Source organism: Populus alba, chromosome 6, assembly GCF_005239225.2.
Source record: "Populus alba chromosome 6, ASM523922v2, whole genome shotgun sequence".
NCBI lineage: Eukaryota > Viridiplantae > Streptophyta > Magnoliopsida > Malpighiales > Salicaceae > Populus > Populus alba.
The window spans coordinates 2,300,949-2,370,503 of record NC_133289.1 but is presented as its reverse complement, the minus strand read 5'-3'; the positions used below and the strand labels follow the sequence as shown (position 1 = coordinate 2,370,503).

The window sequence follows — 69,555 nt, the reverse complement described above, 5'->3', positions numbered from 1 at the left end:
CTTTTAAAAAATATTAATTAAAGTAAAAAAATTTAAATTTTTTTTTAAAATTTTTTTGAAACGAAAAAGAAACACAAACAATGACTTAATATAAAAAAAACAAGTTTCCAAGTAATTAGTGTTGATATGAAAACTTTCCACAAATCACTATAATTAGCGTTTGAATGTTGTGGAGATGAAGAATCGAGCGCATGAAATCATCTAACCGTAATGATTTAGTTTTGATATATAGGTCATGCCGTGTTTTTTTCCAAAAAAATATTAAATTAATTTTTTAAAATTATTGTTATTATTATTATTATTTGATTTACATGGGTATTCGGGTCAGCTTGCGGGCATCACCATTAATCTCACGGCTCACTGAACATCCTGTAAACCCAGTGAACATATAAGGCACTGCGGGGGTGACATGCATATACGCTGAGACTTGAACCCAGGATGCAGAGGCAAGGAAGTCCTTGCCACCGCTGGGCTATAAGTCTCGGTGTAATTTTTTTTAAAATTATTTTAATATATTAAAAACAAATATAACTTAATTCCATAACATGCCATACGTAGACAAGAAAAGAATAGTCAAGGGTAGAGACCGTGGAGTCTCAGATGCAATGGTGTTCTTGGACTTAATTCTGCCTGTTTTCTAATACGTGGAATTTCCCCATTAGCTATCACAGTAATAAATTAGGTAGAAGGGAAGAAGTGAGGATCTAGCTAGTGGGGTACTTGGGAACTTGTTTCACTAAATTTAGCTCAAAATAACCTCTTAAAAAGCGGCAAGCAAATGACATTCTGGCTAGGTCCATGCCTTTTGCCTCTCAAATCATGCTGCATATATAATTTACCTTTCATGTCATGCTAGCCTAATTTAGGAAAAATTATTGTTCATGTTTCATGAAAGTATAACATCATTAAATACTTGTTTGGAGTTTATAATTATGTTTGTATCATAGTTATTAAACATGGTTACATTTAGCAAGTTGATTTGAGAAATTTAAAATTAAAATATGATTTAAATCAAGTTTCAAATTAATAAAAAAAAATATCATACTAGTAAAACTTGGTAACATTACAGAGCACAATTCAAATACACTCAAGTTTAACATGAAAAGATAAAGTAACAGTATTTTACTAGAAAATATCGAATAGCTTGGATTGACCTGATTAATCTAATAACCTAATTATCTATATCATTTTCTAAATCAATTCCATATCTTACAGCTACTATTTATATAATCATCAAAAACAATATAATAATTCAAATTCTATTGTTTATTCCAATGGCTTGAAACAATGAAACACGGGATGAAGTTTGAAAAAATCAAGCATCAGTATTAAATCATTCGAGGAGCCAGCAAGCAAGCAAATGGGCGATCGATCAACAAACATGATCCTACTAATTAATGTTCTGCAAGCAAAATCTCTGTGGGTCATGCTTTGACTTCAACAATACAAAAACAACACAAACAATGAAAAAGATGGAGGGTAAACCATGGCCACCATGACATTAACAATGTTTGCATGGAGACTTTTGCGAGGGCAACCTTGCTCGGTGAGGCTTCCCCTAGCGAGACACAACAATCGAGCCACGTATAAAATTGCTGCACTTGTTCTTGTTTTGATCTGCGGTACCATGTCAATCTTGACGTGGATTGCTCTCTCGTCACTTATCAATTGTGGTGGATCGATGTGTTTTAATTTGGGATGGCAAGCTTTCACCAAACTTTTTTTGGCTTGATCTGAAGGCACACATCAATCACTGTAAGATGGTGTTTGGTCGTGAGATAGGTGACGACCAAGGAAGGGTAATCATGTGTTATTAATTGCTAACGTGGCATGGAAGCAAAGGAATTAACTCCCCTTCGTTTGATTAGATTTTACATGAAGAAGTATAAAAAACAGTAGTTTCAAGGTGTCGAGAGGTTATCTGGGACTCACTTAAAAAATAAAAATAAAAAAACACAACGTGGAGATATTTTTATTGATTTTTGTGGATCGTAGATTTTATATTTTTTATCCTCTTTGTATTTATTTTTTATTTAAAATAAACTTTAAAGAATAATTAATTATTTTCGGATTACTATAAAATTTCTCATTTAATCTAACAAGAAAAAGTTTTTTTTTAGTTTTTAATTTTCACTCATCTTCTTTCTCTCAAAACCCAAATCCATATATATATATATATATATGATAATCCCTCGCCTTAATTGATCAATGAATTAATTAACTCATAAAAAGAAAATTTCTCACTATTTAATTAAATACTTAAGAAAAAAGAGTTTCAAAAGTGGGTTAGCTGTAAGATCCCATTAGCCAATCAATTGTTAGGGGCAGCCTTGAAGTATATTGTAACTTCAAGGATAGTATTGGAAAGATCAGAAATGCCAGAGTGAAGATGAAACATTTTGAAATTGCAGGGGCAAGAATGAAGTTTAGCCTTAAGGAAGATCTCAACGAATCGAGACCTTCTCTTATCGATAACCAAGTTGAAACGGTGAAGATTTAGAGTGTGTTTGGTATTACGGTTGCTGTTGTGGTTGTGGTTTGAAAAAAGTTGTTTTATAAAAAGTATTTTTTATTGAGGTTGGTTTGGAAAAATATATGTTTGGTTAAAACTGTGGTTGAAACTGAGGTTGAGTAAAAAGTAGTTTAATGTGTTTGGTTAAAAAAATGCTTTTCAAATTGAGGTTATATATATATATATATATATATATATATATATATATTGTTTTTAATTTAAATATTGTAGATTTAACTATTGTTATTACATCATGAAATAAATAATATTTTTATATAAAATATTTTTTATTGTTTCATTAAACTATTTACAATTCCATCACGTATAAAATACATCCGATAAGGACTATAGTTTTATTGGTTTTGTAAGCGCGCAATAACATCAGGTAAAATATCATCAGAAATAAAATTGGGATTGTGATCAAATTCTACAAATATTATGTCATCAAGCGATCTTCTTCTAATTTATATAGTGTTATTGGATAATGTGAAACACTAATTTTTTAAAATAAAACACAATTAAAAATAAAAAATATATTTTTTTATTGGATACCCGATTCAATACATTTTTATAGTTTTGGATCAGGTCCGGTATCCACTGTTCATGTGAACAGTGGAGGAACTCTCCACTGTCACTTAAGTGAACAGTGGATAGTGAATTAATTTCACTCTCCACTGTTCACTTAAGTGCACAGTGGAGAGTTCATTCTCCGTAGGATCGCAGGAGAAGAACGCAATGCAGGAGAAGCAGATAAAAAAAATCTGCTTCTCATGAGCTGAGGTTCCACCTCAGTTATTAGGTGGACCCATGTAAAAAATGAGAAGTTTGGATTAACCAAACACTTTAATTCAGCTTTTGTTTTTAACCGCTGCCGCGACCGCAGTGCCAAACGACCACGAACTCAGGGCTTGGAGATTAGGAACACCTGCAAAAAATAAAAAAATAAAAAAAAATAAAAAATCGAGTAGAGAGGCAAGGATCCTTCAATGCTTAGACAATGGATAGAGGAGTAAGAGGTTGTTTGGGAGTGTGGTAGCGGTTGCTTTTCAAATAGCTTTTTGTGCCGAAAAGCATGCCAATAATGTTTTTTTATTTTTTAAAAATTATTTTTGATATCAGCATATCAAAACGATCTAAAAAGTACAAACCACACTTAATTTTAGCAAAAAAAAATAAAAATTTTGATTTTTTTCCAAAAACAGATTGCACCTCAATGCCGACAATAAAACGGAGAAAAGGCCGTGTCACGCAAGCAGACAACTATCATATGGGTATACAGTACCGAACTCGAGATCTCATGGGCAAAGAAAAAGACCCTCGGTCTATGCCTTCGAGACTGTCCCGAACCCAGAGATATGCTCCTTTCCGAGTATTAGGATGCGTGACCTACCGAGTCTTAGGCTGAACCTTGCCCCGGGCTTCTCGTCGAGCGCTCGGTTTAGGCCTCACAGTGGAGGGTGTTAAGTCTGGACACCTTTCGGTTTTCTCCTCGAATATTTGGTCCCTTTTTATCTCTGCATTTCTTTCTTTTTTTTAATTTAGAAAAAAAATACAAAGTGAATCCTACATAGTGGTCCCCTGCCTATATCTAGAGCTAGAGTTATTGATGAAATGATGGGTGTCAATCACCGGTGCCATCATCAATCCATTCACCAACCATCAATTCTACAATATCACATCCGAACTTAAAACGGTTCTTTATGATTGTTTTGCGGATTATCTTTCTATTTTTTATTTTTTTTTACATTAATATATTAAAATTATTTAAAAAATATTTTTTAACAACTAGAATTACTTTTAAAAAAACCACCTGACAATACAAACAAAAGCTATGTCAAGGGTATTTAAGACAACGATAAAAGTTGATGTTTTATTTATTTATAAATATATTAAAATATTTTTTTAATATTCATTTTTAATATTAACATTTCAAAGCATTATAAAACCATTATATATATATATATCCCGAACTGCAGATCCGCAAAACCATAGAGGCCGTTTGAGATTGAGATGTAACCTGCTTTTTAAAAAATTTTAATTTTTTTTTTTTGTTAAAATTGAGTGCGATTTGTACTTTTTAGATCGTTTTGATGTACTGATATCAAAAATAATTTTTAAAAAATAAAAAAACATTATTAGCATGTTTTTCAACACGAAAAACTATTTGAAAAGCAACCGCTACCACACTTCCAAGTACCCTTATAACTAAAAGCCTCGTCGTTCCATGAACTTTTTGCAGCCTCTCGTAATGTTGAATATCTTTGTGGAGGCAAGGTAACATTGCATGATGGCTACTCGACAGAAACCTTCTCTTAATACTTAATTTACATAGTCAATAAAAATTAAAAGATGCATTCCTTTGACATTATAAAAATAATTATTATTATCTGCTATTACTTTTATTTTTTAAAATATTTTTAAAATTAAATTTTTACCTGAAAAAACATTAAATTAATATATTTTAAAACATTTTTTATGATTTTGATTTGTTGATATCAAAATTAAAAAAAAATCACATTAAATCAAATATATTATATCACATTTTCAAAACACACTGAATCAAACCACACGGTCAAAACATTTTTTCTAGCAAATTCAAATAAAATTAATTGATTTAGAGCATTAAAAAAGGCTGCAGGCTGGAGAACTGTTCATTAGAATCATATGGTGTTCTTTTTAAAAAAATCTGGCTAGTCCATTTACTCTAACTCGTGCCATTATTGTGAACGCACCATATCAATCTTATAAAAATTGACTCATAGCACTATTGAATCTCACAAATTATATTTTAGTACAAGATATAGCATTATTCTTTTCGTTCTTAATTAATAATGTAATATTTTAGAATCAAAATCCATTACCTATATATTACTTGCCACCTATTTTACGAAATCTTGATATGATCTATTTCCATGCACAATATTTTTCTATAAATCCACACATGACAATTAATAATAATAATAATAATTTGAAGTTTAATGAGATGGTGAGATCGATATCATCGTAGTTAATGCGCTTGGCATGGCTAGAAACGTGCGATGCACCTGGTCAAGGTTGGAACTTGGAACCCAGATGGCTCGCGAACAAAGCCTGTTGAGGCACAGGAAAACGAGAGGGAGACCCACAAACGTCCCTGTACAAGGATGGATGAGGTCTCAGAGCTCCTGCCACGGAGCCATCGAAAGGCCCTCCAGGGACGGTACCTCTTCTGCATGTGACCATCACACTCATAATATTATTGCTTTCATGGAAATTTACATGAATGTTAATTGTTGGTTTCATTTTCTTGTTCATCTATCGCTTTTAATGGCTATTTCACATTTAACTTGAATGGACTGCTGCTGCATGCTGAAATTTCAAGGAAATGATAGGCTCGTACCTTTGTTAGTTGATCCGTGTTTAACTCGATCAAGTTTTTTAATAAAATTCGGTTGATTTGGTCTTTTTTTTTTTTACTTCTTTGCGCGCTTAGACAAATCCAGTCATATCAAAATTAAGGTTTTTTGCACTTGAGGTCTTGGCTCAGCGGTTGAAGGGACTTGTTCCCTTCCTTTGCATCCTTGGTTCAAACCTCACCGTGCACGCCTGTCACCCCCGCGGTGCTTTACATGTTCACTGGGTTTGCAGGATGTTCAGTGAGCCGTGAGATTAGTTATGGTGCGCGCAAGCTAGCCCGAACACCCACGTAAATAAATAAAAAAAAAATTAAGGTTTTTTTCTTAATAAAATTAATGTGGCATCATTTTAATTGAAATAATTAACTTGGCAACTAAACTCTTTTCTAGATGAGATTTTGAATCGCGTTTAATAACTATGAAAATAGTAATGAGAATTTCATGAACTTTGAGGACTGGATTTTTCTCCTAGATCAGTGAATTTTTTGGATCGAGCAAAGCATTTGCTCGTTCTATTCAAGTAAGCTATCAACCTCATGAGCATCATATAAAATGTTGCCGATGATTCTAAAACCAGGCACGACCATATTGCTTTCCTTTGATAAAATTATATATATATATATATAAAAAAAAAAAAGGAAAGGAAAAGGAAAAGGAAAACCATATTGCTTTGACTAAAAAATGATCCATCTCAGACTAATTAACTAATAAACATATCTTTTAACTTTAACAAATCCCAAAAAAAATCTATATTTTTTGGGATAAAAAGGCAGCAAGTAAGGGCAAAGGGGATGATGAAAATGATGGCAAACTTTGTTTTTTTGCCTGGAGGACATGGTGAACCAATGGATACCTTAAGCGTTTAGCTCAAGAAAAGGATAAAGGCAGAGAGAAGCACAAGTCTCTTTGAATGGCTCTCGTTCTTTCCTTTTTAATTTCTTGTAAATATTAAATGGAATCTTCTTGTCTTCTCTTTAGGGCACAGAAGCTCAAGATTTATTATGAACTCGCACCTTGAAAGTTATGTGCACAAGTAACTTCCAAGATATTCACAGATAAACATGAATCATATCTTTTAATCTAGAATCAAGAAGGGAAAAATATAATTGCGTGTATGGTATTGAAATGTATAATGTGTTTTTTAAAAGTATTTTTTATTTAAAAATATATTAAAATATATATTTTTTAAAAAAATATTTTTAATATCAACATATTAAAATTATAAAAAAACATTAAAAATATATTAATATAATATTTTATCAAGATAAATATATTTTTAAAATGTATCTAAAATTCAAAGTTATCCATTCCCAACCAAAGGTTTTAAACATACAATATTTACGGGTTATTTTTATGTAGTCTTCTCTTTAATTATTTTAATGATGAGTGGGCAAGAATACACAAGAATTGTAGAATAGTCTCATTTAACATCAAGAATTACATTTGTGGTAAAGTTAGAATCTTTGACGAGATTTACCAGGAAAAAGGAAGAAGAAGAAGACACAAGTGCTCTTGATCTTAAAGTCATTCATTCTCATTTTTAGTTTTGGCGATAATGTTATATGTTTTTAATATTCATGTTTAATCTGTTTTATAGATAAAAATAGATTGAAAAACATGTAGCAGATTGAAAAACAATATTAAACAGTTCTAAAATGATCATTTGAGAATGAATTGTAGTTATTTTTTAAAATAATTTTTATTTGAAAATATATTAAAATAATTTTTTTTATTTTAAAAAAATTAATTTTTGATATCGACACATCAAAACAATCTGAAAATGCTAAAAAAATATTAATTTAAAATAATTTTTAATTTTTTTTTTCAAAGTACTTTTAAAATAAATAAAAAAATAAATATAAATTGAAAGTTAAGCAATGAAAATTATAAAGATTATCGGGACAAAAAAAACAAAAATGTTTTATTCGTTAAGTTTGAAAATATCAATGTAATTTCATCAAAATTAAGTTCTATTCAAATGATTTTAAAAGTACATTTCGTATACTGGCTTGGTATGTTGGCATAAACTCAACAAATTCTTTTTGATAATAAATCTTAGGATTTGAAATTAAAATAAAAAACAACGAAGAAAGTATACTGTGTCCTTCTTAAACATCAAACCAACCAGTATTTAATCCATTCAACTATATATATATATATATATATATATATATTTTTTTTTTTTTAAAAGTAAAAACTCAAACCAAAAAACCCCTCGAAGGTAGAAAAACATAGTTGTCGGTTGAACTACAACTCATTAAATCAAAATATAAATTAAAATAGCGGTGTTCTTGAAGAGGGCCTCCTATGCTCTTAACATACATGGGCTAAATGCTAGTTAGCATCATTTTATCCATCTATTTTTAATGGGTCATGGGTCATCAAGGTTGGTATAGATTTTAAATGGGTTATTAAAGGGTTGACCCAAAACCATCTTAAATTATATGGGTATGGGCTACCCATTTAACCCTTTTAAAACAATTGTTCTATCATTTCTTCTCTTTAAAACACTAATCTATACTTCAAATAGGTAAGCTTTTATTTAAGTTTAGAAATAATTGAATTGTGAGAACACAAATTTGATTTTTAAAAAGTGTATTTATTAAAAATAATTGTCACAAAACTTGAATGAGGCTAGCCTTATTTTTTAAAAAGATGTAAAAATACATGGATAAAAACAATAAATAAATAAATAAACTTTTTGTAAGTTTAAAAATGTGGATGGTTTTTGTTTTTAGATGTGTTTTAAAAGTTTATTTCACTTAAAAAAGATCAAGTTAACCATGCTTGGTCATTATCAAGAGACATAGACAGAAAAAACCTGAACATATCTTGTTAGTGAGATAAATAAATATTACATAAATATGATTTTGTTATAGTTTTAAAATTAATTTTTGCTATTTTAAAACAGAAAGTAAAAAAAAAAAAATTTCAATTGTTTCCGTTTTCTCTGTCTTTACACAACAACCGACATTACTTAATATTCTAAATAGTAACACTAAAGTCGTAATAAATCTTTAAAAGCTTTAGAAAAAATAAATCTCCCAAAACTCTAAAAAAATTCCCTTAAAAGGCTTGAGTTATAAACTACACAAGGAGGAAGTTGCTAGGATAAATGAAACCAACTATCAAGTTTATCCTAAAATTTATTTAGGGATATTTTTCATGAAAAAAAAGTTATAGACGATGCTTCAATCTAAGAAAAGATAAAAATAAATAAATAAATAAATAATTTGGATACTTAATTATAAAATAATAAGACTCTAGGCCCAAACCAGGATTGTGTACGGGCTTTTCTAAATTTTTGGGTTCCTATTTCTAATTCTATCCTCGTGGATTTTGGTTCAGTTTTTTTTTTTTTCTTATTGTATAAATAGCAATCCAATAAAAAAAAACAAAAAATTACTTCAACCAAAAACAATAGATTGGTAAAAGGATTCTCAATTTCATAGGAGGAGGAAAAAGAAGCAAGGATGGGAGAAAATACAGTGCCTCAAGCTTCTTACCATTCAGCATCAAGTCTATATAGCAATTCAACTGACATTGATACTGCAGCTCAAGATGTACTCCTGCGTGAACAAGTAAGGGTTTTTCTGCTTTCTTTCATCCTCTCTTTTGTTTCCCATCTTTTTTGTTTTTGAAAATTTCATCTGGGTTTGCTTTATTTTCTCTGTTTTTGATAGGAAATTGAGACACAAAGAGTCATTCAAGGCCAAAGGTTGGTGCTTTATTGGCTTAGTGGTAGTTTAAAAAGCAAAATAGAATGGCAATGAAGTGTGAATTGTGTGTGTTTTTGTGAGTGTTTTAGAGATGCAGAAAGCGAAGGTGGAGCACCTTCTAAGGATAATACTGATGTTTTCGGTGAAAGGAGAGACCCTAATGCCTTAAAGGTCTGAAGTTTGAATGTTTTGTGATTCAATGATTGTTTGAGGGTTTATTTTGAGGGATTGTTAATGGGCTGTGCATTTTGTTTTACTGTTATGGATGTTATTGTAGGAACATTTACTGAAGATGGCTACTGAACATCGCTCGGAAATGGCTTTGAAGCGTGGGAAGCCTGCTGGTGCTGACGAAGGTTGATAATGTATTACAATCTTTCTTTTTTTATAGTATATGGTTGCATCTTTATTTTGATTTTGTCCGTCCTGTTTCTGAATATAGAGAGCTTGTTAGTGTGTGTAACCGTAGAGGATTTACTCCTGGAATATTGTGAGACTAAATTTTCTTTCTGAAAGGAAGATGAAGACTGTTGATGAAGTGGAAGCTGGTCGTGTCATTAGTGAGAGTGCTGGACGACAATGGAAACTAAAATGATTGCAGACCTATTAAGGAAGGTATCAGATGATGAGGAAAAACTGGGAATACTTGTACAGACAGTGCATGCAAAGACGTTGATAAAAATCTCAAAGTTTTTGATGGTCACTGAATAAGCTCTTGCTGGTTTGAGGAAATATTTTGACTTGAAAATAAACCATTTACCAATGCTCTAACTAATGGAAGTCAACGTGATTTTTGTTTGAGACAACCATTGGGTTGCTTATGCTTCTTTTTATAGCACATCACTGTGACAACAAAGTGAACAACTCTGGATATTTTGTTGGCAGATGGTCTAATCCGTTTATTTTCTGGCAGATCATGTAGAAATTGGGAACGGATACGGTGTACCAGGTGGAGGTGCATATTATGCTTCTTCAAGGCCTGGCCTCGATAGCGAGTCAGAACAGAAGTCGGCTACAAAGGAACTCCCGGAGTTCCTGAGGCAGAAATTAAGAGCAAGGGGTCTCCTGAAGGATGATACAGTAAAAAGCCATCCATTGAGAACTGATAATGCAAGTTTTTCTTGGTCTTTGAGCCTCCTGTTTCTTTCTTTTTTGCTTCTTCCCATGGCTTTTTTCCCCTACTTGTTTTTTTACTTGGCTATTTTTAACATTTTGGAAATTCTGAAATTTCTCTTCATTTAAACCTATCTTGTGCATCCCAACTATGGTTTATTTTTTTCCAGATGTCTTCCTTTCAATCTATTATTTTAGTCCTTTTACACATGGCCTCATAATTTTGTTTTGCAGAAGTCGGGGACTGGTTCAACTCAAGCTGTTGAAATCCGGAAGTTGCCTCCTGGATGGGTGTGTCTTGATTGCTGTATTATGTTTTTGTGCTTTATTTATCTGTCTAAGGATAAACTGCTTTGCCAATCTTTGTGCATGAGAACTGTGGCATTGGAAATTTTTGGAACCTGCCAAATGCCTACCTTTCCATATCTGGTTTGCTTGTATTAGGGGAATTCAGATTTAGTTTTTGTAGTACTTAATGTTCAGAGTAGAATCCTAGAGAGAGAATTTCAATTAATATGCCTCAAGCACTTCTTAATGCATAAGATATAATGGCAGTGTCTTGACCTTGAACTTCATAAAGGGTTAACGAATTTCAACTTTCTATGAGTATCCAAGTTTTGATGCCCTATGCCGCCTTATGCATTCTTTCCAGCACTTCTTTTATGCTGCTGTGGAATTCTATCTATGATTAGGTGGAAGCAAAGGATCCTGCTAGTGGTGCTTCATATTATTACCATGGAAGCACCGGAAAGACCCAGTGGGAAAGGCCTACTGATATGCCTTCAACCACATGGACTCCATCACCTTTACCTCATTTAGAAGATTGGGTGGAGACATTGGACGAAACTACAGGTATGCCATAAGTATCCAGCTGTATATAAATGAAATGTGAGGCAAAAGAGTAAAGCGGGGCTGGGAGAGGGGAAATATATATAGTCACAGTTTGTAGTTTCCTGAATACCATGCACATAACTAGAGTCCTGCAAGTAGCTTTTTTGGGGGCATTAATGGATTAAATCATGTATTTTCTAGTTTTTCTAAGTTCTAATGTTTAAGTTAAGGATGGTGTTAAGAGACTGCTCGGTTACCAAGCAAAATAACATCTCCTTTAGGTTTGCATTGACATCTTGCTCTCACCCCTAGATTGTTCCTTGTTTTAATATTATACAATTTGAGCTATATCACTTTGAGGTAGATTTTTCTGTGCTTTATCATTTGTTTAATATTCTGTGTGTGGTTAACCTTTGTAAAGTCTGGAACTACAATAAATTTCCTATAAACATGTAGGACTTCACTGAAGAGTAATGGAGATCAGGAAAAGAAATGAGCATTGAACTTATTTGCAGATTTTTTTCCCTTTCCCTCTGTGCTTAAAGCCTTTTGTTTTCCATGTGCAGGTCATAAATATTACTACAATACAAAGACCCATGTATCACAATGGCAGCATCCAAAATCATCACAGCTAGCCTCACAACACTCTTACATCTCATATTCTGGAAATGCTTCTAGTGGGAATCAGGACAGTAGATCATCCGAGCCAAAGAAATGCATTGAATGTGGTGGGTGGGGACTCGGCGTTGTGCAGACTTGGGGTTACTGCAATCATTGCACACGGTAAATCAGCAGCAATTTATAAACTGGGTTCTCTTCCTTTTCCCTTCATATTACTAGTATGCCAAAAAAGAACTGCATAAGCATGTGTTGTGGTTGAAACTCAATTTCATTAAGCCACTATTTCTGTGTTTGATTTTCATGTCTTTTTCCCATAAATTCACATTTGAACATTTTATGGTTCAATCTTCTTATGACACACCTGCTGAAGTTGCAGTTGGTATTGGGAGATTTTTTAAAGTGCATTGCTTAAGACCAAAAAAAGAAAATTGTCTTAGGCAAAGCACGTTGAGATGATTCATTATTTATTTACATATTTTTGAAATGCTATTGGATTGCAGAGTTCTGAATCTACCACAATGCCAGTACATGATGTCCAATTTGAATAACCAGCAGCAGAATCTTGCAAATTCAAAGGGTGATCTTGAAAAAAATGCTCCAAAACAGAGGTACTTGATCTTACTTAAAGTACTTGGAGATCACATCTCGCTTCAATGACTTTGGTTTTGTTGTTGAGTTAACTTTTTGAATGACAATGACCCTAAATACAATTTAAATTCAAACTCTCATGCAATCAACCAAGAATTCTCTAAAAAGATTCAGTCATGGTATAGCTATAAAGAAGAGGTCTTTTTGTTTGAGGAATTAGATTGGGGGTATGTGACCTACAAAGGGGACTGTCAAACCAGGGCCTGTAGACTATGGGTCATTGCTTGGTGCTATAGGAAAGTCTTGGACTTGCAATCACAAGAATGCAGTTTCTAGTCTTGAGAACAGGCACTCAATGCAAAACTGTTAATGAGTTGGGCTATCTCCTAATCTGAGCCAATGACACCTGACATGACCATCTGAGCATGACCGAGTAATTTTCTTCAGAGCGAGTGGAAGTCACCTGAGCTGCAGACTCCAAGGCCATCTGAGCACATGGATACTATATTACTAACTGATCTATCCCACTTTTGTTGGTTTTATTAGGATTAACATTCTAAGCCACAACTCATGCAATGGGAGTTCACATGTGGGTGGGGGGAGGATTAATTCATGCTTGACGCGTTAGTGTCTTGGTGTCTAGGTGATGAAGTCCTGCATTCAGGAAAATTAACCACAGGAAACTATTTTATACTTCTTTGTCTCCCAATCCATTAGTTTGACACTTTCAGTTTAACATCTAACCTGTCTGAGGAAATATAAACCTGTTGGAAGAATAGTCATGTCACCTAATTTAATTGAGATCAAGAATAAAATCAGCTCTTCTGCTTGTTGAATTCCTATACTTCAAACACAGCCTCATTGACAACAAAAGAGAGAAGATAAAGAAAGAGAATCAATAAAATTAAATGCACACAAGTTTATTTGCTTGCATGTGTAATTGATTTTGAATTGCCAGACCCAATTGGAAACCTCCTGTGGGAAAAGGAAATAGAAGAGAGAGCAAAAAACGTGCCTACAATGATGATGATGAGTTGGACCCCATGGATCCAAGCGCTTATTCAGATGCTCCCCGTGGCGGCTGGTATGTGATGAATAGTTTATTTTATGCCCATCACTGATCTCCTCTTTGGACATTTTTTTCTCGATATGTAAACAAGGAGAAGTACTAGAATAGTCTATTAATCTCATCTCTCTGTTCAATCTGCAGGGTTGTGGGCCTCAAAGGAGTCCAGCCTCGTGCAGCTGATACTACTGCTACGGTATGCGAACTTTATTTTTCTTGATGAACTTTTATTTTCCTTTTTCTGAGAGAATTATTATGCTGCTACATATAAAGGTGATGGAGGCTATGCTGGTTCTGGTCAATGCATGTCATAATGTGGCAATCGAGTGATTATGCCTTCCCCTTCACCTGACCTCCAACGTCTTTTTCAACATTGAGATTGTATATTGCAAAATTTTTCTGCTAAATATCACATCACTCAGCATTTTGGTCAGCAATTACATGCTGGAAGTTTTTCCAAGAACATTAAAATTGACACTATGCGTGTACTGATATCCCTTTCTCTTCAAATTCGCACATGTTTGTGCACAGAGATGAAAATATTCATGCTGTATCTGCCTTGTAGCATATATGTATTGTACTCACTTTTTGGTGGTTTTATGCCTCTGATTGTCAGGGTCCGCTATTTCAACAGCGACCATACCCATCACCAGGGGCTGTCTTGCGAAAGAATGCCGAGGTCGCTACACAAACGAAGAAATCCAGCTCTCCTTACATGCCTATATCCAAGAGAGGAGATGGTAGCGATGGTCTTGGAGATGCCGACTGAGGCTCCTTTGTAAACGGAGTTGAATTTTTTCCTTCTGGTGCATTCATCCATAATTTTATATGTGGTGCAGCAGCACTGCATGTTCCCTCTGCATGGAAGAGTTCTCTTCTGCAACATTACTGGAACCACAACAAATAGATGATCGTTCTAGTTCTATAAGTAACTGGGACTTTCTGCAAGGCAGCTTGTTGTATTTGTGACCGGCTGATTGATAGTTTGATACCTCCTAGTCATTTGACTTTTCTTCGACAAATATATCATTTGTTATGGTTAATTAAGCTTGTCTCCAACACAAGCATCTCGAACTGGAAGTTTATACGGGGTGCAAAGGACTTCTGCACAGTTGAAACAAAACGTAGAAAAAAGAGAAGGAACGTCTTCAGTTTCACACATGCTTGAATTTTACACAAGATTTGCTGGACTAGAACTAGCTCGAGCATCAATATCACATAGATTTTGCAGCTTAATTGTGGTTTAGAAAACGTTGCTAGTATTCTAGTGCTTGCCTTGTATCTGTCTTATTAAATTCTCACATGTACGAGTTTCTTAGTGGACAAAAACATTGATGTTAATAAGATAATGTTATCTTCGACAGCATCTTTTCCCCTACAATTATTATGGCAAAAGCATAACCAAGACGAGGAGCAAAAAACAATAAGCCCATGTCCCATGCTAGGAAAGTAGAATTACCTTTTCCTTTGTCTCTTACCAAACTTCTGTCCATATTCCAGAAGTTGTTCATCATGGTGGACCCCAAATTACTAGCTTTCCAAGAACCTATGATCATGCGATGCTCTTGACAGTGGGAAGGAAGGTTCAGTGATAATTTCCATTAGCTGGCCACCAAAACGAAGATTAGACGACAAACAAAGGAATTAATGCAATTTACAAATCTCATTTTTGTCCTAGTAATCAACACTCACCAAGATAAAATAGTTGCTCTATGCTTGGTAAAAAAGCAATCAAATAAATAAATAACTCAATTATTAGCTATCCAATTCTCAACTAATATTATGTTAATATCTCGAGACATCAAAAAATTAGAATAAACATAAAAGATAGAGATAATAAAAGCAGAAAAAATATATTCTTTCGTATTTATTTTAAAATGACATAAATTAATTTTAAAATGATTTTGGAGATAAATTTGTTTTGTATTTCTATCTTGGTCCCCAACCAAATATATTTTTACAATCTTTTGTATCTTTTTACAAAACATTAACAAGATACAATTTAATAATAAAATTCTAAACACAAAACATTGATTTAGAAAGAAAAACGGGCCATTTAGTTTTTTACAAGACAATGGTGGATGATGTAGAACTCAAACAACGCAATTAGCTTATACTAATAATAAAATTGAACATCTACAATCATCATTTACTAAAGAAACAAAATCTAACCAATAGATCTTGTAAGAAATTAACTGTGATAGTTATGAAATATAAATCAATTATTTAAAATATTGTTTTAAAACTTTTTTAATAATTTTAAAAAATATATTTAAAAAAGTATTCAAAACCTGTTTCACTTAAATTTTAACATAATCAACAGGTCGCAAATCAATCAACTCTCGATGGACTCAAAATAACATCTAGATTGACTCAAATTCCAAAAATAAATGACTGAATTAACTCACCAAAAACTACTATCAATTAGAAAAACAAATTTGGAAAATGTAGCATTAAATATTCTTATTATATACATAAATCAACAAAAAGAAAGAGAAGAAATGGTGATGTTAAGTTCACTAACAGCAGTAAGCTACAAATTCCAAAGGTGAAAACATCAAGAAAGAGATGATAGAAGTGACACTTTTGAACAACAAAAATAAATACAGATGGTGTATCACGCACCACGTGTATTTTAGGATAAACAACCCCCATTTCCCTACCAATTTTCACCCTTTTGCACACTCCACTCTAGACTCTACCAAGTCTCTTCTCTCCCACTACTGTGTCTGTTAGATCCATAACTCCTGTTCAGGTAACTTAAAGTTTTCATCTTTGACTAATTCCTGCTTTATTTTTATAGAAATCTGTCAGTTCTTGATGTTACTTGATTGTGATCTTGAAATATATGTTTCCTTTTCTGGGTTTGGTCTGTTCTTTATTTTTTTGTAATGTTTTTTTGGGTTTATGGAATTGGTTGTTATTGATGATTGAGTTTAGGAAATGAAGTAAAGATGGAATCTTTTTAATCTCTTGTTTGATTAAGGGATTGAGACTTATTCAAGTGGAAAGAAAAACTTATGTGAGAAAGGGACCCTTTTTTCTGCCAATTCTGCTATGGTGGATAGTTTATTATATATCTGGATCTGGGTTCTTTTTTTTTTTCTTTTCAGGGGATTTTATTGTATTTTTTTTAGATAATGAATTCACTTAATAATTAGCATTCATTTTATTTATTTTGTGTGTGTGTGTGTGTGTGGACAAATATGTAATTCATCGGCTTCTGATAGAGATTGACTTTCTCTGATAGTTGATTTTAGTTTCATAAGTGTATGCTCGGATAGGCTTGAGAAATTGCTTCATTGCTTATTGTTCGATGAGGTGGCTTTCATTTCCCTCGAAGGCATTATTTACTGTGATGTGTTTTTGTTACTAATCATGTGTATCTATTCGTTCAACGTTAAAATCTGAGTGAATTGTAATTAATAAATGCATGCTTCCTAACCTTTTGATTGTGTTGCATGGCATGGTGAGGAGCTATTTAGAAAGTTGGATAGATTTTTTAGTAAACAATCACCATGAGCAAATGATTAAATAGGGGGCTGTGTCCATAGACGTAGGGATTCTTACTGTTTTTTGGGTGAGAGGACTTTCATATAGTGGTTGAATACTTTATCAGATTGCTTAATAGTAAAAGGTTTATTTTTGTTGTGGTGGTTTTGTCATTGTCAGGCAGTATGCTGTAGGGTAATAGTTATAGCTTGAGGCTTGTTGAGGACGAGAGGTGGGTTTTGTGTTGTGAGCCTTTGCAGAGTGAGGAGAGTAGAGAAGTGGAAAGGATGTCAAGCAGCAGAAATACCCACTGGTGTTACAGCTGCAGGCGGCCAGTTCGACTGCGAGGGCGAGATGCAGCTTGCCCCTACTGCAGCGGAGGATTTGTCCAAGAACTTGATGATATGCATCGCATCAACCCGTTGGATTTTTTTGGAATGGATGGTGATGATGATCATGACAATATGTTTGGGCTCATGGAAGCTTTCTCAGCCTTTATGAGGCAACGAATGGCTGATAGAAGTCATAATCATGATGTTAGATCTAGATCAGATTCAATTCCTGAACATAATCCAGGTTTTGGTCCTCTGTTGATCTTTGGTGGCCAAATTCCTTTTAGGTTGTCTGGAAATGGTGGGTTTGAAGCTCTCTTTTCTGGGTCTCCTGGTGTTGCCTTTGCAAGAGGTAATGCCGGTGATTATTTTGTAGGCCCTGGACTTGAAGAATTGTTTGAACAGCTTTCTGCTAATGATCGGCGAGGCCCTGCCCCAGCAACCAGGTCATCAATTGATGCGATGCCCACTGTTAAGATCACACAAAGGCATCTTCGCACTGATTCACACTGTCCAGTTTGCAAAGATAAATTTGAGCTGGGGTCTGAAGCAAGGCAGATGCCATGTAATCATTTATACCACTCAGATTGCATAGTTCCATGGCTAGTCCAGCACAACTCATGCCCTGTTTGTCGGCAGGAGCTACCACCGCAAGGATCGAGCAGTGGACACAGTTATCAAAGCTCAGGCTCTCGAAGCAGAAACAGCAATTATAGTGGAAGGGAGAATAGTAGGGAAGGAAGACGCAATCCATTTTCTTATCTGTGGCCCTTCCGCTCATCCAATTCGAGTTCTAACCATGATGAGACTCCTGGAAGCAGCTCACCAACCATGCATGAAAACAACCACCAGATGGGGTATTCAGGATGGCCTTTTAACTAGGGATGTTAGTATGTTATAAACACGGTATGTTTTCATTTTCTTTATGATCATGGTACCTCCATTTACAGTTGACTTAATATCTTGGAGTGAGTGGTTTGAGACCTTGAAGTTACAAGTGTGGAGTCTGTTTGAAAGGTAAATCAGGACCTTTCCGTGTCTTCGTTGCAACTTTTACTGTAAATGACTTATCTTCGCATAATCACCTGTGCTTATAATACTATCTGCTTATAATTTTGGTTGTGCCTGATGGTGGTATTGAATCTCCTTACGTGTTTGCACAGATGAACTTGTTCATTGTCATTTTTTTGGTTGCCCACCTCCCTTGTTTCATTAAAGTTGGCAATGGGAATGGAAGATTTTTCTTGTTCTTCTAAATCTGGGTGGAATCATCCACCCAAAATAAAAGATGTTATCCATGAAAAATCTGGGTTGTACTGATTCTTGTTCTTTGAAGAAGGGGTAGAGAAAACTTGGAAATTTCAAGGGTTTTATAATGATGGACAAGCGTAAATTTCATCATGGTGGTTTTTCAAGTTTCACACTATTTAAACATCTACAGAGACCCATCAATGGCAGATATTATTGTGGAAATTAATTCGAATCAAAGGGCAATATAAAGATGTAGTCAGGATTTGGTTTATTCACTCATCGTGCTTCCTGTCCGCTGAATCTGCTGCTTGAAAGGCTATATAGCCCTGTGGTTGTCTTCAATCCTCCCCGTTCTACTCTACTTCCTCCGATTCCACCATTCCTTCTGCTGATTATCCCACTCCATTTTTAACAATTTTACACTGACTGGCAATCTATTTCAATTTAACAGCAACATTATATCCCAATAATTACGCTTTATACTCTGTTAAACTTCTGGTTGCTTTCAAGAATTCTGCTTCTTTATGGTAGCCAATTGTAACCGGGTTGTACTTTTTTTCTTCCCAGCAATCAAGTTTCAATTTTAAGGGGCTTGTCATGGGAAAACGAGGTCCTTGGATCCTTTTTTTCTTAAATATTAAATAATAATAAAATCACAAAAAATAGAAAATAATTTGAAATGATCATTAGCATTTATGAAAAATTCAGTTGAGAAATACCAAAATATTAATTATTTTAAAGGGTTTTTGATTAATGATAAAGATACGGGAAGAAAAATTTTGTTAAAAACAAAATAATTTAAGGATAAAATTGACTAAATCAATGGTGCATGTCTCAATGTATCACAACTCCAATAGTTCAAGAAAAAAAAATGCCATTAAACCTGAACCTCTAGGGAGGATGACGGACAGCGGGAGGCCCTTTTCCAGCCCTAAAGGAGAGAAGAGATTTGTTACTGGAAATGACTTTCTGCATTTCCCGTTAATAGATGCCTAGCTGCTGGGAGCGAAAGTAACCGGAGACCATGAAGCCACCTTACGGAGCCTGCTTTCTAAAACTAATCGAGTAATTTTTTTTTTTTTGTTGGTCTATGCCCCAACTTTTACTATTAATGACTATCTTTTTCCATGTGTGTTTGTATTTAAAAATATAATTGAGCTACGCTTCAGAAAAAAATTGGATAGTTTTGATAGGTTAATATCAAAAATAATTTTATATGCATAAAAAAATTAATATAAGTAGAGAAAACACTTCAAAAATAATTCTAACTTCCAAACAGGCCTTTGATTACTTGTGATTAATGAATAGTTCTAGGTTACAAAGTCGCATGATGGTGCATCAGCTTAGGTTACTTTCGCCAAAAGAAAATTTTCCTGGCCTGCAAGACTGTCCAGTGGCATTTGGTTGGCTACACCAGCAGCAATTCTTGCACTTGATGCATCGTTACCAGACTATGGAACGCTTTCACAAGCAAACCACGCACCATAGATACATTAGTCTTTCTCACACAGAATTAAAAATGCAGAGAACATGAGACACATATTCAAATCTATAAGCTCAGTTCACCAAATGTCAAGGGAAGTTTGAGCAGCAGAATTAAACACTGTATGGCCAGAACAACTCAGTTTGTTAATTCCATGATGGCAGTAACGATATCACCATCTGCAGACTTGAGAGCTTTCACAGCCTTTGATCTGGAAACCCCGGCTTGTGTCATCACCAACTCAATATCCTTGGGCTCCACGCCAGTCTCGTCTACATCTTCATCATCTTGAGCCGTGGACGATGGCTCAGGCTGTGATGCGGACGTACTTGGATTAGGTGCCTTGAACTGCTCAGCAGCCTGGGTCTGTAGTTGGGAGCTCAAGTCCTCAATCTTTGCTTCCCCAAAGACAATGTATGTGTCTGAATTGGGGCTCTTGAAAACATCAGGTTTTGAGATAACAAACATGATCTGATAAGCAAAACCATAGCACACAATAATGCATTTCAAAGATTTATCAGAACCTAAGGTAGAAAAGGGGATTAATCAATAATGACAATATGATGAGAAGTTAAACGCTTACATTCTTGCTCTTTTTTACTGTAACTCGGCTGACACCTGGGAGTGGCTTCATTCCAAGTTTCAGCATTGCCTTACGACTCTTCTTTTCACTTCTGCTCTGCTTACCCCGGCCGCCCACATCTCCTTTCCCTGCCAAAATCAATAACCCTGAGTCAGTAAACAAATCATACCCAACATCCAATATTAAAGTGTCATAGAGCATGGATTGCAGATCCTCTGTCATTGTTTTTCTCTGGCCACCATAATATATATCCAGCAACTTCGTATAGTTCAAAATGTTCAAAAACTTTGACAAGTGCAAATTTGCTTATAGTTCCAGAAGATGCATGGTCCACTTTATTAGATGGCTAGTTCAATAACGGTAGGCTCTTTAAAATTTCATAACACACTGCCATTAATACTAAAACTTGTTTCTAAGAATACTCCAATAAATCCAAGATGATGTTGTTCTTTACATATGAGCTAACATATAACCCTCCGATAAAAATCATTAAAATATATGCTGTGTCTGCAATACTTCCCAATAAAATCATGTGATAATGCCTCAACCATGGATGCTTAATGCAATTTATTTCACACCTAAGCCATGAATCTAAAGTTATCACAGAGGAAAAAATGCCAGCCTCTGAATCAGACTAGCTCTAAGCTCTGTATATTGCAGTAACTTTGATTCATTGCACAAGAAGTGAACATCCAGATTCATAATTTAACACTTCTCACCTTCATCATCCTTGTCATCATAATCTTCGTCATCCTCATCAGATTCATCCTCATCGTCTTCGTCCTCAACTGTAGGCTCACCATGCTGCAAAAACACAATTCCTGAAGTTCAAACACAGTGCAAGAAAAAAAGTGCATCTGTATGAATCAGGTTCTTGTAAATTCCAAGTATCATCATCCACTTGAAAATCAAAATGCACTACACTTATTGATGCACGAAACAACCAAAAAGTAAAGGTATGAACAAGAGATACAAAAGAAACTCTTAAACATTAAAAAACCTTTTCATGCATCCACAAAATTCCCATACTTTCAAAGGATTCACTAAATCAAGCTATCTAACGATACTTCGAAAACTCATACTAGGTCATGCATGCTGATTTTAAAAGTTCAAATTCCAATCTTAAACAGCAGCAAACATAACAAAACCTCAGTTTCTCAAATCACATCAAAAAATTTAGCAACTGGGTCATTTCCCTTCCGTTTATTCTCACAAAAATAACTCCCAATCTTTTACTTTCAAAGTAAGAATTAACACAACTCAGTTCATTTCAAGAAACACAAAACACTAAACAGAGCAAAAGAAAATAAAACAGCAGCGAGAGATAGATGGAGAGAAATGGGAAGTGATGGGATTACTTTGAGTTCTTGTTGTTCAAGATGAGCAGCAAGGAGTTCTTCTTGAGACTGAGCAGTCGTCATCTTTTCTTTCTTCCTTTTTTTTCCCCTTTACTGTTGTTCGGACAAGAAATGGTTCTGTTCTTACAAACCCTAAACTAAACTAACCCAAACACCGACAACGACTGTTGAAACTTGAAACCCGTTTATATAATAGTACCAAACTCTTCGGGTCATCGGACTTAGGTTCTGTTTTTTTTAAAAAAATGCTTTTTAGTCTTTCTTGTTTTTAGTGTTTCTTATATTTTTATATTTTTCAGGAGGGAAATTCCAATGGGAAGTTAATGACTTGTTTATTTAGTGTTCTGGTTTTTTTATTAAAAAAAAAATTTGTTTGATATTGTATTATTTTTTATAGTTATGATTTTTTTTAAAAAAAAGGTTAATTTCTTTTTCACAAATCATTGTTTTTTTTAGTAAGATTATTTTTGAAAAAATTCAATAAAACTCATATAAAAGTTAAAATAAAATATAATTTCATCCACCACACTCCAACAAACTCTTACTTACAATTAAAATAAATATTCTTTTTCTCTAAATTACAATTAAAATAAATATTATTTTTTAAGATTAAAATTGAATTTAAATAGTTCAATATGGGCCATTAATATCAAGTTAAAAACATTGATTTCTAACAATCAAGTAGCAGGTTTACTAATGTAAGGGGGTGTTTTTTTTTAATTTAATTTTTTTTTAAATTTTTTTTTTTTTATTTCATGATCCCCAATTATATGTTTAGTATTAAAGTCTAGGGTATTTTTGTTTTAAAAAATATTAAAATATTTTTAAAATTTTTAGCAACAATATATTAAAATCATTAAAAAAAATACACTAAAAAAATACCAAATTAATAAATTTTTTTAAAATAAAACATACTTTAAAAAAACAATCAAAAACAAAAATTACCGCAAATCACTCAAGCACTTGCAAGCACGCATGCTTCCCTTTCATCAAGAATTTAATGCTAGAACATCTAACTAGAACACAAGAAAGTAAATAGGGCATAGATCAGAGGATCACTAGCTGAGGTAATTTTGGCTGCAGGGAGTCATTCCCATAACAAAATAACATAAAAAAACAGTAAATACAGGTTTACAATTCTTAAAATAAATTAAAACTAACATGTATAAATTAGAAAACCTGAAAATAAAAATTAAAAAAAACAATAAAAGTCCCAAACAAAAGAGAGAAGATAAATTTATTAAACATAATATTTAATTTCTTAAATTAAATTGAAAAAACTAAAAAATAACTAAAAAAACAAATAATTTTTTCTACATGATAATAGTTATATGTTGTGCAATATATTCAAGGGTCCTTCCACCTGCCAGAAAATGCTGTTGGAAGAACGTTGCCAGGTTCTACAGCTTTCACCAGATCCCTAGAGCTACGCCGTTACCTCGGAAACTTGGAATGGACTAGTGTTTGACTGCTTCACCAACCACCACCACCTCCTGACCATCCATTGTCGGCTTGTGACTATTAAGAACATCTCTTGGGAGCAGTACCGGGAGTTCAGAACTCCTGTTGTCAGTGGCCCCACTACCATTTTCTTGACCCCAGTCACCACCGCCATTGCCACCAGTACCCCCAGCTACTTTGTGCTGCACCTTTTTAAGAGTTATTGCCCCCACCCAGAATTCTCATCGTTAGTGCTTCCACCACGACTTCCATGACCAGAGTCACTACCATTGCCATTTCCACCTCCAGCAGCACCCCATCCCCTTTGTGCTGAATCTCTCTTCGAGCTAGTAGCACCCCGCCCAGAATTCCCACTATCGGTCCCACCACCAGTTCCATGGCCCCACCCACTATTATCACCACCACTAGCTCCACCACCCCAACCATTTCCACCACTGCTTGCACCAGTTCCCCAGCCACCAGGAAAAGCTTCCCTGCCAGGTGAGTTTTGGACTTTGGCTCCTGGGAAACTGCCCCAGCCTTCATCACCATCCTTGGTTCCTGAATCCCATCTGGGCTTATCATAACCAGAATCCCGCCTTTCATTGCCACTATTACTTCCGCCGCCATTGTTATATGAGCCACGACCACGTCCTCGTCCACTGTATGGTCTTGGTGCCCCACTCTGGTGACCATCTCGACTACCACCACTTCTATAATCATTTCGACCTGTAAAAATGAAACATGGAAGAGCATTTAAGATTTTTACATTAACAGAAAATAGAAAGAAGACCAAAATCTTGTAGTAAGCTTGTCGAGAAGACAAAAGCAAAATATGGATGACAGCCTAAAATGATCATTAGATCTGAAATGGATCGGGCACCTCTAAAATCTGCCAAAACAGCTTGGAGACCTGTTGTACACCCAGAAATCTTTAACCATCAAACAAACAAGTGTGTTTAGCAACATAAATGGTTTAGTCTGCCATATGGACCCCTATTTTCATCAAGATCTGGGTAACTCCACATGAAGGGGTAATCCCGGAGAATTCAAGTTCCACCAGGAGTGAAATTTAATGGACACAGAAATGCAAGGTTGGAAAGTGCACAAAGAATTTCATTAGATTTTCATACTAGAATTTAGTGTATCTAACTCTAAGTCTGGTATGCAGAGGTCATATAAGAATGAAAGAAAAACCCATGCAAGCACTGTTCAACCAAAGCCTTCAGCAAACTGAACATGCTACAAAGTGATATCTTAGATGGTTTGCTTCAACATATCGGACGTCCACCCTGTTTTTAAATGCTTTACCTGTCCTGGAACCTGGACCAGAAGAACGTTCTCTGTCAAAAGACTGCCCTCTCCGACCACCTTCATAGGTTGAACCACCCCAGGAAGAGCCCCCGGTTGCAGGGCTTCGCATTGGGACCATAGCAGCAACTGACCTAATTGATGGTGCTGATTCATGCAAAGAATCATCTATATGCTTTTGAAAATATGCCACCAGCCGATCAATGTCCTCAAACATACGCTTTCGGAACTTGAATCCCTTGGGATATAGACCAACATACTCGTGATGGGGATTTGTACTCCTTATATAAGTGAGAATGAATGTGCCTGGGTGTTCATGACAAATGCCAAATGCATAAACTATCCTAGTAGGCTGTTGTGATTTCTCAATCCTAAGGAGCTCATCAACTTCTGCTTTGGTGCCACTTCTGAACTTGCGATAACTTAGCATTGCCTTTAGGTAGCTCACCAAGGGATCAACATAGCGGTCCATTACCTACATCCAAAAGAAAGTCAACACCTATCTAGATATTTCACTTAGTAAAGAACAAGAGAACACATGCCTATTCCCTCGCCAAAAAATATACAACGAGCAACCACAAAACATCTCGTTCTTTTTTATTTCGATTGAGGCAATAATTACATGAGCAACTACAAGCGAAACCTTTGGTTCAAGAAGCTGAAATAAAAGAACCAACCTCATCCAAATCCTCAAATGTGTCCTCCCCAATTTTCAATGTCTTCCCAATACGAAGTACACTCGTGATATCTTTGTGTTCCTTCCCACCTTCAACTATATCTTTGTGAGCATAAACTCCGTTGTAAACTTTAAGAGTTAGAGTTAAATACGATGGCCCACGAGAACTAGGACGAATAATACTTTCTCCAGGATCCTTGTCAGATAAGAACTGCAAGACAAATTATTTAAAGAAAAAAAAATACTTAGATTGAACACAATTATTTGTAGAAAACAGAAACAACCCAATTTTAACGAAGCAAATAATTATCAAAAAACATGAAATCAAAACCCAAACTGCATTTTCAGAGGACAAAGTAAATCCAAAGTAAAATCCAAGCCGAGGCCCACCAATGAAGAGGATTCACACAACATGGTAGAGAAGAAATATAATGGAAATCGTCTTTTTGGAATTCTAATTAAACCATATGAGAAAAGATGATCTTCACAATCCAATCGATCTACCAAACATTTGACTAACAGTATACAAGTATAAGGCATCAAGAAGATACCTCCATTGCTTCATCAGCCGTTATATTCTGGAAGCGTGGATGAACAATCATCCTAGGCTTAAAATGTTTCTTTGCAAGCTCCCTCTCTTTGCGAACCTTCTCCTGCTCACTCCTCAGACTGCTCTGGTCTTCATGATAATAGTGATCAAGGTTTCGGGCCAGCTGATATCGGTTATTTCTCATCTCACTGTCTTTGCAAACAAGGAACACTTGATATCTATTCTTTTGAATTGATTTTATCTTGCAAGTCAGTATATCATCTTCACGCAGCTTGTCGGACAACTCAGGTATATCCCTCCAATCATCAGTGTAGTCCTCCTTCGTAAGAATCCCAGTCAGACCAGATTCCAATGCACATATTGCCTTTCCACCTTGCACCCTGCGAACTGTGGCTTGTACAATTATCCCTTCAGCAAGGGTATCCTCGGTTTCACCTGAAATCATATAAAATTCCTCATCCTGGGTTGGTTCTTTATACTGTTTACGCCAATCTTGGAAACCTTGTATTAATTCCCTTCTTATATCCATGAAAGTCTCCTTCTTGTTTTCCCGCTTCTTGTCTTCGAGATACTTATCGAAAACAAATGTTTTCAATAAATTAGGCCGCTCTTTAACATACTCTATTGCCATCTCTAGTGCATCATCATCATCATTTACATCACCACTGTCCTTTTCATAAATGACTTTTGCCAACTCCTGTGCGAGACCATAGGACTCTGGATGTATCCTTGTATCATCCAACACGTCAATGAACTGGCTGCTGCTAGCAGCAAGGCCACTTCTCCGGACACGCAAAAATCCAACAGCATTGACAAACACCTTTTTACCAAGACCATGAGCTGTCACAAAATCCTTGCGAGTGAAAATCGCTCCAGTTCTTACCAGAGACCTCTGCAAAGATGCTGCCTTTCTGGGTCCAAGCCCAGAGATGAATTGTAAAGGAGCAAATAACCATTCATGGCTTGTGGCCAAATTAATGTCTAAGCCCACCTGGTTTGTGGCATCTACCATGACTTGTTCAATCACCATGTATTTATCATCAGGAGTGAGAAAGTTCTCCAAAGGATTTAGTTTCCAAGATAGAATCTCCCTAGCTGGTCCACATAGCGTTGCAACCATAGCCAAGGGATTTTGTAGATAACGGCCAAGAGCAACAGCACGTTTAACAATGCCTAACCACAAAAGAGGAGACAGGGTTAACTGCATGCATAATGGACTTGAAAGATCAAAAACAGCAGCAAGACAATATATAATACCTGACTGCCCAGGTAGTTGATCAGAAGAAATCCGAGAATTTTCATAAAGACGAGGGAGAGACTCGTCCCCATAGACAATGCTCAGTTCATCCATCTCATGTCCAACATCTCTAGGATTTTCCTCCACCATTTTAAAAATAATCTGATAGTGGCAGGATGAAATAAAATAAGCACCAGTAGAGCAAACTAATGAGCAACGTGAATTACTATAAATGACAACTGCATATGCTCAAGCACAAAGGAACTCCTCGCAAAATCAAGTAAAGGTTGGAGCATAGCAGAACCAGTGATGAGCTACAATTAAGCTTTGAAAATGTCAACAATGGAAACAGTGATGAGAGAAGGATGGATAACAAACGAAAAGATCCTTCTTCAGGAACAAAAGAAACTAAGCAAAAATGGTACAGCAGTTTTCTAAAGAAACATCTCTAAAGGACTCTGTAGCATGACCCTATAAGGACCTAGAATTCCACTCTCATTAAACTCAAAAAACAGGACAAGTATGGCAAATGGAAAAAAATAGGCCAGCAACAATAGAGCTTCGCCAATAAAACAAGTACAGAAAATACCCACAGCCTTGATAGCAGGAACTTCCTGCTGCCAAAAACATCGCAGGGCCGAATATTAGCACATGCAAGGAGAGCTATTGTTAAGAAAAATAATAGATTAAGCATTTTTCCACCACCTTTAACAATATGTAGTAAGCTTGTTATCTTTTCCACTAAGCTTATTTTCAAACAGGTTGCAGGCACTCCTCAAAAATGAGTTGCACTGTGTTTATTTTTTCAAACAGAATAAGGCCTTGTTAATTGTTATGGTTCAAGACTTCATATCTTTTGCTTTTTACAACATAGTTGTGCAGATCTTAGCTCCAACTCAAAGGCTTAGAAAAGAGAACATCCTTAGTGGTTATCCCATCTCAAGATCTATCAAGAAAACCCATCAATTAAATAGCAAACAGAAATATCCAAAAAGGTCTGTCTCAATCAAGAAGATGTGAACTTGTGATAAAACTTCTGTGTGGTTTTCATAGAAGGCCCAGCTGATCACATGAATGGATATATGCCTCATTCATGGCAGCACACTTTGAAATAGATCACTGTGCTTGAATGAGTAGATACTGTGGAGAGATTTCTCAAGTGTAACAGCCGAATAAAATCTAGCAGTGCCGAATAAAAAACAACTGTGTTTTTTAAGCAATTAATGCTGCCTAACACCTGGTAGCATCTAACTCTGCTATGTTTGAGGCAGCAGAAGCCAGGAATTTTTGTTCATGTGTAAAAGACAGCACCTCAATTACTCTATACAGTAATATAAAAATATAATGAATAAGTTCAGTGCACCCACAAGTCACAGCATCTGACTCCAGATTTATTTGCAAAAAACACCAAGACTCAAGAATAAGTTGGTAATTATTTACCTCGTAAATGTCATCCTTCAGTTTAGTACAAGACAAGTGCACAGCTCCAAGAACAACCACGTGTGGCTGGTGGTCTGTCATAAATTTCAGAACACGTTGCTGATCATTTTTCTTGCGTTGCTGATCATTAGCATGCTGAGATCGTAAGGTAAGGGACCCAGCGTAAAGTACATCTAAAACCTCCCCAGATGAATCTAGCATCACAAAAGTAGTTGCTGGCTTTCCAGGACCCCAACAGCAAGCCATAACCCTAGGTGCAGCTTCATCATCCATGGAAATATCACTTTCTTTCCGTTGATATGGGCCCACAGAGACTTTATTCCAAAAAACCTTCCCATATTCCCAAAGCAACCGGTTTTTAGCTCTACTTGTCAACAATGACCTAGCCTCTTTCTCCATTGAAGGCAACAAAAAAGCAAAGAGTGCATCCTTCAGTATCAAACTCCTTTGCTCATTCCACAGTTGAGCATATTTACTAACACCAATACTCAGGTAGCGACCGTTACAGTCATCAATCAATTGATCCATAACTTTTTGTGGAAGCTTAATAGTGACTTGAAGAAGTTTCTCCTCTTCAGCTTTCTGGATAAGGAGCCACTGTGCATCCTCAAACTTCTTGACTGGCTTTTCACGCAACCACTTGATACCTGCAAACTGATGGAAAGAATCTATAGCAGCTTTCCCATCTGATGTTGGACTTGTAGACACTACAGCCTTGTCCATAAAAATTAAACGGACATATCTCCTGACACAGGGCTCACAACTTATCTCAACTGCAGCCTGAAAGAATCCACACAAAAAAATGGTTTGGAACTTGACCTCATGAACAAGCATATCATCGAGCAGAACTTTTTGTAGTTGCAAGTGTAGAAAATAAGAACATCAATCCATACCATGTGCCTAGCCCCTTTAAGAACTGTTTGGGGACTTTCAAACATTGCACATGTAAAATTTGAAGCCATCTCCTCTGGTGTTTCCTTGGCATCCTGCAACTCGTCCTCCTAGAATCAAATGAAACGATAAAGTTATGCATCCATAAAAAACATCAATGATCACTAGCCTAGGCAAACTCACCATCTTTAATAAAGATAACTGCATTCCCAGTTGCTCGGCACTGTACCCAAATTTGCTTGCAACTTCCCATAGGCCAGCTTTACTACAGACACTGTATTGTGATCTCCGCATGGGCCTTTTGTATTGTCCTTCATCCACGACAACCTCACCAGGAGGAAAATGCAGGTTAAATTTTGCATCAACATCATCAACCTCTCTTTCCGATTCTGCAGTCTTGAGTGATTTAAGAATGGACTCAAACAGCTGCTGGTTTAAATTGAGTCTCGTTTCATCATATATCCGTCGAGATTCTTCTTCAAAGCGCTTATTGTAGTAAGCATTGAGGGCACTCTTTCGTTTCTGAAGAAGTAACCACTTCCTGTCCAAGTCCTGGATGGCCCAAAGCACCTAAAGGAACCATGTGCATGTTTAAAACATATATTTCTACCATAGCTCTTGATGTATGAGCTTCACTCTGCGACAAATAAAGGTGACAATCTCATGATAAATTATTACCTTGTGCCACTTGAATGTGGGAATTCTACCAGTGTCATAAGGATTTTCATCATCTTCATGTTGCTCAGTATCTTTCAACAGGCTTAAACACTCTTCCTTCCGATACATAGCAATGAAGGGAATCTAAAATCCAGAATGGAACACCAATGGAATAAGGTGAAAATTGGAACAGAACATCAAAGTTCACTTACAAAAATAAAATATACTAACATCTAACTTCTGAATGTGATGTAATTCCAATAAACGGGTGACATCATCCTTGTTTATAAGCAGTCCACTCTCCGCAAACAAAGGTAATGTTCCACTTGCAATCTGACTATAAATCCAGTTGCTCTCCTCCATTATGCTGAAATCATCCAATGGAGGAGGACCAGTGCTTCCCTCAGATACCTAAGAAATTAATAGATAAAAAAAGCAAAGAACAGATGCCAACATGAAGACAACTGAGAGGGGGGGGGAAAAAAACAGTAGTATATTCTCAAAAGTAGACAAGTCACAAAACCTGCATTCTTTCTGGAATATCAGTCATCCGGATCTGATCATCCTTCTCAGTCATGTATTTTTCAGAAAGGACAGTTGGCTCAAATTCATCTTCCAGTCTCCTTTCTCTCCACTCACCAGATTCTAACCCTTGCCTGCGTATCTGTATGAGTTCATCAACATCACCAAATATTTCTTGAGCTTCTTGCAAGGCAGAAGATGAAACTCCAGATGCCTGCTGAGATTTCTTTTTCTTTAGTTTCTTGCGTCTACAAAATGAGCAAAATAATTAAGAGACACTTATAAGATAACATAAACCACACACACTGCATGGGTAATGGAAACCATACCTCACTAGAGTTCCATCATCATCATCTTCATCCACAATAAAATCAGCCATCTCATCCTCGTCACCAATGTCCGCATCCTCTTCCACTTCTTCTTGCTCCTCCTCTTCAGGCATATCCTCAAGTGGAACCCCTGTGGTAGAGCATGATTACAATGACAAGCATTCAACATACAAAATACCAATAATTGGAAAAAACAAGTGCAAGATGTGCATGCCTTCATCATCACCAAATAAGCTGCGCTTCAGTTTCTCCTCAGCAGTTCGACCACCTTTACCACTTCCATCAAATTCGTCATCGGAAAGCCCATATCGGTCCTCATCTGAATCCCTCTGAGCTTTCTTCAAACGCTTAAATTTTTTGCTATCCTAACAAAAATTTTAAGCAAAGCCCACATAATTATAAGCCAAACTATTCACCCATACAAGCAGTGCAAGAATTAAGCTGCAGTGTTATTGGTGCCAAACATGACAAAGCTCACAACCTTTGGCCGATGGTGATACACATTGTTGTCTCGCAGGAGCTCGTAGTCATCTTCATCGAGTACATCCTCAGCTTCTCTAAGGACATTGAAACAGCATCATGGACACCAATAACCCCATTTTTTTTAAATCACAATTTACAATAAAACAACCCATGACTCTTTTCTCCATCACTCACAGTCACAAATATTCCTATTCCATATATCAAAAGAAATAAAAGATTATAATACCAAAAAACTAGAAAAACACAACAAAAGTAAAGAAAACCCCACCTTTTCTTCTTTTTCTTCTTCTTCTTGTGCCTCTCTTCGTCGCTATCTGCCCTATCCTCTTCTTCTCCCACCTCTTCTTCCTCCTCGACATCATCCACTATAAAATCATCTTTCTCATATTCATCCTGCCCTTCTTCTGCACAAAAACCACAAAACTAAATCACACACCCTTTACCGCAACTCATCACTTACATTCCAATGAAAACACAAACCCAAACCCACTATTTTTTCCTTTATCCTTGCCACAATTCATCACTTCCATTCCAAAAAAACACAAACCCACTTTTTTTCCGGTAAAAAAAAAGTTAATTCCCCTCAAACTAAACACTTAGAAAAAAATAAAACCAATTACCCCAAAATTTAACTAAAACCAACTCGAAATAAACCCTAAAAACTCTAAAAACAAAAAAAACAAAACTTTAAGCTAATGCAAACCATCCTCGTCGTCGTCGTCGTCTCGTCCAATTCTATCTCCATCAACTGGCTCTCTCTCATCTTCGTCTTCTAACTCCACCTCATCTACAAAAATCACAAACCAAACCACGAGCAGCAAATGCGTTAGTGAGTAACAAAATTGCAGCAGTTTTCAGGGTGAAAATAGCGATTTTCCTCACCTTCTTCGTCAGAAACCACGTTTTTTCCCATGCCGATTGATCTGATTGAAGAAAAATCGAAAATTATGGCAAACAGAGAGCCAAAGGAAGAGAAAATTGAGAGATTTGGCAGTGATAGCGAGGATTGAAGAGTGAAATTAGAAACGAAATAGAAAAAAAAACGCGAAAAAAAAAATTACAGATTTCCGTTGCTTGGGTTTTATGTAATAGTGAACTTGTTGGGCTCTTTGTGGGCTAACCTTTTTTTTCAACTTTTGAGGTCTTTCCATTATTAAACATGATCCGGGGTTGACACAGCATACGGTCCGGGTTAAGGATTAAGCAAATTATTCCAAGTTAAAAAAACAATTAATTGGATTCTGACTGGTCATTGGTTAATTTACTAGATAAATCGGCTAAACTCCATATTGATTTTTTTTTTTTCAGGTCACAGGTTTATTTGGTAGGGCGGGTTTAATAGCAGTGGCTTGGGCTTAGATCTTTCTTTTTAGATAATGGGCTTAGGCTTCGCTATAAGAAACCAGAGAGGCCCACGGACTAGCCCGATACTGATTATGCTTATCATTCGAGGCAAGATAACACGAGATACGAAGATGTCGCAAGACAGGGCACGGCTGTTGCTACGGAGAAGGAGAAGGGAGAATGATTATGTTTTAAAATGTTTTTTATTTAAAAATATATTAAAATAAAATTATTTTATTTTTAAAAAAATTATTTTTAATTTAGCATAAAAAAAAATAAAAAAATCATCACAATTTTAATGTGTGGCGTCAAAAAAATTTTAAAAATATTATTTTAATATATTTATAATTAAAAAAAACCGAACATTAAAATCTAACAGAGATCACGTTGAGAAGTTGATATGAGATGTGTACTTTTATAAATTCATGAATCACAGAGAAAGACAGGAAACTAATAAGACAAATTGAAGAGATAAATGCGAACTAATCCTTTAGATGATTATGATTTTCTATTTGGATATTCTATTGATAAGTTATATCAACTTAAAAAAGCTACTTCGGATACCATTGTAAAATTTTTGTGATTAAAATTCATCTTAAATGCCTTTTTTTTTAGTTATTTTATGGTTTAAAGTATGTTTAAGTAAGATTATAGTTGTTGTTGCTTTTCAAATTATTTTTCATGCTAAAATATATTTTAATTTTTTAAAATTATTTTTAAAAATTAATGCATTAAAACAATTCAAAAAATATATAAAAAAATAATTTTTAATAAAAAATAAAATTTTTTGAGAATACGGCAATTTCTAAATGGTATCTTAAACCTGCAAAATCGACTCGGATTGCTCCAATTCAGGAATTAAGATATTTTTATTTTGTTTCCTTTTTTATTTTAGTTTTTTCTGGATTTCTAGTTTATTTTATTTTATGGTTTATTCCCTGGTCATCTAGGACAACCTAGTTACGTTGCTTGTAAGTATCGTATTATTCATGAATAATTAAATCTAAGAGTTTTTTCAAAGTTTTTTATATCTTCTCTTTGAAGATCTTTGAAAAATAAATAAGTCGTATCAATACACTATACATCATGTGAAAAATCTATCCAGATATCGTGGGTCTTACTGTTATGGTCTGCAGACAATGAGATTTTAATATTTTATGATAAAAATATGTTTGATAAAAAAATATAAAAAATATATTTTTATCATGATTATACATGGATAATTTTTGTTATTTAAAAACAAGAGGTACTTGTGTTTTATTATATATTTTTTATATCTTTAATTAGAAAATTTTCCATTTTTAATTACAAATAAAACATTAAAGGTACTACATGATATTTTCCGCATCGTCCGTGGGATCACAATTAAAAAATATATATAATTTTAAGAGGTATAATTTAACTATTTAAGTTTAAAATTTGTTCTATAAAGATCATCAATTCAATCCTTATAAATCTCAGGGTCACTAAAAACTTATATGATTGTTAATTTTATGGTTCATGGAATTAATTGAAATGCACGTAAGTTACTCCAAACATCTATGTTAATTAAAAAAAAAATTAAAAAAACACGACCTGAAAAATAAAAGTTCCCACTGGCATGCAACAATGGAACCTCATCCTTGTAAAAGTTAAGCCACTCATCATCTCTCGGAATATGTCCTCTGTGTGATGGAATTGTGAAAGCTCTAAAAAACATCAACACCTAAAAGGAGCTAAAGGTCGAATCAAACTTCAATTATTTTAAAACGGAATCACTCAAATCTCAACACTGAAGTTATTGGGTATTAAAAAAAACTTGATGAAATGTAAACTAATCAAACCCCGAAATCTGAGTGGATCAAGATAATATATAACTTTTTTATATTAAAAATTTATATTTTTAAACTAACATAATATTATTTTAATTGAATGGATTTAATTCAATCAGCTCACGGAATTCAGTAGCTAGTGTACTTAGCTTGTGAAGTATAATTGTGTGCGTCTGGAAATTGAAGGACATGATTGCACGATGGAACGAAAATGCTGCTGGGAAATTGGATCTGGCACTTCACTTTATTATTGAAAAATGATATCATAGGATAAGAAAGGAATATGATTAAAGGAAGATTAATAAATCAAAGCATCACTTTATGCTTCTGCTATGAACACTCTCATGAGAAATGACAATCAGGGGGGGGGGTTGGCCCTTCACTTTATTTCCTTCAATGTATATTTTATCAATTTACCTTTCTATTTTTTTAGTTTTTTAAAAAAAGTTATTCACCCCCCCCCGGATTGCTTCATTTTCTTTATTCTATTTAATTAATTTTTACTCTCGAATCTCCATAAACTAAGAATGAATGTAAAACAAAATTTATTTGATTTTTTCTTTGAAAAATCTAAACTACCAGTAGAGAAATATCAATAAATTTATAAGAGCTAGATTAAAGTTCGCCGTGAATTACTTTTTTTCACGGCTGAGATTAGTTCACGTGTCAGATCCAATGGTCAAGACACCGCTGGCTAAAATGAAAGTCAATGTGTTTGCGCTGCATTATCCTCTGGCTAAAAAACTAAAAAGTATAAAACACAAGTGAAGTCAGAGCAAAACGACGATCCACGCAAAATGCACATGCATCACGGGCGTGCGTGTGGGGGCGGTGAGACCCACCTATCTCCCGTGACTGCCGCGTGTGGTTCATTAGTCGTTACAGTATTGGAGGCACTGTACCCAGCCACCAGCCGTAATTTCGCTTTCTAATTAGTTGACGCTTCCCCGTCACGCACGTAAACCAAGCACCGTTTGAAAACCCTCCTTGATCATGGGTTAATTAAATGATTTGTAGGTTAATTCGAGGAAATGATTTTTTTTTTAATTTTTTATTAAAATAGTGTTATTTTTAAAAAAAAACTATTGACCATGTTACTTAGATTATAGGTTTAATCATGAGACTACCCAGGTTTTCTGAGTCAAATACAAGGCTAGTGCAAAAAAAAAAAAAATCAACTTATTACATGGCTACAGTGAACCTATCAGCCGGACTGTTTTAAATTACCATAATTGTTCAAAATATTTTTTTATTTAAAAATATATTAAAATAAAATTTTTTTATTTTTTAAAAATTATTTTTAATATCAAAATAATCTAAAAACATAAAAAAATTATTTTAAACAAAATCAATTAAAATTTTAAAAATATAATTGTATCGCATTTCTAAACATGTTTTAAACCAGGTTTCTTAATTATACTTCTTAGAGAATAATAAGTTTAATTCAAATTACAATTAAAATATTATTTTATTGTTTTTTAATTAAAAAATACACTCGCTACAATAAGAAACACACACTAGGCAATCAGGTTTCTTAAGCTTTTATTTATCGTGAACAAATGTAGCTTGTGTTTTTTAAAGCTTTTATGAAAATTTAATTAATGAATAGCTCCAGGCTATAAATTTAAAAAAATTGAAAAAAAAATCACTACAAATCTAGGCAGTCTGTTGCCTATCGTTGATATTAATACAGCTAGCTGTGTTTGTCTTTACCCTCTTCTTGGTTTGAATTTATGGACATCTTCATTTTGGACACTACTACATTTCCAAAAATTCTTCTTTGAATTTTCCTGTCTATTTACCTTCTTTTTATTTCTTTTTTTTTTTAATCCTTGTTGTCGATCTCATAGAGTTTGAAATTGATTTGATTTGGTTAGTCAAGTTATTTATAATAATTGAGTTTTATCAAGGTGATATATTTTAAAATTTAACTTAAAATCTAACTTAAGTCATATTCAAATTATATATATATATATATATATATATATTATTAATATGATATAGTGAATATTACAGTTATGTTTATTTCAATCTTTTTGGACCATGCTCAAGCGTTTCTTGTGCTATGAAAGGGCTATTTGGAATTGCATTCCAAGTAATTTAAAAAACAATGGTTAAAGAATTATTTTTTTATTTTTTATTGTTGATATAAAAATAATTTTTAAAAAATAAAAACATATTATTTTAATATATTTTTAAATAAATAATTATTTTAAAAAATAACTATTATTGTATCACTAAATATCCCAAAGTTTTTACAAGGACTAAAGCATCTTTAATAATTTTAAAATTCAAATATTTAAAATTGTTCAAAATAAAATGGCACTGATTAGGATATATTGCCGACAATCACTAATCAGTATCATCCATCGTCATTAGTCTTTATCATAGCTGAACATTCAATAGTAAATAATATAATAGAGTAGAACACACCATAAAAAAAAAAAAAAATTCTAATGAAATCTAAAAAGATTTTATATCGCATTGTAAAAAAAAAAAAAAAAAAGGTTTTACATCAAGTCTCTGTTATGTACGGTAGTATAGTGTTTTTTAAAAAATATTTTTCAATTAATTTTTAATATCAACAAAACATAATTATAAAAAAATAATTAATTTGATATTTTTTAGATGAATAATAATTTTAAAAGTATTTGAAAAGAAAATTGTATACAAAAAACTATTAAAAAAATTCATATTTAAATTCAAAATTTTTAAAATGGTTCAAATAGAAGGGCAAGGACTGGGATCCACTGCCGACAACCACTAATCAACATCGTCCATCGTCAGTAGTCCTTTTTCGTAATTAAACATTCAAGAATAAATAATATAACAGAGTTGAACGCAATCTAAATTTATTTTTTTCTAATGGGATCTAAAAAGATTTTATATCACACTCTAAAAAAATAAAAAAAGGTTTTATAATATTAAGTGCACATGAGATTGTGGCGGGATATGTTTTTCAAAAATAATTTCTAATTAAAAATATTTTTTCTTTTATGTTTAAACACTTGCAAAACATTAATTTTATGTTTTTTTTCTTCAGATAAATAATAATTATAAGGTTTATTTGTTTTTGGATTTCAAAAACCGCTTTTAAAAAAATCTGAAATTTTTTTTATTTTAAATTAATATATTTTTAGATTATTTTGATACACTGATATAAAAAAATACTTTTAAAAAATAATAAAAAAATATTATTTTAATATATTTCTAAATAAAAATATTTTTAAAAATCAACCACAATCTTACTACTAATTCAGCATTTAAAAAGTAGGCTGTAACGTAAAAATACGAAATACCAATTAATACTAGATCATTGACTGAAAGCATGTTTTACCCAATCAATAAGAGGATAGAATTCACATGTCCATGGCTTGCGATGGATTCCTCGTCGTATATGGCAAGCATTTAGCAACATGTGACTCTCAACTCTCAAGTGAACACCATACGAGCCAATAAAACTTCATAAAACATTTGCTTATTAATTATTTGTAAAAATAAATCCCATGTGAAAGTGCGTACTTTTTTTTTTAACAGTTAGTGCATTCATAAATTTAATTATTCTGTACAGATAAAATGATTTATTTACATAACTAGCAATGTTAAATTGCGAGGATTTTATTTAATTATGTAGATAAATTAATTGATCACGTAATTGAAGTATTCCAGCAATGTTTTTAAAATACACCAATATTAGAAATATACGTCAAAATATTATTTGAGGTAATTTCTGGTAAAAAAGACGCCAAAATAATACATTTTTATTTTTTTTAAATGTATCTTTTTTCGATTTTCAAACAAAACAATCATATCCTAATTTGTGTGTTAATGATAATCTACTATTTCTCACCGTGTTTTTTTAATATCTAAATCCGTTGGCAAGGGATTCGATGGACGAGGATGATTTTTCTTTCTTTTCATGCTAGGTTAGTGTTTTAAAACACTAAAAATATATAAATATTTATGGTTTAAATAAACAAGGATAAATACATATATGGATTTCTGTTATTTTAAAATACAGTAGAGCTCTATAAATTAGACCCTGAGTTTAAATTTTTTTTTTTTTTTAAATTAATTTTTTTAGTATTTTTTTTATTGTTTTAATATTATGATATAAAAAATAAACTTTAAAAAATAAAAAAATATTATTTTTTGATACATTTTTAAATAAAAAATAATTTTAAAAACAATATCTATTACAGTTTTAAACATCACTTTAAAGCAAAAATATTATTTAATTAGTATTATTAATTTATCAATACTATATTATAAATACAATACAAAGATACATTTTTTTTTATTGCCACCATCTTTATAATTTTATCTCAAGAAAATAAGTAACATTAACTAAAAACTCTAAATATATCGTGAAGACCTTGAACAATATAATATAATAGGACAACACCTTTCTCTTTTAAGTTTATTAAGAAGAGTCAAATTTACCGCACTGAAAAACTGACAAAAACAAGTGTACTCAATAATGGTTTGGAGCAAATGTGAGGGTTTATTTACTTAGATTTTAGATTTTTTTTAATATTATTAAAATTTTATATAATTATTAATTTTAAAATATTAATTAAACGAAGTGAATACAAACCGACTCAACAACTATATCAACAACACAGCAATAATAATAATAATAATAATAATAAAGTATGATTTGGAGCATTAATGCAGGGTCTTTTCTCATAAATCACCACAGCTTCTATGAAGCCACACATCTAGTTCTAGCCCACTGGTTAGTGCGCAGGTGGAGCCCCATTTCCATCAAAACTCACTGGTCACTGCCCAATGGTCCCTACGCATTTTTTTTTTTTAATCCAGTACGATAATGATTATAATTATAATAATTCTTGCTAGCAATTTTGTAATCACAATTAAAAATGCCAGCAATTCTATAGCCTCGTGAACGGAAAACCAAGACTTCATTGTATCACGAAAATATAATATCTCTGCACCGAAAATAAATAGTAAAATAGTAAATTTATTTGGAGATTGACTCGGCGTAACTTTAAGGTTATGCATTCGCTTTTTTTTTTTTTTTAAAAGAAATAAATTAAAATAATATCTGCGATTTTTTTTAAAATCAACTTATTCTAACATAATCAATCCTATATCAATCTCAAGGTCCAAATTAAGAAATATGTCATTTCAATCCATTTAAAATTAGTTATTTTAGATTTATTATATATTTGATAATGCAGTAATGATTGTTTTTAAAATTATTTTTTATTAGAAATGCTTTAAAATATATTTTTTAAATTTTTTTTACAATAGTATATTAAAATAATTTAAAATTATAAAAAAATATTTTTTTTACAAAAATAAATACTTTGTCAACTACAAAAATAAATGAAATTGGGGTTCAAGAAGAAGAAAGGTGACATTCATGCACCTAGACAAAAGCAATTCTCACAATTGGATTGAGATAAACTATTTTTGAAATAAAGGTGGACTATTAATGAAGCTAACTTTTCTAACTGTGATCTTAGAATTGCTATGTACACACACACACACAGTCAATTTAAATCTCAACCATCGAGATCAATCAAATACAAACCTATAGTTCATAATAATTAAAAGATCCCCATCTCCACAATGGCTTGGATTTGAATTATAAATATTAAAAAAAAAAAACTTTCCTAATCTAAAAGATCAACTATATTAAAACCATACTAAAAATCTAGAAATTCATGAAATACATGATGGACATAACACCCAATACAAATTTTTGTAGACTTACATTCACGCAACTTTAACATTGTAATAATTTATAGTTTTAAAATGTTTTTTATTTACAAAAATATTAAATTATTATTTTTTACATGTTTTTTGAAAAAATTAATATACTAATGAAAAAAAAACTATTTTAATGTAATTTTTCCCTTTTAACATTTTGGCAGTTTATATTTTTTAAAATGTTTTTTTCTAACAAATATTAAATTATTATTTTTTAGATTGTTTTTAAAATATTGATATGCTGGTGTAAAAAATAAAAATATTATTTTAATATATTTTTAATTAAAATTACTTATGAAATATACTGTGAAACTTTAAATTTAAAACTGTATTAAAAGTTAAAAATTTAAACTAAGAAGTGAAAATAAATTACCATAAAAAAGGAAAGAAAAGACATCACAAAAAAAAAAAAAAAAAAACAGATAAACCACCACCACCTCTCGTTAATCCAAAAACAGACCATGCTTCCTACAGATAGTTACTCCACTCTGTCCCTCTCTCTCTCCCACTTCAAACCCTAACTATCACTCCATATAAACAAATTCAAACTATAAAATATAATATTAAAGATTTACTAGGACGACAAGCAAAAGGGTCCTTCTCTTTTCTCCCTTCTTCTCTATAATTCCCTTCTTCCAGCACTCTCTATTTCCCTTCTTCTTCTACTTGCTGCTCTTTCACTTTCTTACTCCAAAACAAAAAATGGTCTCAACAAACAAAGACCCAATTCACCACCAAACAACCCAAGTCCATTCTCACCACGAAGAAGAATCAAGAAGGCCATAGTTTAGAGAGGGGGGGTTGTTTTGTGCAGTAATATCGGCTACATTATGGGAAAAGTGGGAAATGGTGTTAATGGTAGTGAAGAGGAGCAAGGAATAGGTACAAGTGATGAGAATGGAGAGCAAAATGTAGAGAGGAGATTTTGTTGTTTTGGATGTAAAGACAATTTTATTGTTACTAGGTTTATTGGATTTAGATGTGTTTTTGTACTTTTATTATCTGTTGCTGTTTTTCTGTCGGCTCTTTTTTGGTTGCCTCCTTTTATAAAATTTGCAGATCAAGGGGGTCTGGATCTGGATTACAGGTTTAAAGGTAGGGATCGATTTTCATTTTTTAAATTTTTTTCTGGGTTTTTGGATCTGTGGGTGTTGGCATTTTGAACCAGGGATGGATCTGGATTATTTATTATTTAATTTGTTAGTGGATATTTTTTTGTTATGTTTAATTCGTGGGTATTTGTTTTTTGTTCGGTGAGGTTGTTAAGAAGTGTTTGGTTGATAGGAAAATGTGAGAACAGAGAGGAATGCGAAATTTATCAATTTGGCTTTTTTGTGTGGTTGCTTGAATTTGGGGTTTTGAAAGTGGTTATGATCAGTTGGTGGGGTATTGGGTTGGTGAGAAAATGTAGGGAAAGTAAATGATTTTTTTCCCCTAAACTGAGGAAACAAGGTAAACTACGCAGCATTTAGTAATTTAAAACTTGAGTCTGAAAATCTATTGTAGTTTGGCAATTTTGGTTTATTTAGATTTGGTCAAGCTAGAAATACAAGTGAAGGAAGAATTTTGGTATCAGAGTTTCTATATCAAGGTGGTGGTCTTTTGCGTTTCTAAATTGGGTAAAGGTCTGGATTTTTGAGATATAGACCTACGTTCTGGGACATGGATTTCTTAATCATGGATTGTTTAAGACTGAAATTTAGATGGATGGGATATGTTGTACGGTTTCATGCTAGTTTTAGTAAATACAATCTATGATGCATGCAAAACAAGAAATTTGAATTGCACAAAATAATTGCTCAATCATGGTATTTCTGGAAGCTAAATAGGTATCTGATTATAGTACTATAACTAGACTTCGTGTACTGTATGCCTTTTCTGTAATGATAGTGGCAATGTTCTTGCTAAAGTTTTTTCTTTGTTTAAAATATTTTGTCATAGCAATATGTTGCTACTGAGTAGTATACTGTGCAGTATGCTGTTCCATATTGATTATGCATTAAGTATGAACTTACACCCTTCAAATTTATTAGCCTATCCACTTAATAGTGCTGATAATTGGATGGAAGCTTGAACAAGGTGTGGGAGTCTGCCGGTGTGTTATGTTCCATAGATGATAGGTCTTCATACCATAGTCATGCATGGCTGGTTTTGTTAGGTGCTGCAAGCGAGGTTTTGCTGAGTTCTGTAATGACCGATGAATTTGGTTTGGCTTGGCTTTCAGTCCCAATGAATTGGTGACAAAGGTCTTATTAAGCTTAGTTCAGCTGCATATCTAGTATCTTGTGGATAATTTGAACTTAATCGGTTCTTTAATTAAGTTATCACTGGTGTTTTTCATGATGCTGATAAAGCATTCATGTAGTGTCCATGCCTTTTGGGTCTCAATCATGTAGCATCTTGTATGGGATTCATCACCTTCAGTCACATTGTGCTGTTGATATGTGCAAAAGTGTAAAATGGTTCAGTGGAGAGTATCATTGGTTGTTACAGGCGTTGAGGTTTGTTTCATTGACGCGACATGTGTTATTGGATGCCTCTGTGTGATAAACATCAATGGATTTGTAGACATCCCTTAATGCTTTTACAATGATGTCAGTGTCTTAACAGTGAGTGAATCGTTTCTGCAAAAGAAAGAAAAGGACATTAAAGAAGAGATAAGAGAAAGGTGTTGGTTTTGAAGCTGTAGAAGAAAAGGGCAAATGAAAATGTGCCTTTCATGATATATGTTATGTGGGTGCATGCAATGATTGATTCTGTTTATTTGATGTGCATTTTATCTTCACAAGTCCTTTTTTCAAATTATTTCATGGGTTCAAACCATGAAATTCACTCTTTCAATTATTGTTATTAACATGTTCAATTTTTATGTATTCAGATCATGATATAGTAGCAAGTTTCCTAGTCAATAAGTCGGCTTCCTTGCTGGAGGACAATATATTGAAGCTTCAAGATGATATTTTTGATGAGATGAATGTTCCTAATACCAAGGTATTCACTGGATTGATCACTCTTATATTATTCAATCCATACTTTCTCAATTTTGATTCAAATTCATCTGTTGAATCAGGTTGTTATCCTGTCTCTAGAGCCTTTCACTGGATCAAACACTACAAAGGTCATGTTTGGGGTTGATCCTCTTGAAAATAATTCAAAAATAACATCAACCGATCAAAGTCTAATCAGGAGCTTGTTTGAATATTTGGTTGTAAACGACTCATCTCTAAGACTGACTGAGTCCTTGTTCGGAGATGCCTTATCTTTTGAAGTGCTAAAATTTCCTGGAGGAATTACCATTATTCCACCACAGAGTGCTTTTCTTTTGCAGAATGTGCGAATACCATTCAACTTCACCTTGAATTTCTCTATTTTTCAAATAAGGGAAAATTTTGCAGATCTGAAAAGTCAACTGATGACAGGACTTCATCTAACAACCCGTGAGGTTTGCTGATAATTTGCCTCCTTTCTTTTAAACTATGACCTATTTTGCACTTTATGTAACAACCATTTGTATACATACATGTGTGTGAAGTATCTCTTCACAGCAGCGTTTCAGTATTCCAACTTTTGAATGTGTATTTGAGAATGTAGCATGGTGTGTTTGTGTATTGGTAGTGAGGGATCATGACTTAGGATTGGGTCCTTCGAAGTTGTGTAAAAAGCGAGTTGGTAGGAATATGTGAAGGAAAGGTTTCTTTTCTGCATTTACAATCCTTTTTTTCTGAATAGAGATATGCCTGTCAGTTTCTCTAGAGAATTAATTCATTGACCACTCTAGCGTTTGCTGTGCAGAATCTGATGGTTTTCTTTTTGAATGCAGAACCTGTATATAAACTTATGGAATTCACAAGGTTCAACAGTGGCTCCCCCTACTACTGTTTTGTCATCAGTTATACTGGTTATTGGGAATACCCCCAGGTTAAAGCAACTGGCTCAAACCATCAGAGGTCATTCCAAGAATCTTGGCCTGAATAACACTGTTTTTGGTAAAGTGAAGCAGGTTCGTCTATCGTCCATCTTGCAACATTCTCTCCATGGTGGTGAAGGCAGTGCCCCTTCACCTTCTCCTACATCTCTTCCTAACCCCCCTCACCACCACCACCACCGCCGCCACCACCACCGCCACCACCACCGCCACCACCACCGCCACCACCACCACCACTCCCACCACTCCCACCATGCCCATGCAATTTCACCTGTACCTCCAACTAAGAGAAGTGCACCTGCACCTGTAGATGGTTCACCTGCCCCATTGAAAAGTTCACCTGCACCTCATAACAGCAATGGAGCAAAGCCTCCTGGTTGTCAATTTGGGTGTAAAAGAAGGTTTACAGGGAATGGCAGAAAGGGGTCTCATTTAGCCCCTTCAAATGCACCTAGTAGTTCTCCTCACTTTTCTGCCACCTCACCTCAACCTGACAATGGTCCACCATCAGTGTCGCCAACGCTTTCACCAATTTCCCAAACAATTCCTGCATCTAGTCCTTTGCCAAATGTAGTCTTTGCCCATGCTCAGCCACCATCAGGGGGTAAACCTGAGGAGCATCATGACACAATGCCGTCAGTTTCACCATTACCGGCACCATCTTCATGTGAGTACATTAAATAAACTAAGTGCTTCTTATCAGAGATAAAAGCATAGATTTAATATTTTCTTTTCTTTGTAAATGGATGAAATTTTTTCTCTGCATGGACATTCGTCCCCTTATTTTTCATTCTGGCTCTCTTACTGCATATTTGTTTATGAAACATCACATGGGTTGATTTGTTTGGTATATGGATTCCTTTAGTCTCTTGTTTTTTCCCCTTGTACACCTTTTTTTTCACAAGCTTGATTTTTCTTTGCATTTATTCTAAAACAATCTCTTTTCTTAGATGGGCAATGAAAATCTTTCACGCATGAACCATGCACCAATGATCTGAAACTGCCGGACCATTATTCAAATGGTTATATTCACATGAATGCCATGTACTAAACATCTACTTATGCAGCTTCTTCAGGTCTTCTCACTGTTCAATGGTCAATTGTGCTATCCCTGGCTGCTCTTGTATTACAATTATAACAAAGCAAAAGAGAAACGGTCTATTTTCTAGTTAAAATCACTTCTCTGGGAGTCGAAGGACTCAACTGCATCTTGCAATTCAGACAGACAGAACAAACTGGAGGAGTTCAAGTGGGAGCAACGCAAAGGGCGTGCCTCACATCCAAGTGGATACATGTTTTTGTGCGTGTAAATATTTGATTAAAAAGTTCAGCATGCCGATGCATTTTCAGGTCAAAGTCACAGAGGTGGCAGGTCTTTGATTGCATTGCTGCTGTTGTGTATTCTCTTCTGCAGAAATGTAAGAAGGAAAAAAAAAGCCAAAAAAAACACGAAAAAAAAACAAAACAAAACAATTGTATCAAATTACCATTTTGTTTCTCATCCCTGCCAAGTCAATCAGGTATGATTTTTTATCCTGAGGCCTTCCTGCTTATTCTCTTTCAGTTTCGCCTTTAAACTTTTAGCCTTCAAAATCACAATGGCTGGATCTTGTGCATGGTGTATTGGTGTTTTGCCTAATCCTGTTCCCCTAATTTCTTTCGAGAGAGAGAGAAGGAAAAAGGAACAGAAGATGCAGCACTTCAATAATTCTTCTGTGTTATCTTTGTCCCATTTGTTGTGTTAGAGCATGGCACGAGGGATATGGTGGTTGAGTGTTGGGTGGATAGGGTTCATCTGGTGTCAATGTCTCTGTTCAGATGCGTTTTATTTTTGATATTAGGATATCAAAAGTATATAAAAATAATAATTTGAAGAAAAAGAATAAAAGATTTTGAATTTTTTTAAAAGTGATTTCGAAACTTCAAAACAAACTGGTTCTTACTTGGTAAAGATGGCATTAATAACATTGTTATTTGGGTTCCATCCTAGGTGTTGGGAGCAGTCACAAATTCAAACCTATAGTGCTTTAAGCCACAAAGCAAATGCTTGTTCATGCTATAGGTTGGCCTGAGAGAGAGCCATCTGGTTCGGCAAAAACCTTTTTACTCGCTTGGTTGTCCTTGCCATTTTATACCCTGTTTCCAAGCCAAAAAAAAAAAAAAAAAAACACTTTCGACAATAATAATTTAAAGCAAAAAAAAATATATTTATTTTTAAAATTATATTTGGATCGGAACGCCAAGCATCTTTTTAGTATACTACATAATTACTTGTTTTTGTTGAACATAAAATAAATGTTCAGCTGTTATTAACATGTTTATTAGCTGAAAAAAATTAAACCATATCATTTTAACTGAATAAATAATTAAATTATGTGGCATGGTTGATAAATAAAAACTGTAGTTTTATTAAAAATAAATTCAAGATTAGATATAGACAATTGGGACACACCTGTGATTCAAGTCATGAGATTGTGATAATATAAAAAAATATATGAAGTGCAATTATTAATTAATTTAATGATGAAGGATTAAAATAAAAAAGAAATCAATTAAAAATATAAAAAAATATATCAAGTCATTTTAGGTTAATTTATCAAATCTAAATAATGAAACCTAAATAATTACATATAAATAAAATAAAATTATAAAGTAAAATTTTTCAATCAATTCAATATTAAATGATGAATTTTAAAAAATAAATATTCAATTAAAAAAAAAAAGAAACTTGAGCTAACCTGGTTAACTTGTAAAATTTATGATCTGAGTTTAACTTGTCAAACTTGTTTTATAAAAAAAAAAAAATTTCAGTAAATCAAAACAAATTATAAACTTAATATTTATTAAAATAAAAATAAAATTAAGGATGAAATTGTAAATGGTAAAATCCAAAACATTATACAGTTCAACGCCACAGTAAAACACAAGGCATTCTAGTACATATCAATAATAATAATTAATAACAGACAAGTGTTGGGTAAGAATCTCTCCAAACAGACCTTAATAGCTGCCACCCACAATCATCAATCAATAGGTTTATCTGCAGCAGTATAATATCAATGCGAATGCGAGTTTCTTGGAATTATAATTATAATTGTTTTTTAAATAATTTTTAATATTAAAATATGTATTAATAATGTTTTTTTATTTTTTAAAAATTATTTTTAATATAGTATATCAAAATAATTTGAAAATGCTAAAAATATATTTAATTTAAAATTAATAAAAAAAATTTAAAATTTTTAAAAACATTTTAAAAACAGAAAAAATAAACAGATCGGATCTTGATTCAAGCTACATGTCTCATAATGTGCTCAAAGAACTTTAATATCTTTTTTTATTCTTGTTGCTGGGCCTTCTGATTTGAAAAAAAAAAAAAAAGCTTGGATTATTGAGCGGAAGTTCATCAAGACAATCTAGATTAATTATTAAAAAGAACTTATTGGTGTTAAAAGGGCATCATTAACCTATCAAGTCAGTGAAATTTCACTAAATTAAAATCCAAACTGAATTAATTTTTAAATTATAATTCTTTCAAGTTTTACTTATAAATTCATATCGAGTTCAATAACTATATTTATAACTATTTATTTAGTTTATCCAAGCTTGTTATTTACCTGAACAAGGTTTATGGCGTAAAATGTAAGCTTGAATTCTTCATCATAAAAACAAACAAGTAAAAATAGTTGCTCTCGCTGCCTGAACAAGGTCCGTCCCCTCCTCCACCGCCTCCGAGCCTGTTTGGTATTGCTGTCAAACCGGCGTTCTGATAAAATTCAATTTTTTTTTTTTGTTAAAATTGAATTACGGTTGTACTTTTTAGATCGTTTTGATATGTTGGTATCAAAAATGATTTTTAAAAAAATGAAAAAACATCATTTACATGTATTTTGACACGAAAAGCTATTTGAAAAGCAACCGCTACCACACTGTCAAATACGCTATCCATAGTCTACACAGCAAACCTGATATGGGTGCCGAGTTCCCATGGAAGTCTGTAGGAAATCAAGAAGGGGCTTCAACACTTTGCCCTCCTCTGCTGTGGTTTTTTCATATTCCCCCTTACTACTGCTATAATATACATATTTAAATTAATTTTTTATAGATCTTAAAATTAATGTCCGTATAAACTTTCAGTGATTATTAATACAGTAACATCAAAACTAGAATATAAAATAAAAAAAATTACACCCCTTGGTCTTGGTCGTTAATAATATTTTTACACCTTTGAGAATCGACTATCTCATAAAATTCCTGTGAATTGCACGGATTCCTTGCTAATTTCTTTATGTGGAGGCAAATTTTCTATCCACTTCCCTTATCATCATGAGCGATTGAGCTTTGTCTAAGTGAATAAAATATATACTTTATGCCTTGAAATAATATTAAAACATGGACTAAAAAATGGAACTGTGAAAATGAAAGGTTTTGTTTTCTTTCTTCTAAAGAAAAATCTTGGAGATTGAGACAAGAAAAACACCTTGTATTTGTATTTTTTTTATTTAAAAATATTTTAAAATAATTTTTTTTAATATCAATACATCAAAATCATATGAAATCACTAAAAAAAACATAAATTTAATATTTTTTAAAACACACCTACACACAAATTCAAACATTAAAAAAAAAATGCTAATGGAACTTAAATTTTCTTGGCGTTAGGGTGTAAGAAGTTGAAAGTCAGTGGGATTTTTTTTGTTTTTTTTAAAAATTAAGATCAACCTAAAAAGAAAGATTGGATCATTGAATTAATTGTTTTTATTAAAATGTTATTGTTTTATTCATTATTTTTTTTTTAAGATTTTCTCTTGATATTGACACTTCCCATTTAGATTGGTTTTTTCTAAATTATTTAACTAAAAATCTAATTAGCTGAATTAAATTTTATATGGTCAATATCCTTTTCTATTCAACTAGAATCATCATGAATTAGGTCGTCAGTTCTCGGATTTAATATTAGCGTCAACATTTATAATTGTTTTTTGAAAATCTAATAAAAAGTGCTTAACACACTCCACTTGGCAGAGAAATATGATTATTCAAATAATTCTCTTATAATCATTGGACATATGAAGACAATTGACCAAACAAAATCATCAAAATCTTTTGAATGAAATATATAAAAATATGAAGGGGCCAATTTTTTAATTGTCATCAAAGAGGAATTTATAATTTTTGTTGGAACCATATAGCTCATGATTCATGCATCTATTCACAAATTGTTTTTCTTAAAAAAACTGTGTAATTAATAATATATATTAGGACTGAATTTTGGATTTATTTATAAATGCAGACAGTTTGTTAGGAAGTGGAGGTGGATCCACCGATCCAGCAACAAGTGACACACAAACCTGGAGAGTTCTGTCTCCCTGTGGCATCACTCGTGAATTTTAAGTGTGTGAGATTCTCCCTTGTAGAGAGCTCTAGATTTGATTTTCATTTCTAAGCAGCTAAGAGACACACCCACACAGGTTGTTGTCTACTTTTCGATTCACAAAAGAAAAATATCAAAGCTCAACAATTTGCATATTCTCTTTCCAATAAAGAATCAATAGAAATATCTTTGTATTGGGAAAGTGATGATCGTTTCATTATCTTCAAAGTAACCTCTCCTTTCGCTGCATTGGAACCAAACGAACCCCACTCTTAGATTCCCTTGTTTCTATAAGAGGCACCGCTCTTTGTTGGTTTTTTAAAAAAACGTGGAAACTAGCTCTTTTGATTGAAGTAAAGGTGATTACTGCTCATATTTCGATTAAAGATTCAATCTTTATCTCCTTTTCAAGTTAATCACTAGGAATTTTGATCCGGGCACTTGTTGTTTTTGGTCAAAATATAAAATTTTGCATCGCTTCTTTAAGTTCAAGATTTTTACCTTTCGGGTCATTTTAGTTCTGCTATTGTCATCAATTAGTTTTGTAAAGTTTTTTTATTTTTTATTTTAAAAAGTAGTTGCTAACAGAATGCGTTTTGGGTTACGGTAGAAATCAAGAAATATCACCAGGGTCTGATTTGTTTCTCAAAGAAATGGCAAATTTGGGATTGTTTACCGGGACCAAGATTGTGAAGTCAGTGAATGTGAGTTTTAGATTACCATATTATACTCACTGGGGTCAGAGACTGCTTGTGTGCGGATCTGAACCTGTCCTGGGTTCATGGGATGTGAAGAAAGGCTTGTTATTGAGCCCTGCGCATCAAGGTGAGGAGCTCATATGGTGTGGAAGTGTTGCAGTACCGAGTGAATTTAGTTGCGAGTACAGTTATTATGTGGTGGATGATGAAAAGAGTGTGTTGAGGCGGGAGATGGGAAAGAAGCGTAAATTGGTGTTGCCCGAGGGGATAAATGGCGGAGAGAATGTGGAGCTTCATGATCTTTGGCAGGTGATGCTTTGTGCTCTTTTCTTTCACCCCTTTTCATGCTTTACGAATTGGTGTTTTCCATTTTCGTTTTGTAGAAATGTTCTTTAAAGGATTCTTTCTGTGCCCATTATTCTGGAAATGTATGTAACGGCACTGTACTGACATGTGTCACCAACAGATTTTTCTTGTAAATAGAAGTAATCTCACAATAACAATTGCTCTTCATGGTTAGAATTATGTTGGCTTCATAATGATTCATTGATTGAAGGGGCGTATAGTTTACCAATAAAACAATGTTGGTTTCTTCACATGTAACTTTGCTGATGTAAAAGTTCATTTTCATGGAATTCAGACTGGTGGTGATGCCATCCCTTTCAGAAGTGCCTTCAAAGATGTCATCTTTCGCCAAAGTTGGGGTTTGAACATAGAGAGACCCCTTGGAATTCAGAATAAGTTGGACATGGAAGGTAATTGTACAGACTTATTAATGTTCAATCGTTGCTGCTGTTGCTATTGTTGTGTTAATGTTTGTGCCTGATTTCTGTTTGTTAACCTTTTTTCCTTTGTGATTTCTTAACTATAATAGATGCAGTCCTTGTCCATTTCAAAATTTGCTGCCCAAATGTAGAAGAAGAGACATCAGTAAATTCTCTCTCCCTGCTGAGCTGCCCACATTTGTCTGCAAGCAAAGTTATGCATGCTCTTTTCAGCATTGCACCTACTTATGAAGTTTGATATGTCCAGGTATATGTAATTGGCAGCACTGCAAAGTTAGGGCAGTGGAAGGTTCACGATGGACTTAAACTTAACTATGCTGGTGACTCAGTTTGGCAAGCAGATGCTGTGATGCAAAAGGATGATTTTCCATTAAAATATCCTTTCGAAGCATTTCCCCCCAAACAGTTGGATGTTTTCTAAATCATTTGGTTATCGTTACACTGTTCTCTCCCTCCCTGTGTGTGTCTCTCTTTGTCTTCCTTAATGGTTGTTTACGTATAAGTACTGTAAATACGGAAAGGCAGGAAACTTTTCTTTGGAAACTGGTGCACATCGTGACCTTTCTATTGACTCTTCCAAAGTTCAGCCAAGATATATTTTCCTTTCAGATGGCATGATGCGAGTAAGCTATAAATATTAACTCAAATGTCAGCATATTTTGTTGTCAACATATGTTGTGGTGCTGGGGACTTTTCAATCGTGATTATAATTCACATATATATATATATATATATATATTTTTAAATAGGAAATGCCTTGGAGGGGTGCTGGTGTTGCAATACCAATGTTTTCTGTTAGATCAGAAGCTGATCTTGGGGTTGGTGAGTTTCTTGACTTGAAGCTTCTTGTTGATTGGGCTGTTGAGTCAGGGTTCCATTTAGTCCAGCTTCTACCGATCAATGACACATCTGTGCATGGCATGTGGTGGGATTCATATCCATACAGGTATGCAACAGAACTACCATTTACAGAACACAGAATTTAGTATTACAGGGGGACTCTATATAGATTGTATTAAGGCATGGTTAGGTTGATTTTTCCAAGGCAGAAATTACAGGGGGACTCTATATAGATTGTATTAAGGCATAGTTAAGTCAGTTTTTCGAAGACAGAAATTGTCTTCAATTAAATCACCTGGTTAAGAAAAATAAGCTCTGACATCATCAATTTAATTGTTTGTTTTCTCTAAAATTTCATGATGTCACAGTAAAAATTCCACTTCAATTTTTTTTTTTCTTAAATTCTTGCAGCAAACAAGGATTTGACTGGTGAGCTCATTTAAAGTTTTCTCCTGCCTTGGTTTTTTGTTCTTGCAGCTCACTATCCGTGTTTGCATTGCATCCACTATACCTGAGAGTAGAGGCACTTTCGGAAAATCTACCGGAGAATATCAAGGTGGTTTCATAGGCTGTTCATTTTATCCTATTTAACAGGATACAAGAGTAGATTTTCTTTACTATATGCTGGCAATTACAGTGAACTATTTCTTACCTATTAAACTTGCTTTTTACCCATTCCTTTTTGTTGTAAACACCCTTCCTTTCCTTTTCCTTTTCTTGCAGAAAGAAATACAGGAAGCTAGAGAGCAGTTGGATGGAAAGGTTTTTTTTTTTTGCGATTCTTCAACTTCATGAAGGAACACATTTCTGATGTTCATCTCTGTTGTTTTTAATGACTTGTTGTGACCCAATTAAGAAAATGACAAGAAATTAGAAAAGGAGTGAACCATGATGCTGCATGCTTTCCCTACAGGACTGGCCTGCAGGATCAGTTCTTCAGTGCTTTAGCTCATTACAAAGGCATGAAAGCAGCAAGCCATCACTTGTTATTCAATTACCTAGCTCCATCTTATATCCCTTAGTAGAATCTTGTACCTTGATGCAGTTCTTGGACGGGAGGGGACAAGCACTCATGTTAGGCAGTCTTAAACATCATTTTAACAAGATTTGTGTTTATGAAAAACAAAGAAAATAAAAGTCCAGAACTTGTTGTGATTAGAATTATGATAATATGGCTTAACCAGTCCTTGTATTAACATATCTGAGCTTGGATCTGTGCAGGATGTTGATTATGAGGCTACGCTGGCTACTAAACTTTCAATTGCCAAGAAAGTGTTCGAACAAGAGAAAGATTTGATACTCAACTCTCGTTCCTTTCATAAATATTTCTCTGAGAATGAGGTCTTACAGACTTAAATTTTCTTCTTCCTATGATCATGACCATTACTCCTAAAGTACTTTGATGTGCAATTTGAAATTTGATCATTTTTCTCCTTGATTATACTCTCTTTAGAGCCAATTGGTTATCTAATGTATGTTTTACTTGATTGCAGGAATGGTTAAAGCCGTATGCAGCCTTCTGTTTTTTGCGGGACTTTTTCGAAACATCAGATCACAGCCAGTGGGGTCGTTTTTCCTGTTTTACAGAAAAAAAGGTTGTCATCTCTTTGGCTTTTCGTTCATCCAAGTTGAGATTAAATATCATTTGTTTAAATTTTATTGGATCTTTTCACGCATGATAACTAGGTAATATAGATCTTCGATTCAATTTCGTAAACAAATTTATGTTATTTAAAATCTCTGACAAAATTGCACCATTTTCACACAGCTTGAGAAACTTGTCTCAAAAGACAGCTTGCACTATGACATAATTCGCTTCCATTATTATATCCAATTCCATTTGCATTTGCAGGTAAGTTAATTGGTCTGATGGTATTTGTCTATCATTTGCAATTTCTCTTAAGCCAGCAGTCGGTCTTATCTTATTTGTATCATAATTTACTGGCAGTTGTCAGAAGCTGCTGAATATGCAAGAATATTGAAAGGAGATCTACCTATTGGTGTAGACAGAAACAGTGTGGATACCTGGGTCTATCCAAACTTGTTTCGCATGAACACCTCCACTGGAGCACCTCCAGATTACTTTGATAAAAATGGGCAGAATTGGGGCTTTCCAACTTATAATTGGGAGGAAATGTCAAAAGACAACTATGCTTGGTGGCGTGCACGTCTAACACAGGTTTTGCACTCTACACATGATGATCATGTCTTACTTTTCCTTTGTTTCTTTCTGAAGAATAACTTCTTTGTTTCAATTACAGATGGCAAAATACTTTACAGCATACAGAATTGATCATATTCTAGGTTTCTTTAGGATCTGGGAGCTTCCAGAGCATGCCATGACAGGTCTGATTGGGAAATTCCGGCCGTCTATCCCTCTAAGTAAGGTATAGCAGCACCCTCCTAGCTTTCCCGCATGAAAAGTAAGTTTAGAGGATGCAAGAGCAATTTAGGCTTTGCTATAGGGTACTGGAGTTCTTATAAAGCTCAAGTACCCTTGCAGCACTAGTCCTGAAAGCACCTGTGAGAGCAATTTCCTTTCATGTTCTATTAAATATGTTCAAATAATGTTCTGCTGCAGGAAGAACTTGAAAGAGAAGGAATTTGGGACTTTGATAGGTTGAGCCTCCCATATATCCAGCAAGAATTTGTACAGGTTACTGAGTTTTCTTTGTTGGCTGTAATATGGTCTATACTTCTGATGATTATCAACGTATTGTATTTGACTTATGACCTTAAACTAAATCAGACGTAATGAGCATGTTGATTTACCCTTTCCTTTTATTTTTTTCAGGAAAAATTTGGAGCTTCTTGGACCTTTATTGTGTCAAATTTTCTGAACGATTATCAGAAGGGCCGCTATGAGGTAAAGTTAAGCTTTTAGTTGATAATCTTTGAGGTCTACCTCTGAGCATTTTGACTGAACCAAAGTTGGTCTAGTGAAGAATTTGTGACTCCCAATGAGCCTCTAATGGTCTTTTGAATTCTTGTCATAAAGGAACCCTTTCATAAGAATGGACTGAACTGTCTTGCAATTTCTGATATTAAATTTCTTATCTGGTTCTTTCAAGTAGTTTTATAGTCTCCATTCTGTTATAGCTCCAACATACGTGCTTCTTCTTCTAGCCATTTGATTTATTATATCCCCATATATAATGCATTCTTCTAGTAATCCATTTCTGAAATTCTGTTGACTTGATATAGACAATCTATGAGCTTGTATTTAGGGACTCAAGTTTGGTGGTGTTCTTGAAGCATCATTTTTTAGTCTTACTGTCAGGAAAGCGATTCTGAATTCTTATTGCTTCTCATGTCTATTTATATCTGCTTCAATCTTATTGTATCATATTTGGTGTTTTTGTTTTGGTCTGAAAAATTGGTTGACTCGTTTTTCTTCAAATTACTCTAGTTCAAGGAGGATTCTAACACAGAGAAAAAGATTGCTTCCAAGTTGAAGATGCTTGCAGAAAAGTCCATGTTATTGGAGAGTGAGGACAAGATACGCCGTGACCTGTTTGATCTTTTGAAGGTAGCATATAGTGAAAAATATTTATATTCCCATAATTTTGGTAATATGGGATTTATGCCAAACCTGTCTTTTGATTGCTTTAGAGTGACTGTTGAATATGATCCTATTACTAGTCTCAGTCCTTGGTTTTGATCTGTTAATTATGTATGTAGAATATAGTTCTTATTAGAGATCCCGAGGATGCAAGTAAATTCTATCCTCGTTTCAATCTCGAGGACACTTCAAGTTTTCAGGATTTGGATGACCACAGGTACTCTAATCATATGTATTATGGGAAATTCCTAGTGCATTTATTTTGAAAGACCTATAGAAGAATAAAGTAAACTAAAAATTATGCATCCCCTTTTGCTTATTAATATTTCCGGTCTTCAGTAACCGAGTACTAGTTTTTTTCCTTGTTTTCAACAACCTCCTCAATTCCTGCTGATATAGCTTCTCTTACCGGTTGTCATGCAATACAGCAAAAATGTTCTCAGAAGATTGTATTATGATTACTATTTTCATCGGCAAGAAAATCTATGGAGGCAAAATGCTTTGAAGACTTTGCCTGCTCTCCTGAACTCGTCAGATATGCTAGCCTGTGGGGAAGATCTGGGTCTCATTCCTGCTTGTGTTCACCCTGTATGTTTGTTCAATCCTTCCCAACTTCAACTCTAACTTCCCACATTTCCACTCCTTTTTAGTTATTTTATTATTTCAAATCTGCATTCTGTAAAAATCAAGCATGATTGGATAATGTTATGCAGGTCATGCAAGAACTAGGATTGATAGGTTTACGCATTCAACGTATGCCCAGTGAATCTGACCTGGAGTTTGGTATTCCTTCTCAGTACAGCTATATGACGGTGAGTTCTAGACTTCTTATGCTATATTTCTATGTCCATTTGTTCCCTAAAGTTCCATTAGAGTGGTATTAATTGGGCTGGCAATCATGTGCTTCAGGTGTGTGCTCCATCATGTCATGACTGCTCGACCTTTCGTGCTTGGTGGGAGGAAGATGAAGAAAGAAGATGCCGATATTTCAAGAACTTGGTGGGGCCTGATGCAATTCCTTCTAGTCAATGTGTTCCAGATATAGCACATTTCATCATAAGGCAACACGTTGAAGCTCCATCAATGTGGGCAATCTTCCCTCTTCAGGTACAGTGACTTGGCTCGATTATCAAACACCAAATCTGAGGCTGCTATAGGGAAATCTGTATCATAACCAGTGAATATTTCATTTCATATATTAGATCCATGTTGATCAGTGTAAATTCGAACTAAACCATTGGTTTTTTTAATGATCAGGATTTGTTAGCACTAAAAGAAGAGTACACGACACGCCCAGCAACAGAGGAGACGATCAATGACCCAACAAATCCAAAGCATTACTGGAGATACCGTATGTGTTCAAATCCATTTCTATAGACAGATTTAGTTAGATACTAGATTTTCTAGCTCTTTTCTTGTTTCCAGCTAATAAACAAAGCCGATTATTCCTCTGTCATGTTCTCAGGTGTACATGTAACATTAGAGTCTCTGCTGAAGGATAAGGAACTCATAGCAACCATCAAAGGTCTTGTTCGAGGGAGCGGACGTTCACATCCTTCTGTTCAAGAAACCGATGAGCTAGGGAATCAAGAAACGATAGTATTGATTCCAGGCAAACATCAAGTTACCACTGGTCAGGAAAAGATTTCCGTCGGAAAGCAGCTAAACGGGGTTCCGAGAAAAGAGACTTGCGTTCCACAAGTCTCGTGATATCTTCCACGACACTGGCACACATCTTGCAGCCATTAGGGCTGAAGCCATGCATAAGCTTGTACAATATGAGCAAACTATGGGATGTCCTTGTTCACATGAACAGCTTGTGAGAGTCAACATCCTTCTTATAAATGGCTTGTCAATTTATAATTTGAAGTCCTTCCTTTTAATAAATGCATACTAATTATCAATGTTATTATACCCAAGTAGATATGGGAAGTTAACTTGATTACCCGTCAATCTAACTTTTCCATTTCAAAATAAATTAAACTAAAATTGACATAGTTTAACTTAGTTAACTGGACATGTTAATTGCAACATACTTAAAATTTAGTTTGATTTTTTTAAGATCGTAATTTAATTTGGATATATGAAAATCAATTTGAAAATATAAATGAGATTGTTTACTCTCATAATTGCCCGCTTGATCCGAAAAATAGTCATGACTCATTGAATTATTGAGTTAATTTGTAAATTAGCTGATGAGTAGAATTATTGAGTTAATTTGTAAATTAGCCGCTGAATTTAGGTTAAATTATATTTATTAAAATAAAATGATTTTTTTTATGTAAGTACTGACCTAACTTATTTATTCTTAAAATGGAATCAAGCTTTGATTTTCAAGTTTTTTAAATCAATTTACTATAATTGAACAACTATGCATATAGGTATTTTTCTCTCAAAATTGAACAAAGAAAGATAAAAAAGACATCAGGAAAATTAAGTTATGTTTTTTTTTTTAATAAATAAAAAAAGAACAAATATTCTGCCGAAAGGAGTGGATCTCAACCAGTTTCACAGGATGCCCCAGTTGCAAGGTGACAAACGGTTACAGAAAACGAGAGAGTATAACTGGAAGCCAGCCTGTATGACCCAATAAGAATCTGCCGCGTCTTAACATCGCTCTTCTTACGTGGCCTTTTCTGACTGGCCGGTGACAATAATAGCCACAACGGTTGGCTAAAATTGGAAAGACCAAATTTAGGCAGAAACTAACTTTTAAAAAAGGGCGAGGGAAGGAAAGGCAGTTAAAAAAAGAAAAAAAAGAAATAAAAAGAGGGTGGTAGGAGTGGTGAAGAGAGGTTTTTTGGAAATTTTATTTTCCGGTGACCGGACTCGTTCGTCGCTCCTGTTGCTTTCCAGTCTTCCCTGAATGCCTTAATCAGCGTTCAGGGTATTTCTTTTTCTTATACTGTCATTGCTTTGTTCCTAAGAAACACAACATTAGGACATCAACAAATGATTATATGATTATATTTTTTTTGTTAATGTCTGTTTGAAACAATTAGTTGTGAATTTTACTACACGATCCTTAACCGATGTTTGATTAATTTATTTGTTCTGTCCTTGATTTTTTTTTTCAGAAATTTTTTGGAGATTTACCCGCGAGGAACGAGAGATTAATAGGTGATCAATGCTGTTGAATAGGGTCTTAATCCTCATTTTGTCAGAGAATATGGGATGTGAAATTTGATCCATGTGGTTTAATAATCTCCAATGTTTTTAATCTGGTATTGTAGGTGATGAAGGATTCAAAAATTTGGTACATTTTGGCCTGTATTTCGTGGGCTGTACTTGAGTGAAACAAAAGGAATCCTAGCACTTGGCTTTTCCCACCAATATCGTGTAAGCATACATTGTCTCTCTGTGTTTAATTCTGTGAATTCTTGTTGCTCAATTTTCTATCTTTTCCTGTTGTTCATGGAAGATTTGCCACAATTATACTGTGGTTATGTAAAAAACTTTTGAGGGCCATGGTATTCTTGATGTCCCACATCTTTAAACTTTTAAATTTCCTTGAAATCTGGTGAAATTTCAAAAATCTCATGGATTGTTGGAGGAATTTGAATTGCTGTAATGGGATCAAAGCATTGTAGAATGCTGGTAAGAAAGCTATGGTATGAGGATTATAGAATTAACCTTGGTTTGAATCCTAGATCTGTGATGCTGTTGTTGAAATTTTCTAGATATGAGCCCTAGATGTTGTTGGTGACTGATTTTGATGTTGTGCCTGTTATGGATATGTAGAAATATGATGGCTAATCTCCCATGGAAGACTAAAACTCTGGGAATCCTCTGAGAAGAACTGCCCTTGGCTTGCACTACTGCCATTCTCACCTGCACGAGATTCAACAAAATGGCAGTAGCCATTGATCAACATCATGGATTCAAGCCATTTAAAAGATCTCAGAGATGTAGACTCCAATCTCTAACTAACTTTGACAAAAACATTCTTGAAATTGACCAAACCAATCTTTCCAGCTTAAAACAAGCATTCGAAGTAGTTAAATTTCACAGAAGCTTCTCCAGTCCGTGTTTTTCCTTGGCCACTAGAGTCGAAGAAGAGCTCGACACTACTCCAAGGATTGAGATTCTTGGTGGCCATGGAGCCCCGAGAGTCCGTGATCTTGTTGTTGAGGTTGCCATAGCTTTGGCCTCCGGTGTTGATCCCATACCAGTATCAAGTGGACTAGGTGGTGCTTACGTTTTGCGCAGCAGGAATGGAGATAATATTGCACTGGCAAAACCAATTGATGAAGAACCTTTAGCCTTCAATAACCCGAAAGGCTTTGGGGGCCTGATGCTTGGCCAACCTGGTATGAAACGATCAATTCGAGTAGGTGAAACTGGACTTCGCGAATTGGCTGCTTATCTACTAGACCATGGTGGGTTTGCTGGTGTTCCTCCAACAGCATTAGTAAAGATTTCCAGTGTTGGGTTCCACGTCAACGGTGTTGAAAATATTTCAGCTCCGCCCTGCAAGATTGCCTCACTCCAACGTTTTGTAGAACATGAATTTGATGCTGGGGAATTAGGATGTTCTGGTTTTTCAGTTGCTTCTGTTCATCAGATTGCGATTTTTGATGTAAGAGTCCTAAATCTTGACAGGCATGCCGGAAATATACTTGTAAAAAAGAACGATCAGAAGGAAAAATATGCAGCCGGGGCAGCTGAGCTCGTGCCTATAGACCATGGACTTTGCCTACCTGAGTGGCTTGATGATCCTTATTTTGAATGGCTGCATTGGCCTCAAGCCTTAGTTCCCTTTTCAGAATCTGAACTTGTGTACATATCCAATCTTGATCCATTTAAAGATGCAGAGCTCTTGAGATCTGAGCTTAGTTCTTTAAGGGAATCTTCTATCCGAGTTCTTGTCCTCTGCAGTATTTTCTTGAAGCAAGCTGCTGCGGCTGGCCTCTGCCTTGCCGATATAGGCAAAATGATGACCAGAGAGTCTTGTAGTGGAGAGGAAAATATGAGTGTATTAGAGGATCTTTGCACAAAAGCAAAGGGAGCCGTTGTTAATGCATCAGATGATGAAGAGGATAATGTGGATAGCAGAGAAGAAAAGGACGAGTTTGAACTATTTCAATTCGATGACGAGACTGAGCACATTTCTGCTGAGGTAATGGATCTCCATCAGCTCTTACAGTCCCCTCCCGGGATTGCTAAGCCACCTAAAATTGCAAAATTCTCACCTGTAAGATCACTGCCTAGGTCGCAAGATGAAGAATTATCTCCGTTGTTTCAGGAAACCGACCATGAAGTCAAAAACTATAACGATGGTGATGATATCAACAGGACTACCAAAGAAAATGGCGGAGACAACAATGGGGACGACAGCAAACTAGGGGGTCTAACGAGGAGCAAGAGTTACTCAGTCCGTAATCGGGCTTGCGAATCCGAGGGCATTTCTTTTGGAGACTTGAGTGAAGGTGAATGGAAATTGTTCTTGGAGTGTTTCGAGAAGCTTTTGCTGGAGGTTCTCGAGGGCACAAAACGTGGCAGCTTGAAGCAACGGTTGGGAACTTCTTGCCAGTTCTGAGGAAGTCGAGGGGTGCTTGTATCTAGTTGGAGAAGCATGTACATTGCCCCTGTAGATTGTAGATAAACATTTAGGATTAAAAAGTGATGGGCAGATAGCCATCCTTTCCCTTTATTTTTGTTTCTCTTTCATTTTTCTAATATCTTTGTATACAGAATTGTGAATATTGACAATTACATGATTGATTCTTCTTGCTAGAAGTTGCATCTGAAATTATTGCAGCAACTTGTTATTGCAAGTAAATGGCTCTGTCATGGTGGTTTCAACAGCAGAAACCAAGAATTATTTGGTGCTAATCAAGAACATCATCTACTCTTGGATCTTTGATTTCTGAAATGATCAGGATCAGGTAGGTTTAACGCCTATGTTTACGTGGCTCCAAGGAGATTGTGGCAAAATGCAGCCAACAATCAGGCAAGGTTAATTCTTTCAAATTGAAACTTAAAAGTAGAGTTGAATAGTTGATGCTTCCAAAATTCATGCGTCTCGTCGAGTGGAGCTAGCGTGAATTTCATTTCATTCAAGGATCCAATCAACCAACTTTATTAGACAGGCTTTAGCCCTATGAAGATCAAGGCTTGAACCCATTTCAAACTATGTGTTAGCTGGCAAGATTTGTGTATTAGCTAGTGAGATATGTGTAGATTACGGGATTGTAGGGAAATCTATTTGTTTCCTTGTAACAGATTATTATCATACCAAGAATAGGAGTCTAGGCAGACTAGGAGACCTTACCTACTTGTATATATATTCTTCTGTAAAGACGAATAAAAGTAATGCAGTGAAGTATTTTACAGAATCAAAAGCTTTGTTTGTATGTCTGCTATAATCAACATGGTATCAGAGCAGGTCTAAAAAACAAATTTTTTTCTGTTTCTTTCCTACATTCTCCTTCGAACCCTTTATTTTTTAGGGACTTTCACTTGCAAACGAAATCATAATGGCGGAACAAGAACAAAATCCTATTGTTCAAGCCACTTCACACAACCCTCTGCCAAACCCAATTATCATTCAGCAGGACACCTCTGGTTTTTCTGTCAGCATTATTCTCAATGAAACAAATTATACGCTATGGTCACAGTTGATGGAGATGCGTATTGGAGCCCGTAACAAAGTTGGGTATCTAACTGGAGCAGCAGCGAAACCAGCACCCAATGATCCGAACTATGCTACATGGATTACTGAAAATCATAAAGTTAAGAGCTGGCTCATTGAATCCATGAGCCCCCACCTGATGCAGAGATTCATTCGTCTTATTACAGCAAGAGAAATATGGGAGGCAGTGTCAAAGACCTTCTACGATGGATCTGATGAGACTCGTTTGTTCGAACTGAATCAACAATCTTTTTCAACCACTCAGAATGGTAGGCCTTTGTCCACATATTATAATGAACTTGTTGCAATATTCCAGGAAATTGATCATCGCAGCACATCCCAAGAAGAATCTGTTGAAGGGATTGTACAACTCCATGCAGCAATGATGAGATTAAGAGTTCATATTTTTTTAAGCGGTCTTGATTCTGAGTTTGATCAAATCCGTAGTGAAATTCTTCGAAAGGAACCAAAAATGGACTTGGAAGCAGCTTACGCATGTGTTAGAAGAGAATCACAACAACGACAAGTTATGGGAGTTCCTCGGTTGATCTCTGAAAATACAGCCATGATAGCAAATAGAAACCAACGAGGAACAAGTTATAATTCTGCCAAAGGGAAAAATAGTCATGGTTCAGGAAAGCAAAATAATTATGTTTGCACTTACTGTGGTGAATCTGGCCATTCAAAGCAGCGTTGCTATGAACTTATTGGATATCCTGAATGGTGGGATTTTTCAAAGAAACCACGGAAGAACATTACTGGGAAAGCTGCACTGGCCATATCAGGTGAAAGCCTTCCAATTCAGGAGGGGACTTCGATGCCTACTGCAAATGTAACTCAGCCAGGTAGTATTGGTAAGGCTAATGTTCTTTCTGCTATTACTATGGATAATACTTGGATTATTGATACTGGTGCATCTGACCATATGATTAGAGACTGTAATAAACTACAAAATCTTCACCCATCATCCCAACAGGTCATCTCTACTGCCAATGGTGGTATCTCCCCTATCACAGGGAAGGGCTCCATTGCTTTAACTCCTACCATAACTCTTGATACCGTATTGGTTGTTCCTAGTCTTGAATGTAATTTGTTATCTGTCAGCCAAATCACTTCAGCACTAAATTGCACCGTTACTTTTTGGCCCTTTTTTTGTGTTTTTCAGGATATTCTGACACGGAAGACTCTTGGTTGTGGTGTTAAACGGGGCAATCTCTACTACTTGGAATTGACAAAAAATTGCAAATGGCAGAACAACAAGGCATGTTATGTGATGAAGAGGGATAGGAGATTGTCTGAGGTGTGGCTTTGGCATAAAAGGCTAGGACATCTTTCATTTAGTTATCTTAAGAAGTTGAAACCCAGTTTGTTTACAGAATTGAATATTTTGGATCTTCAGTGTGACATTTGTGAATTGGCAAAGAGCCATCGTAAACCTTATTTCCCCTCTTTGAATAAAAGCTCTGAGCCATTTATGGTTATTCACTCTGATATTTGGGGGCCCGCCCCAATTCCGTCTTTGTCTAAAGCTCGTTACTTTATTACCTTTATTGATGAATGCACTCGTATGACGTGGGTATCCTTACTTCATAAGAAAAGTGATGCAAGTGTTGTTTTTCGGGAATTTTACAGCATGGTGAACAATCAATTTCAGAAACAGATTAAAGTATGGCAATCTGATAATGCCATGGAATTTCTTGAGAACTCACTTGGTGATTTTCTTCGACAAAATGGTATCCGACACCATACTTCTTGCACCTACACACCCCAACAAAATGGCCTTGCAGAGAGGAAAAATAGGCAGATCATGGAGGTGGTACGTGCATCTCTTTTTGGAATGCATATGCCTCGCTTCTATTGGGGAGAGGTTGTTAAGTCTGCTGTCTACATCATCAATAGAGTGCCTTCCCGAGTGATTAACTTTCAGACCCCATACCAAAAACTACAAAGCTTTTTTGACACACCCCATCACCCGAACTTAGAACCCAGAACCTTTGGTTGCACCGTGTATGTTCACACACCCAAAGTCTTACGTAACAAACTTGACCCTTGTGCCCAACGTTGTGTATTCATTGGTTACTCTGATTTTCAGAAAGGATACAGGTGTTATTGTCCTCAAACACGTAAGCTACATGTCTCTCTTGATGTTTCCTTCCGAGAAACAACTCCTTATTATTTAGCAGTCGGCTTCGGCTCTCCTCTTCAGGGGGAGAATGTGTATGCAGAGGATGAGCTATGCAGAACTATGTCTGATAACAGTGAGGGTGATGGTGTTTTTATGGAACTGGAGACATTTGAAAAAAGGATGAATAACAATAAGCACAATGCTATACCGCTCACTGATGCTCAAACTATCCCAAATGAGAGGATCTTACCATTAGACAATGACCTTTGTAGGAATTATGCTGGTGACATAGAAGCTGTAAACCATAATGGGGAAAACACTGAGATGATTGAATTGGGTGCTGTTGACATAGAAGTTATGAACCTTGATGAGGAAGACACTGTGATGATTGACCTGCCCGCACCATCAACCACAGAGTCCTCTGCACAGAATATCCTGGATAATTCCACCAGTGAAATACATCTCAACCACTCCCAGGTATTCACAAAGATCTAATAAAGGTGTTTCCAAGAAACAATATGAACCAGACATTAAAACCAATGTTAAATATCCTATCAATAACTATGTCTCTTCTCATAGACTTTTCGGAATCTTATGCACTAACCATTAATCAATTATCCAAAGTATCTATTCCTAGTAATGTGCAGGATGCATTGGCAGATCCAAGATGGAAAAAGGCTATGAATGAAAGAGATGGAAGCCTTGCAGAAGAACTCCACTTGGGAACTTTGTTGTGTTACCAGAAGGAAAGAAGGCAATTGGGTGTAGATGGGTATATACTGTTAAACTTAAAGCAGATGGAAGCATTGACAGATATAAGGCGAGACTCGTGGCCAAAGGGTATGCCCAGAAATATGGTATTGATTATCAGGAGACCTTTGCACCAGTAGCCAAGCTTAACACCATCCGTATACTCATATCCATTGCTGCAAATCGAGATTGGCCCCTACAACAATTCGACGTAAAAATGCTTTCTTGAATGGTGATCTAGAAGAAGAAGTGTACATGAAACTTCCACCTGGAATAAATCAAAGTTCCAAACACGAAGACAAAGTGTGCAAACTAAAGAGATCTTTGTATGGTTTGAAGCAATCTCCTCGAGCTTGGTTTGGGAGGTTTACTTTGGCAATGAAAGCAACCGGTTATCAACAGAGCAATGCAGATCATACACTATTTGTTAAACATAAAGATGGTAGGGTAACGGCATTGATTGTGTATGTAGATGACATGATTTTGACAGGAGATGATCCTGAAGAAATGAAGACACTACAAGAGTACTTGTCTGCAGAATTTGAAATGAAAGATTTGGGACAATTGAAGTATTTTCTTGGCATTGAAGTAGCAAGGTCCAAACAAGGAATTTCTCTTTCACAGCATAAATACGTACTGGACCTTCTAAGTGAGACTGGGATGCTAGCTTGCAAACCTGTTGAAACACCGATACAAGTGAACCATCGACTTGGGATCTTTCCAGATCAAGTCCTACAGATATGGGTCGGTATCAAAGACTTGTGGGTAAGTTAATTTACCTAACCCATACTAGACCTGATATAACATATGCTGTAGGTGTTGTGAGCCAATTTATGCATGCACCAAGTGAGGAGCATATGGATTGTCGTCTACAGGATCTTGAGATATCTTAAAGGTGCGCCTGGTAAAGGTTTATTATACTCAAGAAATGGTACCTCAAATATAGAAGGCTATACTGATGCAGATTGGGCAGGAGATCAAACAACAAGGAGGTCTACGTCCGGGTATCTGACCTTTGTGGAAGGGAATTTGATTACTTGGAGAAGTAAAAAACAGAAAGTTGTAGCACGATCTAGTGTAGAAGCAGAATTTCGAGGAATGGCTCAGGGAATATGTGAGTTGTTATGGATCAAGAGTATTCTGAAGGATTTAGAGATCAAGTATACGGATCCTATCAACCTGTACTGTGATAATAAAGCAGCAATTCAGATTGCACACAATCCTGTTCAGCATGATCGAACTAAACATGTTGAAGTAGATCGTCATTTTATCAAAGAGAAGCTAGATCAAAAAATTATATGTTTTCCATTTGTTAAATCTGCAAGTCAACTAGCTGATATCCTCACCAAAGCAATATCAAACAAAGATTTTTACAGTATGATTGGCAAGTTGGGCATGATAGATATCTATGCACCAACTTGAGGGGGAGTGTTAGCTGGCAAGATTTGTGTATTAGCTAGCGAGATATGTGTAGATTACGGGATTGTAGGGAAATCTATTTGTTTCCTTGTAACGGATTATTATCATACCAAGAATAGGAGTCTAGGCAGACTAGGAGACCTTACCTACTTGTATATATATTCTTCTGTAAAGACGAATAAAAGTAATGCAGTGAAGTATTTTACAGAATCAAAAGCTTTGTTTGTATGTCTGCTATAATCAACACTATGCCTGTAGAAACAAGCTCATTAGAGATATTCTTCGAGGATCAGCACATCAAAGTTAAACCCATCAGGGTGGAGTGTGAGTTGTGGTTATTTTTTATATTAAAATGTATTAAATAATATTTTTTTTTATTTTTTTAAATTATTTTTTGAGGTTAATACATCAGAATAATAAATTTTTGTTTTTTTGAATTTTTATGGAATGCAGTTTGCATCGCGTTTCCGAATATTTTTAAGTCATTCCATACCGGCTATTATAATTATTAAACTCGGTTTAATTTGATTAGTTGACTTGAAAATTTATAATTTAAAATTTTATCTATATTAAATTTTAAATTTAACCTTATTAATTTAATGAAATCTAGTTGGCATTATTAAAATTGGTTTAAATCCAACTTGATTAACTTTAAATAAGTTTTTTTTTAATTTTTAAAAAATCAAAACAACACCATTTTATAACAATAATTAACTCATTAACCCATGTTTATTTTTTAAATTAATATTTAAATTGAATCTAATAATTATGATTACAATAATAATGATGTTTTTTTATCTTGTTTTAATCCGCGGTTTCCCAAGGACCAACTAACGAGTTGTGAAAAATAGACTAAATTCACTTTTGAAAAATTGAATTCACGTGATTTATCATTAGAATTAAGTCTTCATTCATCATGGAAAATATATTCATTAGTCAATTATATCATAGGTGGTATACTAGAACTAATTAAACCTGCAAAAAATAGATTAATTTCATTATCCATGTGAAGTAAAAAACAAATCATCCGAAACCAAAGTAGGAAGACTCATGAGAAACTGAACTCACATTATTCATAATTAGAAAGAATTAACCCTTGATTCATAGGATCACACGTTGAGGATTGAAAGTGTTTTTCCTCGTCACAGATGTTTGGACGTGGATGGAAATCTCAAGAGCCAAACTCTTCTACATTTGTTCTTGATAATCAAAGATCAATTCTACCACTCACACACCATGAATTCTATAACTCATTTGTTTTCCTTATTTTCATGGTTACGATTTGAAAAAATAAATTAAATAAAAGTTATAGATTAATGTGTGTTAATATACCAAATAATTTCACAAACATAGCCATAAAACCCTTCGTGCTTCAATTCTTGAATCACAGATCTTCCACATAACAGTGCGTGAAGGTAATAAACATCAGACCAACCCAGAAAGGAATAATAAATAAAAGCCAATAAGTGAAGGGTGCACGTGTAGGTGAGCTGAACCTGAAAAGTGACGATGACCCACTTCACAGAGAGAGAGAGAGAGAGAGAGAGAGAGAGAGAGAGAGAGAGAGAGAGAATGATGCTTTAATACTACTTGAGGATGAACAAAGACAAGAATTATTGCCCCTTTTGATTTGGGTTTTTGATTCCATTACGCCCTAATCTAATCTAATCATACATGAAATGAAAAAAATATCTCAAATCCTACCATCTTACTTAATCTCTCTAATCCCATCAATGGACCTCCTCAACATCTTGCTAGCATTGACCACTCCTTCTTCACTAACCCCACCCTGCTGCCTGTCTACTTCTTCTTCTTCTTGATGGCCTCCCTCTTCGTCTTCTGAGCTCTGATGGAAACAATGACCGGTATCATCCACTCTTTCTTGGGTTGATGCGACCAAGTTGAAAGATCCAAATTTGGGCGTGTGTTCTTGAGAATTGCCACCACCGAATTGGGTGTCAAAAGTGAAGGAAAAGTTCGGATTTGATGGGGCGAGTTCTTCAATTTTGTCAAGTGCTGAAGGGCATTTTTTTCTTCTCTTGGATTCCCTGATTGTTTCCTGCTCTTCTTTCTTGGATTTCTGGCCTGAAGAAGTTGCTAGCAATGGTGGGTCTTGGCTGGAATCATGGCTTTTGGATGTTTTTTCAATGTTGTTTTTCTCTGCCATTACTTTGGGTCATGAGGGGAGAAGACATAACAAGAGAGAGAGACCTTTCTTTCGGACAGCTTTTTTAATATGGCATGTCATGAATTTACACAAGCTCTTTATTTGCTGGTGTAATTAAAAAAAGATTCTGTCCTTTGCAAATCACAAAGTAACAACTAATATGATGATGATGATTTTAGAATATGGGCAAAGGCCCGTACAAGCATGCCCCTATATCTTAATTATAGTTACAAAACTATACTCGGAGTGTCAATTTCAAAACCTTAAAAAAAAAAAAAAATCAAAGCAGTTGTTTTGATTTATTTATTTTATTTAAAATCAACAAGTTCAAAACTAAATTTTAATTATATCTAGATTAGCCAAGTCAACATGTTAATCTAAATTTTTAACCAAATCCATTAATTTTTTTTAATTTAAATTTGTTAGACCAGTTTAAGTTTTACTTAGTCTTAATTATATCTGATCTGGATCAACCAAAATCAGCATATTAACTTAGATTTTT

General features: G+C 34.5%; 7 protein-coding genes and 1 long non-coding RNA gene across 13 annotated transcripts; 6 read left to right on the top strand and 2 right to left on the bottom strand.

The window, feature by feature from the left end:
- The first annotated feature begins 9,299 nt into the window (after positions 1-9,299).
- Positions 9,300-15,226, top strand: LOC118052988 (uncharacterized). Of its 2 annotated transcripts, XM_035064097.2 has the most exons (12): positions 9,300-9,488; positions 9,591-9,625; positions 9,716-9,797; positions 9,904-9,982; positions 10,540-10,736; positions 10,974-11,030; positions 11,432-11,591; positions 12,137-12,353; positions 12,692-12,799; positions 13,738-13,863; positions 13,990-14,041; positions 14,462-15,226. In XM_035064097.2, the coding sequence occupies exons 1-12, from the start codon at positions 9,381-9,383 to the stop codon at positions 14,612-14,614; spliced, it is 1,374 nt and encodes a 457-aa protein (XP_034919988.1). In that variant the 5' UTR covers positions 9,300-9,380; the 3' UTR covers positions 14,615-15,226. The 2 variants fall into 2 exon arrangements, with proteins under 2 accessions (XP_034919988.1, XP_034919989.1); XM_035064098.2 differs by lacking the exons at positions 9,300-9,488; positions 9,591-9,625; positions 9,716-9,797; positions 9,904-9,982 and adding an exon at positions 10,189-10,297.
- Positions 15,227-16,439: 1,213 nt separating this feature from the next.
- Positions 16,440-18,796, top strand: LOC118052986 (probable E3 ubiquitin-protein ligase RHC1A). Its single transcript, XM_035064095.2, has 2 exons — positions 16,440-16,600; positions 17,518-18,796. The coding sequence occupies exon 2, from the start codon at positions 17,625-17,627 to the stop codon at positions 18,549-18,551; it is 927 nt and encodes a 308-aa protein (XP_034919986.1). The 5' UTR covers positions 16,440-16,600; positions 17,518-17,624; the 3' UTR covers positions 18,552-18,796.
- A 1,383-nt stretch (positions 18,797-20,179) lies between these two features.
- On the bottom strand, positions 20,180-22,521 carry LOC118052987 (nascent polypeptide-associated complex subunit alpha-like protein 1). Its single transcript, XM_035064096.2, has 4 exons — positions 22,345-22,521; positions 21,706-21,790; positions 20,987-21,114; positions 20,180-20,874 (listed from the first exon to the last, which is right to left on the bottom strand). Exons 1-4 carry the CDS (start codon positions 22,405-22,407, stop codon positions 20,542-20,544), a joined length of 609 nt encoding a protein of 202 aa, XP_034919987.1. The 5' UTR covers positions 22,408-22,521; the 3' UTR covers positions 20,180-20,541.
- A 1,043-nt stretch (positions 22,522-23,564) lies between these two features.
- LOC118052984 (transcription elongation factor SPT6 homolog) lies at positions 23,565-32,987 on the bottom strand. Its single transcript, XM_035064093.2, has 17 exons — positions 32,763-32,987; positions 32,584-32,667; positions 32,149-32,284; positions 31,879-31,954; positions 31,612-31,762; positions 31,398-31,527; positions 31,070-31,316; positions 30,778-30,957; positions 30,568-30,690; positions 30,073-30,459; positions 29,892-29,999; positions 28,999-29,778; positions 27,579-27,720; positions 26,323-27,494; positions 25,773-25,982; positions 25,096-25,570; positions 23,565-24,513 (listed from the first exon to the last, which is right to left on the bottom strand). The coding sequence occupies exons 1-17, from the start codon at positions 32,791-32,793 to the stop codon at positions 24,005-24,007; spliced, it is 4,941 nt and encodes a 1,646-aa protein (XP_034919984.1). The 5' UTR covers positions 32,794-32,987; the 3' UTR covers positions 23,565-24,004.
- Positions 32,988-41,223: 8,236 nt separating this feature from the next.
- LOC118052985 (uncharacterized) lies at positions 41,224-46,232 on the top strand. Its single transcript, XM_035064094.2, has 5 exons — positions 41,224-41,869; positions 43,653-43,765; positions 43,845-44,216; positions 44,595-45,366; positions 45,767-46,232. Exons 1-5 carry the CDS (start codon positions 41,605-41,607, stop codon positions 45,835-45,837), a joined length of 1,593 nt encoding a protein of 530 aa, XP_034919985.1. The 5' UTR covers positions 41,224-41,604; the 3' UTR covers positions 45,838-46,232.
- Positions 46,233-49,937: 3,705 nt separating this feature from the next.
- On the top strand, positions 49,938-57,862 carry LOC118052980 (4-alpha-glucanotransferase DPE2). 5 transcript variants are annotated; one of them, XM_073410081.1, is made up of 23 exons: positions 49,938-50,082; positions 50,684-51,080; positions 51,412-51,526; positions 51,646-51,701; positions 51,804-51,931; positions 52,053-52,179; positions 52,306-52,502; positions 52,874-52,952; positions 53,120-53,158; positions 53,618-53,737; positions 53,890-53,991; positions 54,165-54,248; positions 54,345-54,575; positions 54,658-54,783; positions 54,978-55,052; positions 55,191-55,262; positions 55,806-55,925; positions 56,078-56,175; positions 56,387-56,546; positions 56,672-56,770; positions 56,868-57,065; positions 57,216-57,309; positions 57,424-57,862. In XM_073410081.1, exons 2-23 carry the CDS (start codon positions 50,727-50,729, stop codon positions 57,666-57,668), a joined length of 2,919 nt encoding a protein of 972 aa, XP_073266182.1. In that variant the 5' UTR covers positions 49,938-50,082; positions 50,684-50,726; the 3' UTR covers positions 57,669-57,862. The 5 variants fall into 5 exon arrangements, with proteins under 5 accessions (XP_073266182.1, XP_073266184.1, XP_034919982.1 ...); XM_073410083.1 differs by having other exon boundaries at positions 49,947-50,432; positions 51,652-51,701; XM_035064091.2 differs by having other exon boundaries at positions 49,952-50,170.
- An 853-nt stretch (positions 57,863-58,715) lies between these two features.
- Positions 58,716-59,480, top strand: LOC118052983 (uncharacterized). The gene is made up of 3 exons (XR_004688296.2): positions 58,716-58,845; positions 59,036-59,078; positions 59,192-59,480. It is a non-coding gene; the product is annotated as an uncharacterized lncRNA (long non-coding RNA).
- A 234-nt stretch (positions 59,481-59,714) lies between these two features.
- LOC118052981 (phosphatidylinositol 4-kinase gamma 8) lies at positions 59,715-61,704 on the top strand. Its single transcript, XM_035064092.1, has 2 exons — positions 59,715-61,077; positions 61,204-61,704. The coding sequence occupies exons 1-2, from the start codon at positions 59,809-59,811 to the stop codon at positions 61,495-61,497; spliced, it is 1,563 nt and encodes a 520-aa protein (XP_034919983.1). The 5' UTR covers positions 59,715-59,808; the 3' UTR covers positions 61,498-61,704.
- Positions 61,705-69,555: the final 7,851 nt, after the last annotated feature.

What these genes read in the sequence shown, in the direction of transcription:
- LOC118052986 (XM_035064095.2), top strand. Translation starts at nt 17,625, where the DNA reads ATGTCAAGCAGCAGAAATACCCACTGGTGTTACAGCTGCAGGCGGCCA.
- LOC118052984 (XM_035064093.2), bottom strand. Translation starts at nt 32,793, where the DNA reads ATGGGAAAAAACGTGGTTTCTGACGAAGAAG. An exon ending in CCACATTCAAGTGGCACAAG is followed by an intron (nt 30,460 to 30,567) that starts GTAATAATTTAT and finishes TGGTTCCTTTAG; the next exon opens with GTGCTTTGGGCCATCCAGGA. An exon ending in TGAAGGATGACATTTACGAG is followed by an intron (nt 27,721 to 28,998) that starts GTAAATAATTAC and finishes TGCCACTATCAG; the next exon opens with ATTATTTTTAAAATGGTGGA.
- LOC118052988 (XM_035064097.2), top strand. Translation starts at nt 9,381, where the DNA reads ATGGGAGAAAATACAGTGCCTCAAGCTTCTTACCATTCAGCATCAAGT. An exon ending in GCCTGCTGGTGCTGACGAAG is followed by an intron (nt 9,983 to 10,539) that starts GTTGATAATGTA and finishes ATTTTCTGGCAG; the next exon opens with ATCATGTAGAAATTGGGAAC. An exon ending in GACATTGGACGAAACTACAG is followed by an intron (nt 11,592 to 12,136) that starts GTATGCCATAAG and finishes TTCCATGTGCAG; the next exon opens with GTCATAAATATTACTACAAT.
- LOC118052985 (XM_035064094.2), top strand. Translation starts at nt 41,605, where the DNA reads ATGGGAAAAGTGGGAAATGGTGTTAATGGTAGTGAAGAGGAGCAAGGA. An exon ending in TTCATCTAACAACCCGTGAG is followed by an intron (nt 44,217 to 44,594) that starts GTTTGCTGATAA and finishes TTTTGAATGCAG; the next exon opens with AACCTGTATATAAACTTATG. An exon ending in ATTACCGGCACCATCTTCAT is followed by an intron (nt 45,367 to 45,766) that starts GTGAGTACATTA and finishes CTACTTATGCAG; the next exon opens with CTTCTTCAGGTCTTCTCACT.
- LOC118052987 (XM_035064096.2), bottom strand. Translation starts at nt 22,407, where the DNA reads ATGACGACTGCTCAGTCTCAAGAAGAACTCCTTGCTGCTCATCTTGAA. An exon ending in TTGAACAACAAGAACTCAAA is followed by an intron (nt 21,791 to 22,344) that starts GTAATCCCATCA and finishes GTGTTTTTGCAG; the next exon opens with CATGGTGAGCCTACAGTTGA. An exon ending in TGATGACAAGGATGATGAAG is followed by an intron (nt 21,115 to 21,705) that starts GTGAGAAGTGTT and finishes TGATTTTGGCAG; the next exon opens with GGAAAGGAGATGTGGGCGGC.
- LOC118052981 (XM_035064092.1), top strand. Translation starts at nt 59,809, where the DNA reads ATGGCAGTAGCCATTGATCAACATCATGGATTCAAGCCATTTAAAAGA. An exon ending in CTGAGCACATTTCTGCTGAG is followed by an intron (nt 61,078 to 61,203) that starts GTAATGGATCTC and finishes CCGTTGTTTCAG; the next exon opens with GAAACCGACCATGAAGTCAA.
- LOC118052980 (XM_073410081.1), top strand. Translation starts at nt 50,727, where the DNA reads ATGGCAAATTTGGGATTGTTTACCGGGACCAAGATTGTGAAGTCAGTG. An exon ending in TCCAGCAAGAATTTGTACAG is followed by an intron (nt 55,053 to 55,190) that starts GTTACTGAGTTT and finishes TATTTTTTTCAG; the next exon opens with GAAAAATTTGGAGCTTCTTG. An exon ending in AAAGCATTACTGGAGATACC is followed by an intron (nt 57,310 to 57,423) that starts GTATGTGTTCAA and finishes TCATGTTCTCAG; the next exon opens with GTGTACATGTAACATTAGAG.